General features: G+C 35.6%; 3 protein-coding genes and 1 long non-coding RNA gene across 4 annotated transcripts; 3 read left to right on the top strand and 1 right to left on the bottom strand.

The window, feature by feature from the left end:
- Positions 1–1,680: 1,680 nt before the first annotated feature.
- Positions 1,681–5,795, top strand: LOC131001466 (dicarboxylate transporter 2.1, chloroplastic-like). Its single transcript, XM_057927858.1, has 5 exons — positions 1,681–2,452; positions 4,354–4,667; positions 4,748–5,196; positions 5,301–5,431; positions 5,514–5,795. Exons 1-4 carry the CDS (start codon positions 1,817–1,819, stop codon positions 5,414–5,416), a joined length of 1,515 nt encoding a protein of 504 aa, XP_057783841.1. The 5' UTR covers positions 1,681–1,816; the 3' UTR covers positions 5,417–5,431; positions 5,514–5,795.
- Positions 5,796–52,189: 46,394 nt separating this feature from the next.
- On the bottom strand, positions 52,190–53,430 carry LOC131001465 (uncharacterized). Its single transcript, XR_009093941.1, has 3 exons — positions 53,134–53,430; positions 53,018–53,058; positions 52,190–52,801 (listed from the first exon to the last, which is right to left on the bottom strand). It is a non-coding gene; the product is annotated as an uncharacterized LOC131001465 (long non-coding RNA).
- A 2,480-nt stretch (positions 53,431–55,910) lies between these two features.
- Positions 55,911–62,136, top strand: LOC131001464 (uncharacterized). The gene is made up of 9 exons (XM_057927857.1): positions 55,911–57,118; positions 58,572–58,778; positions 58,871–59,113; positions 59,283–59,349; positions 59,427–59,618; positions 59,729–59,820; positions 60,449–60,631; positions 60,716–60,852; positions 61,434–62,136. The coding sequence occupies exons 1-9, from the start codon at positions 56,618–56,620 to the stop codon at positions 61,612–61,614; spliced, it is 1,803 nt and encodes a 600-aa protein (XP_057783840.1). The 5' UTR covers positions 55,911–56,617; the 3' UTR covers positions 61,615–62,136.
- A 1,146-nt stretch (positions 62,137–63,282) lies between these two features.
- LOC131001463 (histone H3.3) lies at positions 63,283–65,340 on the top strand. Its single transcript, XM_057927856.1, has 5 exons — positions 63,283–63,669; positions 64,354–64,425; positions 64,544–64,620; positions 64,709–64,799; positions 64,905–65,340. Exons 2-5 carry the CDS (start codon positions 64,354–64,356, stop codon positions 65,073–65,075), a joined length of 411 nt encoding a protein of 136 aa, XP_057783839.1. The 5' UTR covers positions 63,283–63,669; the 3' UTR covers positions 65,076–65,340.
- Positions 65,341–72,089: the final 6,749 nt, after the last annotated feature.

Raw genomic sequence — 72,089 nt, 5'->3', positions numbered from 1 at the left:
AAAGGAGAGTCTGGGTGCCTCAACTTTGTCACTTGAGCTAGGCCTCATCAGCTAGAACAATAAGTATTATTACGTGATATGGGATAAGACATGATATTTTTTACTGTGATATCTATTAATTTATTAGATATCAATATCATGTTTGATAATATTTATAAAAAAGATTTTATGCTATCATACTTGGGAGGCGTGATACAGAATCCAAAAGAATATGAATAATAGATAATGGGCCATTAATTTATAAAAGGCTTTGAGTTTTGAAGCAAATAACATATTAGGATGTTATAAGTATCTATTTCACACTTATATATCATGCATATCAAACGAGCCCCTAATGTATTGCCTGCATGCACCAATACGTATTTGCTCGTGACCAACATATAATCTATCAATCCGAGAGATTAGGAAAACAATGACCTAATTTATTGAAACTATTAATTAATATGAAACTCAAAAAAATCACATATTGCAATTCATTTTTGATAGTCCTTCAATGAAATTACCACATGAATGATATAACGAAATTTAGGAATTTATTTATTAAAAAAAAAACAATCTAAATACATGATTTAGAAGTAGTCTACCTCATTAGCTGATTAGTTCACGTATTGATAAAACCTATCCTTTGCAGTTTGCATTCTGAATTGATAAATAATCTATCTTTTGAATTCTGTTTTTTAGAACAATCTATCTTTTGAATTCTTAATCGCGACGAAATTCGTGATTTTAAAAAGTAAAAGTTTGTCATTTTCTATTTTATAACACGCCTTCCATTTCTATATAGCACTAGATTGTATTTCACATTTTTATAAATTTCTCTAATAATCGCATCCATAACAGTACATTTTAAAACGGACTTACGTTCAAAAAGTGCATCTGAAAAGGCACTAAGTAAATTCGACAATTCCATCAAACACACCATAGGGGAAATTAGAAAGTGTAGCATCGATCTTTATCTTTACACAGATTACTTGTGCAAATGAAAAAAATTTATGCAAGGAAATATATATTAGAAACGCCATTGTGGAATTTGATTTTCCTTATTCCAATTATTCTATCCTTCTACGTACCTTCCATTATATTTAGTTCTATAATTTTATTTCTTTTGTTAGGGGAAAAAATATGGGATTGAATTTGAATCTTATCCATATTCCTACATATTCAAGATCCGATTGGAGTCCGAAGCTGGATGCGCTAATTGTACACGAGAAGTCCGGATACGGAAAGACTTCCACTAGAATGCATTTTCCACCGTATTTGACCACTTAAGATTATATACCTCAAAATTTAGATCTCAAAAGCCATATTGGATAAGTAGAAACTAAATACGAATACATCTGTGTCGAATAATACGTGATACGGTTAATTTAGATATTTTTTAATAAAATATATTATATTTTTCTATTATTAACATACACAATCTCTAATTTAATATAATTATTTATAATAATAAACATTTAAGTTAAGCTATGTGTCAGTGTCAAAGAAAGAGTGAGTAAGAAATTATAATTCGGGTGTTGGATACCCAAGTTACAGTATACATTCATTTTTCATTTATTTATTTTTTCGTCTTTCTTATTTGTCTTGTTCCTATAACCCTTTGGAATAATCTTATTCCTATAACCAACTTTAACTATTTATTTTATTTTATTTCCATAACCCACTTCAAGGTCTTATATAAGAAAGAAGTCACTCTTGCCACTTGAGACACACTCTCTCTCATTCTCTTCTCTCTCTCATCAGCTTGAACCATGCAAGCTTCCCCTCTGAGATAGGCACCACCACCACCACCACCGCAGTTAATTAAAATACCCAAATGTCAACCCCGACGTCCCAATCGGGCCGCGAAGATCTCCTCCCGACCACCACCGGCGGCATCTCCCCCCGGCGGCGGTGGCAGAAATTCAAGTGGAGGGGCGCGCGGCCGGTGCCCCTGGTGGGGTGCGTGGCGGTGGGGCTCCTGATCCGGTTCGCGGTGCCGAAACCAGGCGGCGTGAGCCAGAAGGGGTGGTCCCTCCTGTCCATCTTCATCGTGACCATAGCCGGGCTGATCCTGAGCCCGCTCCCCGTGGGCGCCTGGGCCTTCATCTGCCTGACCCTCACGGTGGTGACCAAGACCCTGAGCTTCTCGGCGGCGTTCGCCGCCTACACGAACGAGGTGGTGTGGCTCATCATCACCGCCTTCTTCCTGTCCAAGGGGTTCGTGAAGACCGGGCTGGGCGATCGGATCGCCATGTTCTTTGTCCGGTGGCTCGGGAAGAGCACACTCGGCTTATCGTACGGACTGGTTCTGGGCGAGCTCGCCATCTCGCCGGGAATGCCCAGCTCCACCGCCAGGGCCGGCGGAATCTTCCTCCCCATCATTAAATCGCTCGCGCTCGGGGCCCACAGCAATCCCAATGATCCCACGGCCAGGAGGCTCGGGGCCTATCTCATCCAGTCCCAGAATCAGGTCAATTCATTATTCATTTCCATTTATTTCTCAAATCATAATTTGTTTGTGGATCATGCATCATTATGATAATTCAATTATTTCTCCACTGGGGTCAGCTCAATAAAGTGGAATTCTTCTATTAGATTTGCTGCTGTCATTTAACATGGTATATGCATCCTGTTTTTTTAGTGGATAATTGAGGAATGGTGGCAACACTGTAGCGTAACTATTTGAATAGAAGTTGAAACATTATTACTTTGGAATCGAGCTTGAACAAACTGTGTGTGTCTGTGCGTGTGGAATTATACAATTCAACGGCGTGATATAGAATATACACGGTGGTGTATATTGGTGATAGTGAAATGTAAGGTATAATATTATGTGCGAAAAAGGATATAATATAAAAGATTAACATGAAATAGCATTCCTAATTTCTCTGTTTCCACTTTTCTTTTTATAGTAATAAATATATAGGCTTGTTTTTAGTGCTTCACTGGTCTGCCGTTTGGCTCTACGATAATTGCTGCAACTTTTTCTTTTCCTCTTTTCGAGTATATTAGTGGATTTGAATCCTAAAAATTGTCATTTCATTTTTTACTAGTTGTAAAGTTTAGAGTTATAATCCATCATTATATCCGTTCCCAGTATTATGTTGCAAAGATTCAAGAATGGTCTGTGCTAATTTTTCGGATCCGATAAACAATTTTTTTTAAAAGTATTGGATTCAAATCCGAAATTTTTAATCTCGAACATTAATCAATCTACCACTAGACCAACACGCATAAGTTGTGCTAATTTTAGCTAACATAAAAGTAATACACTTATATTGTGGTTAAAAAAAATTGATGAGAGATTGTGGCAATTAAGCATTATATTTGCTGGTGCTTAGACAAATTAAGATATCGTTAATTAGTTTACTCGAAATGTCACATGCCTCTGGGATTGGCTGAGATCATTCGCTGCCTATTACATGTACAAAACTATGTTAAAAACTGCCTAATATTTGTTAAACTGTTCATCTATTTAACTAATTTAGCCCGAATTTGATCTAATTTAACATTTAAGGTTTGAAAGAGGGCACTGTTTCGTCATTTCAACTATGGACTCAGCAATGTGCGTGTGTTGGCCAAGCGGTAAGGGATTAATGCATAAGGCCAAAGGTCTTGGATTCGAGTCCCCTGTGGCGCGGCCATTTAATTTCTTTATCTAATATTGTAAATTTATCAAAAAAAAAAAAAAAACTATGGACTCAGCATTTTTTTTAATTAAATAGATTTATTAAAAAGGAAACAGAAAAAACGAACCTAGAAACCCTTGAAAACACAGAGGAGTAAACTAAGGGCCGAGCCTCGTTAAAATCCTTTTAAGGCAAACCCGAAAGGGAAAATCCTTAAAAGGGGAAAAGAGTACTCGTCTAAAAGAGACTGCGAGGGAGCGGAGAAGAGACAGCTTCAGAAGTTCCGGCCTAACCATCACCCCTAAGCAGCTCGGCTCCCTAACGCAGCGAAACCAAAAAACTTTATACTAACTGCAGATGAATTAAATTTGTTTAATTTTTTTTCCTCAAAATGTAATTATTTCAACATAATTGAAGTCATACTAAAGTCATGAATAAGAATGATTATGAGTCCAAATAGGTTATCTTTGTGTTTAATAAAATGAACATGACATTTTTGCTAAAAGTATTCATGAAATGAATTTGAACTAAAACATATGTTAGTGAAACTAAAAATGTTATGTACTTGCATGCTGAAACGATTAAAATCTTGCGAATGCTAGAAGCCTAGAATTGAGGCTTGTGATGCTGAAATTTTTGATTGGATTTCTGCAAGATTGGCAGCTAATTATCATCTTCTCTTTAACTTGAAATGAAGAAATGCATGAGTATATATAGTGATGATTTGGGTTGTGGCATGCAGAGCAACAACTGCACGAGCGCGATTTTCTTAACTGCTGCGGCTCAAAACTTGCTGTGCGTGAAATTAGCGGAAAGCCTGGGTGTGAAGATTGCAGATCGATGGGTGACATGGTTTAAGGTAGCGAGCATCCCTGCGTTGGTTTCCCTTTTAGCGACTCCTGCAATCTTGTACAAGATTTATCCACCTGAGATAAAGACGACCCCCGATGCTCCTGCCATGGCTCGCCATAAGCTGGACCAGATGGGGCCTGTCAAGAGGGATGAGTGGATCATGATTGCAACTTTGCTGCTAACTGTTTCACTATGGGTTGCCGGGTACAAACGCACGTCTCATCACTTAGTTTCTTCTCTTGTCTGTGATTTGTGAATGCTAACTAACAGGGCTGGGTGTGTAGGGAAGCTCTCAACATGGCTAGCGTAGTTGCTGCTATGATAGGCCTATCGGTGCTGCTGCTAACGGGTGTTCTTCAATGGGAAGATTGCTTGAGTGAGAAACAAGCATGGGACACTTTGGCTTGGTTTGGAGCTCTAATTGGCATGGCAACGCAGCTAACGGCTCTTGGTGTTATCCCCTGGCTGTCTAACTGCGTCGCCAACTTTCTCAAGTCCCTGTCTCTCAACTGGTTCGGCTCATTTAGCCTCCTCCAATTATGCTACTTCTTCATCCATTACTTGTTTGCTAGCCAAACCGCCCATGTCGGGGCCCTCTACTCCGCTTTCCTTGGGATGCAGTTGGCCTCTAAAGTCCCTGCCTTACTTGCTGCATTGGCTTTGGCCTATAATACCAATCTTTTTGGTGCAATCACACATTATAGCAGTGGCCAAGCTGCAATCTACTATGGAGGTATGTGTTCTGTTTTTCATTTATAATGTATCAAGGGAAAATATATATGTAGATGATTCTTTTTCTTGTTTCTAATTCATGTTTTTCTTTTTGGGGGTTTGCAGCTGGCTATGTAGAGCTTCGTCATGTTTTCATTTTGGGTATAACAATGGCTCTAAGTCAGCTTGTGGTATGGGGGTTAGTTGGAGCTGCGTGGTGGAAGATTTTGGGGCTTTATTGAGAGTTAAATGTGCAGGTGAGTCTTGATTATGTATAATTTTTATTTGAAATGATGTGATAGTAATTTATTCAATATAAGTTTGTGCTGTGTGGAACAGGGGAGCTACCCGTGTGTGCTAGAGATTCGATGTTGGATACTTTGTGCGTTACATACACTTAAGTGTGTGTATTTATACAGGTAGTTGTGTGTATATTTCAGGAGCATAGGTTTCAGATGTGAATGTCTAAAGTAGCTCACTTAAAAACATTGCACAATAACTCCACAGTTTCTGTAGAAATGCTCGATACATTTTGCAAATATTTGCTAAACGTAGTTGTATTTTACATCAACTACTTTTGTAATTTGTAAATTCAATAAATCACTGCACCAATTAATCCTATATTCTCTGCTCCTTCCATTCCACAATTAATCCTATACAACTACTTTTGTGTTTTGCATATTATTCCATAACGAATTTTAACACATTTCGCTACACATAATACAGAGATGCAACAAACCAATGATTTCTTGTGTAAACAGTGAAGATTTCAAAACTGTGTTTATGATCTACCACTGATCGCCGTGCCAAAACATATGATCTTGTAACTTATATTCCTATTGTGTGTTTGATCCCAAAATCAGCTGTGTGTCATCACTTTCATTTTCTTGAAATGGGAAATGCCCAACATTCAATTATTTAATTTCTTCGGAGTCTACATTTTATTTTACTAGCTAAATGCTACATCAAAGCTAAGAATTTCAATATTACTTTCTTTATCCACGAAAAAGAATCATATTTATCTTCTTCTTTTTTTCACGAATAAGAGTTTAATTTCACTTTTTAAACTATCCCATCATATATTTTCTTCTATGTTTAACTAAAATTATACTTTTATTCTATTTTTTTAATTAATAATGTACATTTATTCTACTTTTTTGAATTAACACTATCTCTACAAATTGTTCTTTTATTTTACTTACAATAATTTTAACGACTTTATTAAAACTCGTATCCACCCTCAAACATGACTTTTTTTCGTGGGCGGAGGGAGTACTACCATTTGCACCGTGCAATGCACGAGAAACATTTTTATATTTCTATATATACATAAAATTGATAGCAACTTAATTATATAAATATAATATAAAATAATTTTAACTGAATATAAGTTGAATATTAAAAAAATAAAAAAATAAAGAAGTACTCACAATAATAAAAATTGATATTATGAAATGGCTAAAAACATTATAAAAATAAAAATAAAATAGAATTAAAAAATAGATTTATTCAAAAAAAAGGATGAGAGTGGAGAGAGATTTTTTAAAAATTTTAATCTTTAAATAAATAAATTTTACATTTTAATTCAAATATTTACATAAAATATATCAAATTAAAGCTCTTATCATGATCTTTAATTTAATATGAATATTTTATAATGAGTTCAATTTTATAATTTTAGAAATAAATAAAATAAAAAATAAAAAGATAAACAAAACGTAAATAAAAAACATAAGAGTATATAATTTAGGGTTAATTGCATCAAAATACCTAACCTTTTCCCAAAATTTGGTTTTTTGACAAACTTTTTAATTGTAGCAAAAAATTTAGCTACGTTTCAATTTATTGCAATGTCCGTCCCGCGTATATTTCCTACCAAATCCATTCATTTCCGGCCAATTTATTTTAGCTACGTTTTAATTTATTGCAATGGATTTGAGACGATAATGTTTCATTACCCGGCACGACATGCCACCTAAGCTTTATGGAGGTCCACCTCAACATGGATTTGGCCGAAAATATATGTGGGACGGACATTGCAATAAATTGAAACGTAGCTAAAATTTTTGCTACAATTAAAAAGTTTGTCAAAAAAACTAAATTTTGGGAAAAAGGTCAGGTATTTTGATGCAATTAACCCTATAATTTATAAATAAATTTTTAATTTTTTTATAACTACAAATTTTCCACTAGTAAATGGATAACTTTTAAAAAAGGGTAAATATCATATTAAACCTTGAACTATATTCGCTTTATCAAAAATACCCTGAAACTTTTGAAATGCTCTCTAAACCCTCAAAGTATCAGGATTTTATCAAATATATCTCGCATCTCTTTTCCGGCCACCAGAAACATGACGTGGCTCGCCGGATGCCACAGTGTAATTTTAAATCTATTTTTTTTAATCCATATCATTTAATAATCTCTTTTTTAAATCCATGTCAAATCCCTCTGGAAATTAATATATATTCATCCCCAAATAATATTGACTAGTTTTCCCTTAAATTCAAGCCCTAATCGAAGGAGAGAGAGGGAACCGGAGCGCGACGAATTCTTTGCGGCGATTCCACCACAAGCAGAAGCCATGGCAAGCACGAAATGTTATAGCTAATGTCTCTCTCTAATCTCTATAATGACCAGTTATCTAACGCCGCCGCTCATCTTCTTTGCTTCAATCTTCCGCATTTTAAATCGCTCCCATTCTGCAACTGAATCAGGTAACTTTGGGTTTTATGTAATTATTTTTGGATTCATATCAGCAACATTATTTATACCCCACATTGTTTCAATTACGAATCTAGTAGTATTTAGTTTTTTGCCAAATTTGGTGTTAATCTTTCTAGATTATTAATTTCTTCAATTACTCGCTAGTCTTTGGGAACTTTGATGTGTATGTACGAGAGAGTGAGAGGGGGATACTAATTTGCTTAATTAAGTTATGAGTTATCATTCAAACAATTTGATTTACTGTGTTAATTAAACTCTTATCGCTTCTAATTAGATCTTCATCCTATCAATTATGTGTTTGTAATTAACTAATGAGTTGGAATGTGTAGTTTCACAGTGATTCCACCACAAGCAGAAGCCATGGCGAGCACGACAGTTCATTTTATTATGACCCAGCCCATTAAGATTTGGCTGTTTGAGCAGAAGGATCTGAGGATCGAGGGCCGAATAATCTGGATGAAGCTGAGGAGGTTAACATCAAGAAGAACAACAGGAAGCAGTTGGGGATGATTTTGTTAAAAGAATGACATGGATTTAAAAAAGAGATTATTAAATGATATGGATTAAAAAAATTGATTTTAAATTACACAGTGGCATCCGGCGAGCCACGTCATGTTTCTGGTGGCCGGAAAAGAGATGCGAGATATATTTGATAAAACCCTGATACTTTGAGGGTTTAGAGAGCATTTCGAAAGTTCTAGGGTATTTTTGATAAAATGGGTATAATTCAAGGTTTAATATGATATTTACCCAAAAAATAATAGTCATTTTTTATTATTATGCTCATACACACTTACACGATCTCCACAAATTTTATGTGTACCAATATATGTTTAATACTGGCAAATTCATGTAATAGTGTTATTTATATTGCTACATGAATTTTAATTACACACAAAATTCGTATAGATCGCATAAATATGCAATATCATAATAGTAAAAATTATTACTATTTTTATATTTTTATCTGTATGATTATAGTTAGTATTAATACTTTTGCTAAGAATAGAATATTGTCTTATTTATCAGATGGAGTATTTTGAATTTGATTCTCAATGAAAGCAATTTTATCTATATTTATTTTTCTTAGTGAATTAAATTTATTTTTTATACATGTGAACTGACCTAGCGGTCCGGCCCGACCCGCCGGCCTGCCCTTACCGCAAAGATGCAGCCACACGTAAGTCGATCCGACTCAATGATATTGTTACTATATTTTTTTGGGTAAATATCATGAGAATCCCTGAATTATACATACTTTATCAAAAATACCCTGAAACTTTCGAAATATTTTCTAAACCCTCAAACTATCAGATTTTTATCAAATATATCCCGCATCTATTTGTCGGTCACTAGAAACGTGATGTGGCTGGCCAGATGCCACAATGTAATTTATATTCTATTATTTTTTTTTAAATGGCATGGCAAAAACGACTTCGTTTCGTACCATATTCTATCGTGTTTATCCTTAATTCTAGATTATTAGCGTAAATTTCAAATAAGATAGAAGTGAATTTTAATTTCAGAGTGGATTTTTTTTTATAAATGATATAGTACGAAACAACGTCGTTTTTGTCATTGCATTTAAAAAAATAGAATATAAATTATATTGTGGCATCTGACGAACCACATCATGTTTTTGGTGACCGAAAAATAAATACATGATATATTTAATAAAAACCTGATAGTTTGAGGATTTAGAGAACATTTTGAAAGTTTCAGGGTATTTTTGATAAAAAAGGGTATACTTCAGGGGTTTTCATGATATTTACCCTTATTTTTTCATACATTTATCTACATGGCTATAATTTCCTTTTACTATATAAAAAAAATGCTAGAATTGGATATAGTCTCTATTATAAACTTTATTTATAAAGTCGATCTTAGTTGATTATATGAAAAGTATTATTTTTATTTAAATAAAGTCTCATTTACAAATTAAAGGTATTAAAGTTTTATGCGCTAGCTCTTAAGAAAATTCTTATTTTGACTTTATAAAAAGTTTGATTTACATTTAATAAAAGTATTATTTAGAAGAAAAAAAAATCTTAAAGTCATATTTGGTTTTATGAAAAATCTTATTTAAGTTTAAGCAAAGTCTCATTTACGAATAAAATATCTTATTTACTATTAAAATAAATCTTATTTGATTTTATGAAAAGTATATATCATTCACATTTAAACAAATGCTCCATTTACGAATAAAAAGTTTTATTTTCTTTGAGAAAGTTTTATTAGATTTTATGAAAAATATTATTTACATTCAAACAAAATCTCATTTATGAATAAAAAAAATATTTGCTATTAAAAAAACTTATCTGATCTTATAAAAAGCATTATTTGATTTTATAAAAAGTCTAGTTTGCATTTAATAGAAAGTCTCATTTATCAATTTATAAACTTAATTAAAGTCTTATTTTTTATTAAGAAAAATGTTACTTATTTACTTTTAGGAAAAAAAATTATTTGATTTTATAAAATATGTGATTTACATTTAAATAAATTATAGTTTACGAATAATAAGTCTTATTTGACTTATGAAGAGTCATATATTACGTTTAAGCAACAGTTTATTTATGAATAAAATATCTGTAAGTCTTATTTGCAATAAATAAAAATCTTATTTACTCTTAATACCATCTTTATCAACGCTCAAGCACCACTGGTCATAGAATAGGACAAATTTAAACAAAAAAAAAATTATAAAATATTGTTGTGTCCAGTGGAATTCTCTTGACCACTTCGGTGATGATGATTGGTTTATCGGTGATGACTTCTCACATTCGACAATGTTGAGCAGTGAGGAAGCTTTCCAGTCGAAACTTCCATATGTCGTATTTTTCAATACTAAACATCAGGAGTGATGAGGCTCTGTTGTGGTTAGTTTCCATTGTACAAGAAGAGAGACAAAAACAGATAAGGAACGCAGATAGCACTTTGAGAAAGAGAAAACGATTTTGAGACCTTCTGAAGAACATGATCTAGTTCAGTAGAACAGGGTCAAAGCAAAATTGTTCTTGCGAATAACCTGCCCTGATACCAATTGTTGGGTCTCGGAAGGTCTCGAATAGGTATATGGGGGGAATACAGCTATAAGCTATTTTAATCAAAAACTTGAAAACAAACCAACACAACCTTTGACAATTAAAAGAGTTTAGAGAAACTTCGGTTAGTGACCGATACTAAATATCTCTTCAGTAAAGAGTTATCAGTTAAGTCCGAGACTTTAACTGATATGCGTTAGGCTTCAGTCGGGTTTGTAAAACAAAGGAGTGTTATGAATCTTACTGACTATCCGAATATTTATCAGTTAGACTAATAACACTGGCAGCGGAAAACTTTTCTTTTGAATTAGCCTTTGTGATTAAACACGTTGTCTAGATTTATGTTTCACTTTGCAGTTAATCAGTTCAGTTAGCAAAAGGTTTGTGCACAGATAAGAAAGTAAATACTGAAAGCAATAAACGACAAAGAGATTTTTACATGGTTCAAAATTCAATTCCTACATCCACGGTCAGTTGATCACACTAGCAAACTCACTGGGTTTGTGCTTACGGGTGCACAGCAAACCTGAACAACCAAAGATCCAATCTTCGGTACCAACACACTGGGTTGGATTTCTCACTCTTAGCTTTACTGAGACAAAACTATACATTTTCGCAAAGACTAAGATCTCACGGAGTCAGAGCACTGGAGTCAGAGCACTGGTCTGAACTCCTCTCGGCTCAAATACTCGTTTCGGTCAGTTGAAATGAGGTTCGAAAACTTGCCAACTAGATTACAAAGAACAAGCTCTCTGTAATCAGTTATACTTAGGCTCTGGATATTCAATATTTGCCTAAGTTCTAAGAGAATGTGTGTAATCAGTAGAGAGAGACTGCTTTTTGGCTTTGAGATTCTCTTCTTCGATTCAAACTTTGGATGGCTTTGAATTGTTGAGTAACGAATTCGGCAGCGTTTTAGCTTATGTATTTGAATCGGTAAAGATTGAAGTGATCTTCGAGCTCTATTTACAATGAGAGGTCTTGAATAGATTCGTTGGCGGAGAGGGTCTTCAAGAATTCATCCGTTGGAGATAGATTTGAACTTTGCTGAGGCTTCAATCTTCGAGGTTCCTTGTTTGGTGAGAACGACTACTAAGGAGCAGGAGATAGGACATCTCTGAAAAGGTAATCACCAAAAAGGAATGCTCTGCAGAGAAAGGACGATCCTCAAAATCTCTGCATTTAATGCGGCTGTATTTGGGAGTGCATGTCTTCCTTTTAACTTTGGAGGTTCGTTCCGATGAAGAATGTTAACTGATACTTAACTTTAGTATCAGTCCGCTGAATCCACGTGGCCTGCATTGATGTATCAGTTCGTAACTGATTCTTGAACTGTTCAGTCAAATATCAGTATTTGACTCTGCCTTTAATCGCTACATCAGTCGGGTTCTTCAGTCTTCATAATAGCATCTAAACTAGAAAAAGAACTCTAACACTTAAGTTCGAACAATTCTAGTCTATTACAAAGAAAACCTAAGGATTTTGGTATCATCAAAACTAGGATTAGGATATTTCATTAAGTTCCCAACAACCCCCAATCTAAGGAATACTTCAAGGTAAACAAAAAATAGGATCAGATAACCACTCATGAGCGGAATAACAAAATTTACTAGGAAGCACCGCCTTGACCCATCTCCAAATGCAAATAATACTCTCATCCACAACTTTCACGGCATTCGAGCTCATCCCTTTGAAGATTCTCTCATTCTTAGCTTTCCAAAATTTTCAACATACCAGGTGATGTAAAAAATAATCTTTTAAACTTTGTTTTTGCCCAAGCTCACAAACTCAAGAAAGTGATCCATTAGACAAGTTGAAGAGGGGCGAGAAATCTTCAACCATGTATAGATACTATCCTAAACACTGCTCGACAGCGAGCATGACAAGAGGAGATGATCAGAAGACTTTGCTTGGGCAAGACAAAAAGTGCATCTGAAATCGTTGTTCTCAATGGCAATATTTATCCTCAAATTACCTCTCGTAGGAATTCTGTCTTTGAGAGCTTTCCAAATATTAGAAGACATTTTACACGGGACGTACTTGAGCTGAATCTTGCTGAAATAAGTGGATACGTTGGCTTCAGCTAAAGAATTTTTGTGCAACAGGGTGTACATCTCCTTAGTTGAGAATCTTCCAAAAAGAAAATCGTTCATCACAAAAGAGTCTTCCTTTGAGTGAAAGACTGAACACCTGCACAACAAGAGCCAAAAATCCAAAAACTCAATAAAGTCAAGATTGTTAAAGACTCTTCCCCACTTGAAGGCCCACACCCAAGAGCCATTTCTAAAAAAGTCCATGTCACCAATATTCAATCCTTTCTGAACAGAAAGAGAGTACAATTTCCTAAGTCTCGACTGAAAAAGCCCCCCACCACCCATGGGTCTTCCCATAAGAGGGCAGATTTACCATTATTAAGAGAAAAAAAAAAAAAAAAAGATTTTCACAAAAAAAATTGCCCTCATCATCCAAAAATAATGCTTTCAAATCCTTCCACCAAAACGACTCCTTACTAAGATAAGAACAAACTCTGCAATTATCAGCAAATCCCCCATACTTAGAACTCAAGGGCCTCAGTTTGCGTGTTTGTGCCTCAAGGGTTTTAACGAGGCTAGGGCCTTAATTCGCATGTTTGTGCCTCGTTTTCCAGGTTTTTTCTTTTTTCTTTTTATATATAAAATACAATTTAATAAATTAATATATTACATTTTAAATTTATTCTCATTTTTCACTATATTTAATTGAAAAATCCTTTTTTTTTTTAGAATTGAAAAATCTTAATTTTGCGACGCAATTTTCTGCATATCATAGGACATTGAGCTACGAGCCCTAGGATATATATATAGCCGAAAACGGGGAGGATATTCGCGATATGTTTGATCACAACCTTAATTTGGAAGCAATAAAATAAAATACATATATCATGGTCAGAATTCATCTAACCGTTTGTCGTAAAAAAATAGTATTTTATATTCTTATTTAGTTTATATTACGTCAGTAACGTGTATGATAACACACTTGTAGTTGTAGACTAAGAGAATTCACCGTATAGTCTAGGAACACAAATCCATTCAGGAAGCACAATATACCAAATATTAATCTTTTGTCATTTTCATATACCTAATGATCTTTTTCTCAATTTTCATTATAAATGAAACTTGTACATGAAACTTGTACATCATTCTCCTATATATATACATAGAGAAATATAAAACATTTAACATTCTTCAGGAAAAAATGCACTTTGATTTATTTGTAGGCGTAAACATCATGTGATTTACACTTAGGGATGCATATTTCTCAAAGCATATAAAACATTTAACATTTTTAAGGAAAAAAATGCACTCTAATTTATTTGTAGGCGTAAACACCACATGATTTACATTTAGGGACGTAATCCAGCTCGAAACCCATAGATTGAGCTGAATAAATCAACAACTCAAGGAAATCAGGGCTGAAAAATTTTAGTCCGATAAAATTCCATCGAAGCCCGAAAATCCAATAGGATTGATCCGAAAATAGCCCGATCTTTATAAAGCTAACCCAAAATAATGTATCCGTCTGATTATATGAAAGTTTCTTCATTTTTTTGTTTCCAACTTCAGTACTTGCTTCTGAAGTTAATGTAAGATGTTTTTTCAAAGGTTTGTTAAATATATTTTGATTCAATATTCGAAAGTTATACCTATCATCATTTTCCTTCTCTATGTTTTTAATCTATACTTAACATAAAATATAATTTTACAATTAGCCGAATTTCAAAATTTTATAAAAGAAATATTTCTTCCGTCCACGAAAACTGTATGGTGAAGTGGATGACATAGGTTTTACTAATAAATAACTAGGAGACATGTATAAAGTGTAAAAGAGAGTCCACCAAAACTGAGCGAAAAAAGGGACTCACTAAAGTCGATGTGTTAAATGGTTGGGTATTTTCGTGAATAATAAGTATGAATGAAGTTTAAATATAAGGGGTAGTTTCCAGAAAAGAAAATCATACAATCTTTGTAGGCGAATAAAAATATACAATCTTTGTGGACGAAGGGAGTAAAACAAAAATAATAAGAAGATAAAGAAAAAAGAAATAAAAAGAAAAATATAGTTTACAAATAAACCAACAATTTTATTGTAATCATAACATTGCCACTCAAGTTTGAAAAATGTTTTTATATTTTTATATTTATATAAAATTGATACCAAATCAATTATCATATTTATAAATATAATAAAATTAATTTTAACTGAATATATTTGAGATGAATATTGAAAAAATAAATAATAATTCACAATAATAAAAATTTACATTATGAAAGGGCAAAAAAAAACTAAAAAATGAAAACAAAAATAAAAAATAATTAAAAATAGATTTATTCAAAAAAAGTCAAGTAAATATAAATTTTACATTTTAAATGATATATTTACATAAAATATATCAAATTAAAGCTCTTATCGTGTTCTTTAATTTGATATGCATATTAAATATTTTATAATTAGTCGAATTTTAAAAATTTAGAAAGAAATAACATAAAACAATAAGATGATAAAGAAAAAGAAAAAAAAAAGAAAAATATATATAGTTTATAAACAAACCTTCAATTTTATTATAACTAAAAAATTGTCACTTAATTTTGAAATTGATTAAAAAATCAAAATCTTGACTTTTTAATATAGTATAGATTATATATGTGTGCATCCCTATCCGTTTAAGAATTACATACGCAGGTCGATATTAAAATATCACTTATTAATGCATGTATTTATTTTTTATAAATATAAATTTGTCAAAATAAATATATTAATTTAATTTTTTTATATAAATTTTTGGAGCCCGATTAGCCCAAAACCTGAAATTTTAGGGTTATGGTTGAGAATTTATAGCTAAAAAAAATTGCAATGCAAATAGTTTGCAACTTGATATGATTGATTTGAAATTCGATGAGTTAGCCCAATTGACAAAAAAATAAGCGTTATTGAAGATCAGCTATGAAAATATGTGACAGTTGGACTTATTATATATAGTAGTAAAATTAAGGGGATGTTTGATTTGTAGGATTATATAGGATTAGTCTTATACTCGTAATATTTTGTTCAGTTTGATGGATATGGTTCAGTATTTAATTTTGAGACTATGTCATATAAAATTAGTAATGACTTATGAATTTTGGCATATTTTCATGACAAAATAATCTCGAATAATTTCATTTCAATTTTAAATAATTTCGAAACAATTTAAATCTTGTGTAAAGTAAATACATCCCGTAAGTTGATTTAATACATTTATATTCCTGGTAGGACTTCCCCTATAATAAAAGTAAATAATATAAGTCGTGTGTGCCTGTGGCCCAATTAAATAACCTAGGAAAAAGATGAGAAGCTTCATGCACTAAGATCAATTCAACGGACTCATTTAATTTATCAAATCGAATTAATTTGGTGTTGGGTCGTGTGTTTCTTGGACAGTCGCACGTGCATGTATAACAATTATATCCACGTGGCATTGTGGTTCAAAGCACGAGCCCCATAGTCATAGACTTCCTCGTACGCACCCTTCTCCTAATTCCTCTTGATCACTCAAATTAGCGTCTTTTTTTTTTTTTTATCAGGAAAATAATAATATTAATGCAGAAAGGAGTGGTACCAGGAGTACCATGACAGTAGCCAACAAAACAGAAGCACAGAAAAAAGAAAGAAAGAGCCGCACGCAGACAGCACAAGGGAGAAAACACAAGATCAGCCATGAAGGCTCACAGCCCCAAACCAACGATTGAAATCAGATTGAGGACCCGGTGGCGCGAACGCCGTCATCCAGCTCCACGTCCGCGATTTAATCTCGTTAAGCAGCTTGTCGATGTTCCAGGTTCCAAGATTGAACTTGCAATTATTGCGTTCTCTCCAGATGATCCAAATCGTGCACATCCAAACTCCAAGGAGGAACTGGACGTCTTGTTTATTACCCAGGTTAATAAAAGCAAGGAGATGATCTTTCAGCTTAGCAGGGAGAGCAGACTCTTTCCCAACCCAACGCAATAAACCCTTCCAAAGGTCCGCGGAAGAACCACAAGTTGAGAAGATATGCTCCGCCGCCTCGTCACTCGAATTGCAGAGGATACAGATCAGATCGCTGCCATGAATGTCCAGCTGTCTTTTAACAAGATTATCACATGTAGGCAATCTATCACGCAAAGCTCTCCAAGCCGTGGTTATCACCTTAAGCGGAACCGGAGCTTTCCAAATCTGCGGCCAGGTGGGATCCTCGCCAAGGGGAGAGAGTTCAGGATCCCTAGAGCATAGTTCACTGTATGCCGACTTAACAGTAAAAGTTCCGCTTCGGGATGCTTTCCAGTGCCAGCCATCCCTCTGACCTTCTCTAAGCCGGGCATTCTCAATGAGCAAGTTCAAGTTAAGCACCGAAGTGAGTTCTCTTTCCAATAGAGGCCGGGACCACTCGAGATTCCAATGCCACGAACCTCCATTCCAAACCCCCAGATTTTTGATAAAGCTATCTTGCTGCCGACTTAAGCGAAACAGTCTGGGAAAGGTCATCTTAAGAGGTTGCTCCCCAATCCAAGCGTCGTGCCAAAACAGAGTCTGATCGTCTTCGCCAACCGAGATCTCCACGTTATCTCTAAACCAAATTCCACCTTCTCCCCGGCAGATACCAGAGATGTTTTTCCACCATCCCGTAGACAGCTCCCTTCGCCCTGCTGAAGTAAAGCCGCTGCCATTCCATCGGAGATCTCCATGTCGGAGCTTGATCACTCTAGCCCAAAGAGCTTCTTTTTCCACCAGAAATTTCCAAGTCCATTTTGCCAACAGAGCGAGGTTGAACCATCCAAAATCCTTGATACCCAATCCTCCGCGACTTCTATCGATACACAAGTCCTTCCACTTAATCCAGTGGATCTTTCTTTCCACGGGATCCCCACTCCAGAGAAACTTGGCAAGATATGAAGTAAGATCAGCGATCACTCTCTTTGGCGCCTTGGAAAAGGATAATTGATAGATTGGGGTTGCAGTGAGGATGGAACGGAGGAGGGTGAGTCTACCAGCAAACGAGAATTTTCGACTTTTCCATCCTCTAATTTTTCTCTTAATCTTTTCAACGACGTGCTCCCATTCCGATGCTCGATAAAGGCTTCTACCGACATTAAAACCAAGATATTTAACGAGGAAATCGCCCCTTCTACACTTGAGCAAAGCTGCCATTTCTTCGCCCAGCTGTGGATCCCAACCAATGCCGAAGATGCTGCATTTATCAAAATTAACCGAGAGCCCCGAAAGCATCTCAAACAAGTGGAGGATACACTTGAAGGCCCATGCATTATCAATATCATTTGAGGCCGCAAAAATCATATCATCCGCATACTGCAAGTGCGAAATACAAATCTCACCATTACCGAATTTGAACGGCTCCAAAAGATCCCTCTGAACAGCCCTCATAGTGAGAAGATTAATGCCTTCAGCGACGATGAGGAAGAGGAAGGGCGAGAGGGGGTCTCCTTGCCTGAGCCCCCTTTCCAGCTGAAACTCCCCCGAAGGGGATCCGTTGACTAAAACGTTGGCGTAGGCTGAACTAAGGCAGCCACCAATCCATTTTCTCCAAACTGGACTGAAATTCAATCTTTCCATCATAGAATCAAGAAAATCCCAATCAACAGAATCAAAAGCTTTTGCAAAATCGACTTTGAAAAGTGTCAAACCTTTTTTCTTTTTCTTTGCCTCCTCAATCATCTCATTGAGCACCACAACTCCGTCAAGTATATACCGCCCCTCCACAAACGCACTTTGGCAATCCGTGATGATATCGCTGATGACATGTTTCAATCTGAGAGATAAAGCTTTGGCGAGAATCTTGTACAGGCAGCCAATAAGCGAGATTGGGCGAAAATCTTTGAGGTCCGTCGGCCCTTCTTTCTTCGGAATTAACACCACGAAAGACGGGTTGCACCCTCTTGCAATTTTGCCGTGAAGATGGAACTCCTTGAACACTTTAATGAGATCATTTTTAATAATATCCCAGCAACGCTTGATGAAGTGAAAGTTGAATCCATCCGGGCCGGGGCTCTTGCTACAGTCGCAATTCCAAACCGCCTCCTTAATCTCCTCCTCAGTGAACTGTCTCACCAGCCATTCCCTGCTGTCATCTGATAATTTCTTTTGAAAGAAATCAGTTGGGATGATCGGCCGCGAGCGAGCCCTTTTCCGGAATTGATTTTGGAAAAAATCTCTAGCTGCTTTTTTCACCTCCTCCGGTTTCTCCGACCACTGACCATTAACCATCAAACCTGGGATTTCATTTGACTTACGGCGTCCCTTAATAATTCTGTGGAAATACCCTGTGTTGGCGTCGCCTTCTTTCGCCCATCGTTGTCTAGCTTTTTGTGCAAGCAAACTGTCCCTATTCTCCAATTGGAGGAGAAGGTTGGACATAGCTTCACTTCTCTTGATCACCTCATCGTCATTAAGGCCGAAAGCATCATCAATGGTGTCCCACCTGCAAATTTCATCCTTGAGGCTGGAAATCCTTTCCCCGACAGCACCAAACGATTCTTTATTCCAAACTTTAAGGTCCGTCTTTAGCCTCTTGAGCTTTTCTTTGAAGACATAACCACTCCACCCTTGAATACCTTTCTTTTGCCAGGAGCGCCTAACTGTTTCTTCGAAGCCCGGGTGTTGGGTCCAAGCATTGATGAAACGGAACGGCTTGGGACCCCAATCAACAAACATAGTTTTCAGAAGTATCGGACAATGGTCCGACACCGTTCTTTGAAGGCCTCTAGCAGTCGTGTTCGGCCACTTTGTCTCCCAACATTCGTTGACAAAGAATCTATCAAGTTTGGACTTGCAAAGTCCTTGGGGTTGATACCAAGTGAAACTCCTTCCCTGCAGCCTAACTTCTGTGAGGTCGTTATCGATCACGAAATGATCAAACCCCTGTAAGTCTCGAAGCGAAAAAGAGTTTCCTCTCCCAACTCTTTCAGAGCTCCTCCGGATCGAATTGAAGTCCCGGCAATACACAAACAAGTATCTCTGTTTTGCTCCACGACTAATCCCAATGAGTCCCAAAGGCTCTCCCTGTCAGATAAAGATTGTGGTGCGTAAACATTTATAAAACAAACATCGAAGTTACCTTCCAACCAACGGCCGTTCACGATAAGCGCTCCTGGGAAATCCCAAGTGCTGGAGCACGTGAATAGAGATGAATTCCACAAAGTGAGGATCCCTCCCGACCTCCCTTCGGCCTTGCGAGTGGCAAAACCAAAACCCTCTGAGCCCCAAATTGTTTTGATGTCCATTTCCCCAAGAGCCTCAAGTTTGGTTTCTTGGAGAAAGCAAACAGCTAAATCAAAGTTTTGTATCATCTCCCGGACTTCCCTTTTCTTGATTTTGCTCCCGAGCCCCCGAATATTGTATGAGAGCAAATTCATTGATCCACATTTTCCGAAATCTCCTGGACTCCAACTTTAGCTGGCTCGTGGGTCACTTCTTTCAGCACAGCGAGATCCGCCTTATTGCACTGGATTCCTAATTTCTGCCCAAACTCCAAGATTTTGGATTCAGTCTCGGCGTTTGAGAGAATTTCTTTGAAGCCCGTCGAAGTCTGGTTTAGAAGAGCCCTGACTTCGCCCGGTCCACTGTCAACTCTGTCAGATTCGTGAGGAGTGAGACGAGGTGATCCCTTCCTGGCCTCCTTCCTCTTTTCCTTCTTTTTGGGAGCTGCCATCCTATTTTTCTGAGATAGGAACCGATTCAAACCCAATTTCAGGTGATTTTCGCCCCCGGTCTTCTTTTTCAGATTTGGTCTGAAAACGTCGGACTTACAAAGCTTTGTGAGCAAGAGATCTGGTTGGGCCGAATTGCCTTCCGAAGGGGAAGAACTAGGCTGTGAAACAACTTCAAGAAGGTCGGCCTCACTTTCAAACCCCAGTCCACCAAAATTAAGCCCTTCTGCTACATGGGCTGGCCCAATAAAAAACCCTTCAGCTTCATGGGCTGACCCCGTTAAAAAATCACCAGAAAATGCTTGGCCCAAATTCTGGGTAGTGGGCTCAACTTCCGCTGTTGGGCTCAAAAAAGAGCTACTGACTTGGTTAGGTTGACTTGGAAAAACAAACGTCTCCTTGTCTTTTTCCAAGAAAGGTGTGGGGGCAACTTCATCAGGATCAAGAGCTCCAAATGATTGTTCGAAGGTGGTTAGCCCACAATCAGTTTTGGGAGAAGTGCAGGCGGCAAACCTTTTCACGGGATTCGAAGGGTCCGTTTCCTGTTCCGAGGCTTGGGCAACAGTTCCTGCGTCGGAAACCTGAGTCTTGTCGCCATTGGTTCCGATCTGGGCGCACGCCGATTTGTGAGAGACGTCGAACTCCTCTTCCGATGCTGAGACTATCGTTTCGGTTTCCGACTCCGAGCACCCATCCCACTCAGGGAGAGGTTCTGGTATTATCGAACTTCTGACTTCCTCCACCCTGATCTTGAACCGTGCGCCATCGATATTGCATTCGAAGACTCTATCAATGGGAGAGAGGCCGGTGGAGACTTGAATGAGCGCGATGTCCAGACTGAGCCTATTCAGGGTCTTGTCATGAATCTTCAAAACCCTGCCCACTTGAGCTCCGATGATGTTGAAGAATCTGGAGTTCCAAGCCCTAAGCGGAACGCCGTACCATCTTGTCCAGACGTTCCTTTGAGTGTTCATGTCCACATATGACCATGGTCGGAGCCATTCGAACCAAAAAGATGACCACTCGTCGAGGTCTTTTAAGATTTTTTTGATTGGGGTCTGTTGAGTACCTTGTATGAGAACCTGGTTGCCGCCCAACGGAGCAATTTTAAGATGATTGGCACATTCACTGCAAATTTCCTCTCCGAACTCTTCCCAAACGAAGTCCTCTTTCAGATAACCTGTGTAAGCATACCGAAGCCAGCTTGTTTCCTCCTCCGATGACTGGAACCCTATAACTTCGTCTGCCGGCATGGTTGATTTTGTGTTTGTGTTTGTTCCTCCAAGAGCTTCCGCGAACGACTTCCCAAAGATACGTTTTTTCTCTGGAATAAGGTGGCTTCTTCTCGCCCAGTCTCCGAGTTTCGGTTTTGGGGCCCCTCCAATCCTCCCTTCATTGTGGCGGGTCGTCGTAACGTCCAGCGGTGATCTGTCGAACCTCGGGATATACGCTCTCAGCTTGTAGGAACCGAACCAGATGTTATTTAGATCAGCTAGAATTCTCTCCTTTTCCTCATTCTCCTCAAAGCGAACGAAACCGAAGGGTTTCCCTCTTGCATCCTTCTTCTTTGGACAAAAAACATCAATGACTTTACCTATTTGCATGAACCTTTTTCCCAACGTTTCAACCCAAGTACCATCGGGGAAATTGGTGAAGAAGAAAGTGTTCCCGGAGGCTTGATACTGGTTCTCTCGCTGGCTTCCATTAACTGGTGGCTTGAAAAAAGTGCGGCGAATGTTGTTGATGGGTATCCTGCCTGAATGATGATCGGAGCGGAAACGTCCAGACCTACCTCTCCAAACCTCTCTCCAACCTTCTTCTCCTCCGTCCGTCATTTTTTCCATACTCAAATTAGCGTCTAATCATATTGTTAACCTTCTTCGTGTCACAGGGGACTCGGGACTCGAACCCAAGATTTTTGGCATCGGACATTAACTCTTTACCGCTTGGTCAACACATACACACATTTTTTTTATATTATTATTCATTATTAACCTTTTTTATATATATTATTATTCATTATTAACCCTTTTAATGAAACTATTTCAAAATTGATTAAATTTGGTACATAAATAGTGTGCTAATCTCATTTATTTATAAAAAATATATATATAGCGTAACTAGTATATTACGTTCATGTTGATCCAAGCATTCAACTTTCTTATTTATAGGTTATTTTTTTGGAGATATACATCAAGGATATCTCCATGAGACTCCACAACTATCTGAACTCTAATCTCCTTAGAGCATCCATATTGGTATTACATGATAGCTTACATGATAGCTTACTTTATGAGGGGGACCACATGGTGTAAAGAGGCTGCATTGGGGTTACATGATAGCCTACATGATTTTTTTAGTTTTGATTTTTATGCTTTTCACTTAAATTTAATTGCTCAAATTTAAATAACACATTTTACTAATAATTAAAATTTCATTAAAATTAAAAACCTAAAAATTACATAAAAAAAAATTAAAAACATAATTAAAAGGTGAAGGAAGAAAATGAGGAAGAAGAAGATGAAGAAAAAGAGAAGATAAAGAAGAGAAAAAAAATAAAAAAATAATTGAACGGTAAAAAAGTTTCGAATTTTATTTATTATTTTTTTTAATGGCGCGTGTAAAACACGCGCCTATTTTTAACGGCCGAACGGGCTACACGTTAGAACGTGTAGCCCTCGTGTAAGGGAGGGCTGCATCGCCTTACACGATGCGAGCCTTACACGAGTAGGCCGCTATCGTGTAGGCGATGCGGATGCTCTTATTATTGAAGATATAATTTGATACGATTCGAGTTTAGACGATATGATGAATTGTGAATATCTTCTAAGGTTATTCTTCACGCAAGGAAATTATTTTTCTTAGGCTGCAAGAGAATATCTAAGACTTGAGGACTTTTTAAGAAGATTCACTTTCATTCAAAAAGGTTGGGTAATTCGTGCTGATTTATTCCTGTATGCTAGGTTTTTCTCCGAACTTGCTGCCAATGGTATTGTTATTAGTACTAGTTCTTGTTCTTATTTTTGTTCTAGCAGAAGAGTGTTTGTAAGGTAAACACTATTGAGCGTACTTTGTAAAAAGGTTGTACACTCTTGTTTATTTGATTTTCGTTTATGCGGTGAACGTGGTTCACATCTAAGGTGTGTGTGTGCGCATCCGCATCTAACATTTTGTTGTGGATGAGGTTTGTAAAGTTATTAGGTGTAATATGAGATAGTTTTATTATGCAAATCTTGTTATAACTTATCTTCAGATAGTGTAATGTTTCTTGTATGCGAGGTCCCTCAGATGTACATTAAATTGAGTTATTAAGTTATAGTGCTGTTTTATTGCTTTTATATTTATATTTATATGAATGTTTCCGCCTAATATAGAACACGTTATAGTACACATGTTCCACGTATTAATCAATACTTATTTGAGAACATATATTTGGACCATGCAGTTTCCGCATCCAAGTTCTACTTAATTTCTATGAGTGATGCTAAACAACCACATTGTGACCACCCAGAAATTAACTAAATACTAGAATTTTTTAATTTTTTAACTTATTTTTTAAAATAAAAATATGATTTAGTTATTTTATTATATTGTCTATGTTATAGTTATTTTTTGTAATTTTTTGTGATATTTTTTATTTTTATTAAAAATTAAATATAATATAGATAATACAGTAAAATAATTAAATTTTATTTTTTAAAATTAATTAATTTTTTATTATTAAATTAGTTTGTGAGTGGTCAGATTTATTGAATTTTTATTTCGATCGGCGTTGGAAATTATTTTATAATCATTTTCGATTAAATAAAAGGAATTTCCAAACGAGGATGGGGAATGAAAGATTTCCATAGAAGCAATAAAGGCCGAAATAATAATGAAACCGACGACGACCGCAACCCACTCTCAATTTATTAAAGCATAAAAAAACCTAAAACTTAAAAAGTCGGTTGTGTCCCCTCCTTTAACATTTGTCCGAAAACAAATTCCTCGAAAATTTCTCGTTTCACACAATTCCACCCACAAAATTCAAAGCATACGACCAAAAGCCCACACGTGCGTTGTCTCCTCCCATGACCATATATATACACACATAATTCCCTTCTCCAACATTCCCACAACCACACGCTTAAGAGAGAGAGAGAGAGATGGGTTGGTCGGCAGCAGCAGTCGTTTGCGGAAGGCATCCAGATGAAACTCCTCAACCGGGAATCTGCCCCTCTTGTCTGAGAGAAAGGCTGTCGAGAATTATCGGTAAATATTCAGCACCGTGTGATACTGTTTTCCAGTCTTCGCCTTCGGCATCAGCTTCGGCGGTGTATTACTTCGGCTGCCACTCCGCCTCTTCATCCGCCGGATCTTCGCCGGCGCGCGGCCGCAGTCAACGGCGCCGCCACCTGAGGGTGGCGTCCGATGTCATGGACTCCATTTATGTGGCGTTGGGCAACGGCTTGAAGAAGAGTAGGTCGATGGCGAATTATGCTCCGGCGAGAGACGACGGCGTTAATAAGAAGAAAAAAGGAGGGTTTTGGAATAAGCTACTGCTTCGCTCCACTGCCAAAAAATCTAAATTCTGGTGATTGAGGCCTTTTTTTTTTGTTTTTTTTTATTCTTGAATGGATCGGATGAAATTGTTGATCTGAATTTGTAGAAAATATTCCGTCCTTTCAAGATTATTGCTAGGGTTTAAGGTTTTTTGTTGGAATAAGTATATATATATAAAACTTAATTATTAGTAGTTCGTTTTGGTGAAAACTGAATCCTAAGATGAGAAACAAACGAGAAAAGTGCTGTAAATTTCTTAGTTTATTTTTGATTTTTTTTTAAATCAGATAAATGAGACGTATATATGTATATTGATTAATATTCTTATTTCTCGCCATATTTATCCATTTTTATTGGATCCTTTCTCTTCCTCTGTATAAATATATATGCTTATCTAACATTTTTCGTTTCTGCAGATTTAATTATATATAATTGCTTAGTTATGTCAACCCTTAATATTGCTCATAAAAAGTATTATTTGGTCTTCGATTATGGATTATGGTACCTAAATCTTAAATCTCATCTGTAGTTTAGACATTATTTAATATTTCTTAGTAATTTTATTATCAATGATCAAAATTGAGTATTAATTAAATATAGCTTTGGGTACTACTTGACCTCATCGCTTTGGTCTTATTTTCTGGGGTGTGTGCTTATGTTCTAATTACTTATAATCTCGGAGTTCTTATCATATATTAACTGATATATATGTGTATGTATTTTATATGTGTGCTATTAATCAAGCATTTTTATGTGTTGGGAATAAGTGAATAGAACTTCAAAAATTCGGGACGATAAGTCGAAGAGAATGCCCTATACTAGCAGATTTTCTTACTTAAATCTTTTTTCATTAAAAAAAATAAACACTAGATTAATGAATGTGACTGCGTATTTTTTATTGCACATATTGGATTTTCTGAAGACTTGGTGAGTTGCAATCACCATTGATATCTACGAGAAAAAAATCTAACTGGTTTGTGTGTGATTTAAGTCAACTCTTTGGGCATGCACTATGAATAATAATATAGTAACAAAAAGTATTGAGTAGATTGAACTGAAAGAGATTAAATATTAATTCATGCAATGCTCTTTGGTATACCCCAATGGCCACTTGGTTCGGCATGTTTGTACAAAGATTATCAATGGGATAATTGCCCCTAAATATATAATTTTTTACAGATTTTTGGAAATGCACATTATCTTTAAATTCAGCCCCACAATATATAATCTTTGATAATTTTCTGATTTTTTCCGTGACACCTGAAATCCCCAAATTTAGAAATGACGTGGACGTCGGAACGCCCACGTGGACTCGCCGGACAGTTGGCCAAAATGACGTCGTCCTAATTTAATAGGAAATCGAAGCCCTAATTCCTCACAACCTAATTTTCCCCCGCCCCCTTTGCGGTTGAGCCCTAATTTTCGTCCTTTGAGAGAGCCTTCCTTTGAAATCGCAGAACTTCATCTGAAATCGCGCAAGTGAGTGCAAGCGAGCGTTTTCGGCGAAGGAGCGAGCATCGAAGATAGCGGGGAACAGGAAACTCGATTTGCAGGATGAGGGAGCAGGGACTCGATTTGCGAGAATTGAATAAAGCAGGGAGAAGGGAGCAAGGGCTCGAGCAGGGAGCGAAATGAAATTCATCGTCTTCTTCAAGCTGAGCCCTAATTAACATTTCTCGTCTGAAATCGCGATTGTGGGAAAAGAGAACAGGGACAACCATAATTCTTCTTCGATGGAGAACTATTTAGTAATTGGTAGTTATATTAGTAGTTCTTCATTAATGTTATGGTTGAATGGTTCACATATTGCAGTATAAAACAACAGTGTTGGGTTTCCAACATTAATTTGTCATGCTTGGAAACACTGTGATGATTGCCACTCCACTAGTGCCTCGGATGGGCGGCAGCCCTGTATGTGTATTTTACTTTTTTCTACACTTGTTAAAACGAACTAAGTTACCAACAGGGTGATAAAGCTCGAGTTATCCAGCCATTGCTCTTTATGTCGGGAATGAATACTCTCTTGCAAACATGGTTCGGCACTCGAGTTATCCAGTCATTGCTCATTGTTCTCTTCTCTCACAATCGCGATTTCTACCTTGAAGATTAATTAGGGCTCAGCTACAAAAAGGGGAGAGGGGAAGTTGGATTTAATTTGGGAATACAATGAAACGACGTCGTTTCCTATTAAATTAGGATGACGTCGTTTTGGCCAATTGTCCGGCGAGTCCACATGGGCGTTCCGGCGTCCACATCATTTCTAAATTTGGGGATTTCAGGTGCCATGGGAAAAATCAGAAAATTATCAAAGGTTATGTATTGTGGGGCTGAATTTAAAGGTGGTGTGCAATATCAAAAATCTGTGAAAGTTTATGTATTTAGGGGCAATTGCCCCATTATTAATTATATAGTTAATTTTATCTTGTATGAATGTTTGATTTAATGGTTGTCGCTTTTTTTAGAATTTTAAATTCTAATAAAAAAATAATACTCTCCCTCATTCATCAAAAATATGACACTTTTATCATTTTTAACATCCGTGAATATCCTTTTCTAAGACATGGCCCTACATATTTCTTATCATTTATACTTACAAATATCCCTTATTTACAAAAACTATCATTTATTCAATCTCAACGACTAATTTCATATAATGGTTAAACTCTTTCTCCACTATATAAAAGTCACCAGTCATTTTATTAAAATTCGTGTCCAACCAAAATGACATACTTTTGACCGACGAAGGAAATAAATAATTTCAAAAGTATACTATATTGAAAAAGTCCATTTATTTTAACTAATTTTCATTAGGCATCGTGTGTGTGTGTGTAATGTGTTTTGTATATTATTATTTTTTTTCAAGCCTAGCCCATCCGGTTTTATTTTTACTTCTTCTTAACATATAAAATGCAAATTGTCTAAAATTTATGAATTTTGTGTAGAACATGTATGAATTCGATGTGTGAATGTATGAATTGTGAATTTTTTTTTTTGCTACATATGGGATTTGAACTCGGGACCATTAATTCATCCAACAAGGTGATGAATCAACCGTAGATATTGATGATCTAAGGGCTGAAAATGATTTATATTTTATATTCTAAGATGTGTTTTTATTTTAGCCCATCCCTGTGGGAGGGTTAGGGTATAAACATTTCTTAACATATAAAATACGAACTAGCTAAAATGTATGAGTTCTATGTAGAACACGTATGAATCCGCCGTGTAAATGTGTGAATTGTGAAAAATAATTTTTTTGCTACCTATGAGATTTGAACTCGGGACCATGAATTCATCCAACAAGGTGATGAGTCAACCGCAGGACTGAAATTGGTTTCTATTATTTTTATTTTAGCCTATCCCTATATATATATATAGGGTTGGATTCCGTAGATAACTGCAAATAAGTAGATAACGAAGAATAATGAATAAATCTATAAATTTAACGAATATATCGCATAACTAATGAATATGTTTATTCAGTAAAAATACAGAAAAAATATATAAAATCTCGCCCCTATTAGGATTCAAACCCAAGCCAAAACTTATTCATAAGATACATTGATTTATTCATCGAAATTATAGACTTATTTGTAACTTTATATTTGTTCTCCCTATATATATATATATATATATATATATAGAGAGAGAGAGAGAGAGAGAAAAGTTGCATTGAAAATGCTAAATGTGTTAAGAATTGAGAATGTGTATTAACACGCGCGAATAAGTCAATAATTTCTACAAATAAATCAATGTAACGAATGAATAAACATTTTCGTCTCCTGGAGGGGGAGATATTTTCACCATATTAACTGGATACGATTATTTGTGAGTTATATGAATTTATTCGTAGATTTTATTGATTTATTCGTTATTTTCAACTTGATCTATGAACTCATCGGGTGCCCCTTCTACTATTGCACCGTTCTCTTGGGGCATGGCATCTAGTTGTTGTTCAATGGGGTCTATCGGCATTTCCATTCGAATGAAATTGTTGACTAAGAACCACGCCATTATAAGTCGGTTTTGCACTCGAATCGGATAAAAAGATGGTGATCTTAGAATACCCCATCTCATCTTCAATATCCCAAATGCTCTCTCTATGGCATTTCTTGCTTTACTATGTCTCAAGTTAAAAAGTTCCTCTTTATTTTGAGGTCGTACATTATTCGGTCCCTACTCTTTTAAATGGTACCTAACGCCTTTAAACGGCGTTAGGAAACCATCGCTATTCGCGTATCCATTGTCACACAAGTAGTAGTTCCCTATCAATAAAAAATGATATATGAAATTGAAATTAATTATCATATTACAAAATAAGCATGTCTAAATATTGAAATTAGTTGAAAGCATTATATACCCTTCGGGACCTTAAGGCCATGAGGTCTACTAATTGCATCTCGTAAGATTCTAGAGTCCGTAGCCGAACCTTCCCAACCGGATAAGACATAACTGAAATTCAATTTCCGATCGCAAACACCTAACACATTCGTTGATATTTGTCCCTTCCTTGTTCTATACCGGGGTTTGTCCTCATTACCTACTGTGACACTCACGTACGTGCCGTCTAATGCCCCTAAACAGCCCTATGCACAAGTCACACACCAAATTAGAATACAACACCAAAAGAACTCTAAATATTGATTTACTTAAAAAATAATGATTCACTGTATTAATACCTTAAACCATCGCCACCGTGGATCATTGCAATCCACAGGAACAGGCTCTAGCTTGGCCAAGAACAGGTCATGTATCCGTATAACATCTCCTAAAACGGCGTGCATGTAGTGTGATATTGTTTGACCAAAACGCCAAAAGTCGAACCGAACAACTCGGTTTTTCTTATGGTGGGCTAAAACTGAAAGAAACATTGCTACTTGTTCCTCTACAGTAACGAAACGACCACTAACCAAACCCCCCCGGTCCCGTAAAATAACATAAAGCCTAGCAAAAGTCCTACGGTCCATTCGAAGGTTGGATATATAGTCAACATCGCTAAGACCAATTAAACGGCTTAAATATTTTTCTTGATCAGGCAATTTACGTATTATCTCATATTTTAGAGGTCCTGACTCACGCCTTCTCTTCCCTAGCCTAGTCTTATGATACCACGCAAACAACAACGCCACTTGTATGACATGTACTCGCAATATTTCTTGCAACTATACAAATTGCATATCACTCATACGACTGTCTTCCTTCCCAGGCATTTTGTAAATTCAATGGCAGAAATAGACCCTAGTAGCAAAGAAAAATTTGGGAATTAAGATAAAATAATAGCATACAGATACAGACACGGCAGCCCAACATAAATCCCCCATCATAGTAGACTGTTCATAAACGCAGCGAGATACACACGCAGACCCTAATAAATCATTCATCAATGATCAATATGAATCACGATACAACAGTAATACCAGACCTCTACAAACACAGCCAATTCAGCAAGACATGAACCGTCTAAAAATATCAAACAACACATTATGTATCTTTTCGAATCATGCGAGGGCCACTGACATCAATCCTCAACAATGTAGAAACCTTGTTTTCTTAAAAACAGGTACAACAGAAATTGAAGGGAAATAGTTCACTGATAACATTGAACAAACTTGAAATTGTAGGTAACTCATCTCTAGTTTGATGGGGTTGGTGAAGACGTTCTTCTGTTCGTTTCCCTACAGTTTGTGTTCACAAATAAAAAAATATGAATTAACTACAAAAGATCGTAATTACAGTTCATACATTTTTCCACCGCATAGTGGATGCTAGGTGAACACTCACATCATTTTCAAGATCAGTTTCAGCAAACTACAGTACATGATACGTGAAGCCTAAATTTTTTTCATTTCAAAAAATGGGTGAATATCAACCCTATTGCATCAAGCATCAATTTTTCCATTTTATAAGAGGCAATCGTCTCATGCAATTGGTTCGCCAAATCAATATATTAAAAAACAGATTATAGAACCGCGATTGTGAAATTAGTAAGTTCCCAAGAATTTACACACATTCGGAAATAATAACAAAAAACTTTGTGAACGCCATTGGTTCGCCAATTCAAGGATGAACCCTATGGCATCAAAGATTAACCCTATTGCATCAATTTTGCCATTTTACAAGAATCGACTGATGAAATTGGTTCGCCAAATTTCGCTCAAATTTCGGATACACAAGAGTAAAAATTTCTTACCTGAGGTAGAAGATGAATCTCTTCGCTGCACGTTGCGGTGAGGTCGGCGCTCCAAAGATCTGACGTAAAGTAGAAGACGACTGTGAGCCCCCAACGTCACTGTGCCGCCGGCGCTCCAAACAATTGACGCGATGTGGAAGACGACTGTGGGCACACAACGTCGCTGTGCCGCCGGCGCTCCAAATTGCCGTTAACAGAAGATGCGTTTCCACCGGTGAACTCGTATCGCCCAAATTCGGAGGGGAGAAATTTCGAAGAGAGAAGTGACGGATAGAGGCTGTGAGGAATTAGGGCTTCGATTTTGCATCGATATCAGTGAAAAGGGCAGGATAAATTAATCAAGAATCTATAGACAAAAATTATCGGAGGGGGGGGAGGGATAATTAGTGTGGGTTATTCCCACAAAATAATACAGAGAGGTGGGATAAAGTTGGAGTTGACCGTATAAATATAACATAATACCGAACACTACACAAATCTGTATTAACTTAACTTATCCTGGGTATAAACCAATACCAAACGGGCTCTTAAAGTTTAAAAGCTACTTAGCATTAAAAAAAACGGAGAAGAAGAGGAAGAGTAAATACCTCACCCAGAAGAGATTAGAGCTCGGTAATTCGAATGAGTGAAAATGACTGCTATTTATATTAGAAGGTAGGAGTTTATTTTTGGAAGAAAACCCAATCAAGACAATCTTTCCATAGCTTGATTTGATTTTAGAAGGAAATATAAATTAGGGTTCTTCAATCATATTGAAAAATTTATGGAAGAAGAGTATGCTGAAATTATTTACTTTGGGCTCAAGTAATGGGCTTCAGAAAATAAAAGACATGGGCTTCATAAATAAAATAATTGGGCTTTATTAAAAGAGGTAGATTAGTATCTTATATTTAAATGAGAAACCCTTACTTAAAAATATAACTATAGAAATAATATTAATAATGATAGTTGAAAATAAATAATGCTTTGAATTTATTATAAATAAAATGCTCATGCTCATGCTCATGCAATATATAGGCGCGGCTTATAAGACTTAAAATTTAATTATAAAGAATAATTAAAGAATATAAATTTTGTAGTTAAAAAAATATTTTGGGTCACTACATGTATAAACCTTATGTTCTTATTTATGATAATAAATAGTTTTGTCATATAGTTTGCATTATATTTATTTGCTAACTATATTGCAATTATGTCCAAATTATATATAAAGATCATGTGCAGATGGTTGGATTTGGCGAGCGTCAAAGGAGGGCATGTATACAACAAAGTCTGCAAATGAAGTCATCAAAGGGTTAGGGAACGAGGCATCGGTGGAGATTTGCAATAGGGAAAGGCTTGTAAAATTTTGGAACATACAGGCTCCACAGAAGACGAGAGTAACGGCGTGGAGAATCCTCAGGAACCGGCTGCCAACTTGTGAAAATTTGAGAAAGAGAAATATCCCACTTGGAGAGGAGGAGATTATGTGTAATGAATGTTGTCAACATTTAGAAATGACAAACCATCTGCTTCTGTCGTGTCCGAAGACTGAAAAGGTTTGGATTGGAATTCATAGGTTGCTGGGAATAAAAGCAGCGTGGCCTCAATCGGTTGAGGCACACTTCGATTTGTTCACAAATCTTGACAAAGGAAGGTCGACTTTTTCTAGCGACAGTATGGGTCTGTACCATTTGGTTGTTGTGGAAACGACGTAACGAGAGCAGATTTGAGGGCAAGAATTGGGAGATCAATGACGTGATCGAAGAAGTGAAAGTGAGGATGTGGAGTTGGAACAAGATTTTTGGACTACTTGTTAAAGAGATTAGCTCTCATTCTTGGTTTTCTTGTGAAACTCCTCTTGTTCTTGTGTAATTTGGTGGTACCTCTGGTACCAACCTCTCTCCTAATATATATATATATATATATATATATATATATATATATATATATATATATATATGAGAGGGCTACAGTAAAAACACTTCTTAAAATATAAATATAAACGTTTTTTAATGTACGAATTCATCCAACATGGTTACGAATTGTTAAAAAATAAATTTTTGCTACCTTTGGGATTCGAACCCAGGACCACGAATTCATCCAACAGGGTTACGAATCAACCGTAGATCTTGATGATCTAAGGGCTGAAAATCATTTATATTTTATACACTTAAGTTAAGTGTATAAAATATAAATGATTTTCAGCCCTTAGATCATCAAGATCTACGGTTGATTCGTAACCCTGTTGGATGAATTCGTGGTCCTGGGTTCGAATCCCAAAGGTAGCAAAAATTTATTTTTTAACAATTCGTAACCATGTTGGATGAATTCGTAACCATGTTGGATAAAATTCGTACATTAAAAAACATTTATATTTATATTTTAAGAAGTGTTTTTACCGTAGCCCTCCCCTATATATATAAAGATCATGTGGTGATCGACAATCACAGAAGATCACATGGATAATATGTTATAGCATAAATTAAGTTCATGGTCTAAATAGATTTGGGGAATCTATTGGTAACGACTAAAGTATATAAATTGTGAAATTAGATTATATTAGCTAATTATATATACTTGTGTGGTGTAGCACTGAAACTAGATTCATAGTGAGATAAGTTCTAAATGACTGACAAAATCTAAAACGAGATATCGGAAAGTTATTATTTCTTAATTTATATTAATAATAATGTGCATTCAAGATTTTATTATGCACTGATTTAATTTATGGCAATGATTTTATTTAAAATTCAATATCTAGATATCTTGGGCAGTAGTAATTTAACTTTAAGAGATGTTGTTATGTTATTATATAAAATTGTATCTCAAAGCATCGAGTTGATGATATCCCCTTGAGGTGCTTATAAGATGTATTGTACTAGAAATCCAACCGGTAGGAATTAATTCCAGGTACCAATAGTAATATTAGAGCAGTGAACACTCCTCTTTAAACAAGATTATTACGGATGCCACTCAGCACAGAAGTGTCATTGAATCTTTTTTGTTTGATCGGCGTCATAGCCCGACTGAATATATTTGTATTTTTGTTCATCCCGCTGATGAAGAAGTCGAGGTTTCTAAAGCCGAAAAAGAAAGAGAAGAAGGATCTCTTTCCCACACCAGTTGGTCTTTGTCATTTTTGTGACAAAAAGAGGGAGATTGATTATAGTGTGTATTTTTAGTTGTGGCGTTGCCGGTGAGGTTTGATTGGTTGGTGGTGTTTGTTTTTAGCTTCTTTTTGGTATTTACTGGGTATATGGTTGCTGAGCTAATTGCTTTGGTACCTTGGTGTGGTGATATTCTCGCATGTTGATTTAAGGGAGTCTTAATGAAGCTGGTTTTTGTTTGAAGGGGAGCATTATCTACAGATACGATGTTGTATATTTTTCTCGCATGATATATGAATGGTTTTGTCTACATAAATGACAAAGAGGGAGATTGTAAGTGTATATGTGGCTACACATAATTTGTCATAAATACACCTATTTTGTATGTGTTGGTTTACTGTTTGATGCGTCTTTATTGTGTATTGATTGATTTATTTGTGTGACAATACAAGTATTTAGTCGTTGAGAATCAATTTTTATGTATAAATTGTGAACTAAATTTTTCAATAATATTGTAGTAAGTAGTATACTCAATTAAGTAATTAGTTGTTCGTGAATAAATAAATGATCACGCATACTTGTATTTTATTCTTGTATTTCAAAGTTATTTGTAGTGAAATTAGAATTAAGATTTCTCAATTATAGAATTGTAAACTCCACAATTACACAACCTGAAGGAGGCAACTTAGACTTATTTGATTTGAGTATCATCTTATAATTAGCATGGCTTACTATTTGCAAAACAACAATAAATGAGCCTATACATCTTAAACAATATAGTAATTAAATAATTGTGCTTATTCCAATTGGTTAAAAAAAAATGTGCGTATTCCAAATTCTGTGTTAGTATCATTTATCAAGTCAAAAATTTAAAAGATAAAGCAAAATAAGTGGCCCAGTCCATCAGCTGTATTACTCTGTTGGGCCGTTATTCGTTGAATTGTGAAAACAATGGACCACACCTTAAATATAGGCCCAAAAGTGTTATTTTTAGTCTATCTTTTCCCACACTTCCTTATAGCCAAAATATGATAGATTGTCACTTTGGGGTGGTTTATTTATTTAGAGGTGGAAATATCATTCATTTTTATTTTTATTTTTGGTAAATAAAGGGGATTTTATTACCAATGAGCAATGTCCCAAAACTTTACAAGCCAACAAAGTAAAGACTACTAATTGAGTCCATGAAAGGGGATTTCATGGACGGGGGGAGTAAGAATCATTTTCAGCCCTTAGATTATCAAGATCTACGGTTGATTCGTAATCCTGTTGGCTAGATTTATGGTCCTGAGTTCGAATCCCAAAGGTAGCAAAAAATTATTTTTCACAATTCATACCTTTATACAATAAATTCATATGTGTTCTACATAAAATTCATACATTAAAAATTGCTCTTATTTCTTATTTTAAGATGTGCTTTCACGGTAGTCCACCCATATATATATATATATATATATAACATAACGCACTAACATTTCTTGGCGCTGATAAGCTCCCGCCGCCGCTCGCTTCGTTCTTGGCGCTCTTACAGCTCCCCGTGCTGAAATCCACCTCAGGGAATTGAGGCAACGGTGGCGGCAAGACAACTTCTGGCAGTAGAAACGAGTAATTATCTAGAGAGGGGGTAGAGTTGCTGGTGAAAATGGTAGAGCTTCTGGAGTTTGGAGAAGTGGAACAAGGGCTCGGATTCTTGTTGTTGGTGAGGTAAAAGAACGTCAGTTGCAAGAGAGTTGAGATTATCCAAATCCAACGGAAGTCCACTAGCATAAGTGAGGTCGTCTCAGAGAAGAGAAGGGAGGGGCGACGGTCACGGCGGTGCCGGAGGATTTTGCGGAGAGGGGTAAAAAATATATATATAATAATAAGTTAAAGGCGAGAAAACGGCCGTTTAAATGCACCCTTTTTATGGACTCTGTGGGTGTATTTGGGCCAATGTCGAGAATGGGGAGGGATACGCTCTAGGAATGTCCACTTCGGGGGTGGAACCGTACCTTAACCCTAAAATTAATTATATTCGAAAAGAGGAATAAATTATACTCCCTCCGTCCCGCGAGTCTTGACACGTTTGGGTTCGGCACGGGAATTAAGGAGTTGTAGATTAGTGTTTTAAGTGTGTAATTAATAAAGTATAAAATTGATAAAGTAGGAGAGAGAAAGTAATAAAAGTGATAAAGTAAGAGAGAGAATATAATAAAGGTGATAAAGTAGGAGAGAGAAGGTAATAATTATTGCCAAAAAAGGAAACGTGTCAAGATTCGTGGGACGGCCCAAAAAGGAAAACGTGTCAAGATTCATGGGACGGAGGGAGTACCAAATTGCACTCAATTTTTTTTTTTTTTTTAGGGTAAATTGCACACAAATTTAGATTGTATAGAATCAATATTCTAAAAGTTGCTAATAAAGTCTAGCTTAAATGACAAAGTTGAGCCATGCAAAGACTCTCCTTTATGAGAGGTCTTAGGTTCAATCTCACATGCGTACAAGTAATTTTCTCACATTTGTGTGGATAGTGATTCCGCCTATGTTTATATAATAGATATCGTCTCTTATAATTCCGAGAAAAAAAAATTCTAAAAGTTGGCCCAAAGTAAAACCTAAACGTCAAAACATTATCGTTTGTGCATAGGATTAGGATCAGTTTGGCTGTATACATGAACGTGAACAATTCACGGAGTTTGTGTTGTCATCCGAAAGAGAAAATTCATATTTGTACCACACATATGTCCTAAAAGAGTAAAAAAATACTTAGCATCTTGCTCAAATAAAGGAAAAGAATAAAAAATAAAATAAAGCTCACAAATCAAAACAATTGCCAAAGTAGGGAATTTGAGACAGTAACAGTTTCAACTTTATTTCTTGATTAAGACACGCAGGCCCTAAGGACCAGACACATTTACATGTGTAGAGTTGATTACTCCCTCCCTCGGTCAGCCCCTCATTCTTAAAATTACTACCAAATTAAATCAATATCAACAAATTTGGACCACATTGATTCATGGAGGACCACTCCCCATTAATCGCAATTTATGCAGCTAAGTTGCATTAGATATGAAGTATCAGATGTAAATACGTAATTGTTATTTGAAGGTGTACTCCAAATAAATTCTGACTCATAATAAGTCATAATAAAGCTAACAACACATAACTATCTTGTACAAAATTCACATGTTAATTTTTGTTTGTGGATATGACTGTATAGATAATTTTTTTACAATCTTTCTTTCACACATTTTGGTACTGACATGTCAGTTGAAGCTGGAGTATAGCAATTTGGACTTTTGTCACTCTTTTTGTTCACATTTTTAATCGTATTATATGTCCACGAATATCTTTGTTATTTTTATTTTCATTCGTTCACAAAATATTTTATTATTCATCACTCTTAAAAATTCTCACATATTTATACATATTGCTATTAATTGACTTCACATAAATTCACTAACTATCATCATTTTTTCTAGAGAAAATTGCAACTAAATACACCAACTTTGTCGAAAATCCATATTTGACGCGAACTTCAGAATTTACATTTTAATACACCAATTTAACAAGTTGTTCAATTTTGACTTAATTTTCATTTCCGGCGACCGCATTTACAGACGTGGCACTTACGTGTCACTAACTTATCCAGCGTGCCTACATGACGATGTCGTTTTGCAAGGGCAGAGCTGAGTTCTAAAGGGCAGAGCTGAGTTCCAAGGGCATAGCTGAGTTCTAAAGGGCAGAGCTGAGTTCCAAGTGCAGAGCTGAACTCCAAGGGCAGAGCTGAGTTCTAAAGGGCAGAGCTGAGTTCCAAGAGTAGAGCTGAGTTCCAAATGCAGAGCTGAGTTCCAAAGGGCAGGGCAGAGTTCTAAAGGGCAGGGCTGAGTAAAAAACGACGTCATTTTTCGTTAGGAATACCGACGTCGTTTAGTGTTCACTCCGGTGAACGGAACAACGCGTGCCAGCGATCCACGTAGGCGCCACGTAAGATGTTAAATTGGGGGAGTTGAAAAATAAGTCAAAATTGAACAACTTATTAAATTGGTGTATTAAAATGTAAATTCCTAAGTTCGCGTCAAATATGGATTTTCGACAAAGTTGGTGTATTTAGGTGCAATTTTCCCTTTTTTTTAATATATAGACTTTTTCTCCACTCATCAAATACACAAGTAATTTTTTTAAAAATTTGTGTTCACCTTACCAACAAAAATGTTCCGTAGATAATTTTATAACAAATTTTGTATTGTATAATAATGAATTTGTCGATCACCAACATCCGCTAATTAATAAAAAAGCTTATACATGTCCATATAAACTTTAATTTGAGACAAAAACTTACACCACAAGAAAATATAACCTAAGCATACAGAACTACCAACGGCAACACGTTTGCCAATAATCACCGATGGAATGACGGCGAATCGCCGACAAGGTTTTTTCAAAACGAGAATTAATTACAAATAAGTCAATAAAATCTACGAATCAAATAATATAACGCACGAATAATTATTTTCACATGTGTCTAAATCCTGGAATGAGCGAGAATTCGACCACATTAACTCGATACTGTCATTCGCGCATAACACTAATTTATTTATTTATAAATTTTATTATTTTATTCGCTATTCTTTTTGTCATAAAAAGATATATAATTCTCACACCATCTCAACCTCATTTGCATATACATTTCATTCATTTTAATTAGAGTTAATCGATTTCAATTACTAGTATTTATTAATTCATAACTAGTGTTTATTAATATTTAATCATTATTAAAATTAGTAGTTTAAGCAGATCGTCATTTTACAATGACTAGTAGAAAAAACGTAATAATCTATTATTTTAGAAAATCTATTAATTAATACTTTTATTAGATAATTTATTGAATGTATATATTAATCTGTAAGCCTTATCAATAGCTATAGATATATATCACATAAATTAAGTGTAATATTAATGAATTAATATATTCTTATAAATATATAATAATGTAAAATAACCTTAAAATTAAATATGTAATAGGGGTAAAATAGGTAATCCACAAGTTCTGCCTTAGGATGCCTTAAGCTTTTTTCTATTAGTATAGATCATTACAATATATGATCATGGCATTATAATGAGGATATGAATAATTTAAAATAAGAGCTTTTGGCAAATAAAATTGCGAACTATTTCGAGTTTGCAATTTTAGCGTGACTTTTGAAGTGTGGCGAATTAAATCACCACCTTTTCAATTTTTGCAATCATGTCCCCCTCCCTCCCCCTAATTTTTTTTTCGGTCGCTAGAGTGTTGAATTGGAGCTTATGTGGATTAGTAAAGATTGCGTCGTTTTTGTGAGACTTAAACGATGTCGTTTCGCACAATTTCAATTAAAATTTTCTCCAAATTATAAAGAGATTTGATAAAAACCTATTTTCATCAACACCCGAATTGCAATCGTAACAAGTGGAAAGAGGACCCGATAGTGTAGATTCACAGAGACGAAAGAGTTTTCCAGAGTACAATCTTCACGAGCACACCAAGATGTTTCTTGTATTTCAGTCGAACGAGAGAATCAATTACAATGGCTAGCATGGTATTTATAGATATCACAATAGAAAGGGGTACAATGGACTTTTTCTCCTTCACACGCACTCCGCATGTACGAACATCCTCCGGTATCACTATCGTCTATTGAGTGTCCTTTCATAACGGTCTTGCAGCTTTTTCACCTTTATCAGAAGGTAGTTGGTGACCTGCGCAAGTATGCTTCCAAATGGCTGCGCAGGCCCTTCAAGGATCCGTGTGAGTTAACCTTCATAAGCCTGCACAGGTGGGGTTTCATGAGGCTGCGCAAGTGAAGCTTCGTGATGCTGCGCAGGTGGAGCTTCATAGTCCTGCGCCGTCCAGATGCGAGCTGGTAGTATTCTTAATTAGGCTCTTGTTCTACGCTATCTCAAGGCGAACTCTCCTTTACTCCTTTGATATTCATCATCTACATGCGGTGTTAGTTTTCCTCCACGTATATAACAATAAATATCATATAGAAATGATTGTTGAGTACAATATCTTGCGTTGATGAGGATCTTACCCCTCATCAAGATTGTATCATGTGTTTGCACCATAATTTTCAATATTCATCAATTTTATAGAAAATAACGTCGTAACATGATTATTATGTGGCGAACTAATCCACATAAATTCCAATTCAACAATCCGACGATCAAAAAAAATTGGGGGGACGAAATTGCAAAAATTGAAAATGTGGTAATTTAATTTGTCACGCTTCAAAAGTCACGTTAAATTTGCAAATTCGAAATAGTTCGTGACTTTATTTGCCAAAACCCCTTAAAATAAATACTAATATAGAATACTTCTTCCATCCCACTATAAGCGAGACCTTTGTTTTTTGCACAGAAATTAAGAAAAGTATATTTTATGTATAGGTGAAAAAGTGAAAATATGTTTAAGTAGTAAAATTTTTATCCAAAAATGAAAGAGTCTCATTTATAGTGGGACATTCAAAATAGAAAGAATCTTACATATAATAGGACGGAAGGAGTTGAAGACTTTGCATCATATCGCATTTTACAGTGTTGATATTTCGAATTAATTAAAAAAGGGAAAACAAGATAATGACTTTGTCAAAATCCGAAAGTTCTTCGTTCTTTCACGATAATGATTTCTTTTGCATCTTTGTTTGAATCCATTTGTATATTTCTCCCTCTTTTGACCCTTAAATAAATTAAGCAACTTTAGAAGATTCCCAAATAGGCTGCTAAAAGCCCTTCCACTTAATCCACTGACCCCGTTCACTTTTTTATTTTACTTTTCTAATTTTTCAATTTGCTTTTAAATGACAATAAATGAGCAGGCCACAGTTTTTCCCTAAACACCATTTTGCCTTCCAAAAATAAATAGTTTCTCGCGTATTTCTTATTTAGAAGTTGCTTGTTTTGTGTTGTCTTAATAAAGTGCTTTTCTAAAGTCATGAATGATCCCTTTGAGTTGGAAATGGAATCTCATCATTTTTTGGCTTTTGTAAAATATACTCCCTCCGTCCCTGAAATGGCTTCCTCTTTGGGGACGGCACGGGTTTTAATAAAAAGTTGTAAAGTGTATTGATAGTGGAGAAAAAGTGATATAATTATTATTGGAAGTTGTGAAAAGTGTTATAATTAGTATTGGGAGTGGTGAAAAGTGAAAAGTAAGAATAAATAAAGTATTATTAGTGGTGGGGTAGGTTTCCAAAAATGGAAAGAAAGAAAGAGGAAGTTATTTGGGGGACGTTCCAAAATGGAAAAAGAGGAAGTTATTTTAGGGACGGAGGGAGTATATATATATAGGGTGCGGTTATAGTGAGAACCACAATTATCGTGAGAACATAAGAACCAATAAAATTACTGCATCTGCTATACAAATTAATGCATCCGCTATTAAATTTAATGCATCCAAAAATAATAATTTTTTTGCTCCCTTCAGGATTCGAACCCAGCATCTGCATCCATCCACCAAGATGATGCATCCACCGTAGATCTTGATGATCGAATAGTTTAAAATGGTTCTCTGTTCTTATTTTATTAGTGGTTCTTATTTGAACCTCTCCCTATATATATATATATACACACTAAAATACTATTCACTTGGGACTTGGGAGAGATCTCTCATTCTCTTGTAGTAATTTTGTCTCATCATAATATTTCAAAAAGTTAAGTCAGCGAATTTTTAAATATTATTCTATACTCTTTTATTTTAAAATTAAACTCATTCAAAACATCAACTAATTACTTCACTTTATTTTCTGTACATATTATATGGATATTGTGTTTAAGAGCATCCGCATCGTCTACATGATAGCGGCCTACTCGTGTAAGACTCGCATCGTGTAAGGCGATGCAGCCCTCTCTTACACGAGAGGGCTGCATCGCCTTACACGATGCGGTTCAAAATAAGCGGTGTAGCCCGATATGCGGTTCAAAATAAGCGCGTGTTTTACACGCGTCATTAAAAAAATAATATTAATAATAATAATTTAAAGGCATTATTAAAAAAAAGAATTAATAATTGTTACTATCTATGATTAATGTGTACTTGATTTTAATTTATGTAATTTTAATTTTAATTTTTTTATCTAATTTTTAAGATTTTTATTTTAATGGAATTTTAATTATTAGTAAAATGTGTTATTTAAATTTGAGCAATTAAATTTAAGTTAAAACATAAAAACCAAAACTAAAAAAATCATGTAGGCTATCATGTAATCTCAATTCAGTCTCTTTACACAATGTGGTCCTCCCTCATCAAGTAAGCTATCATGTAACATCAATGTGGATGCTCTAATTGACACATACATATATATAAATTATCAAAAATTAGCACTTTTATAAACGCTCCAATCAATACAATGACTCGTATCAAATTCAGTAATTAACTACCTATGCAAATTATTAATGGTGTGTGATGGCACATATAACCCTACCATTATAATTTATACCTATCCTTAGTCATTGACTTGATTATTATCACAATTAACTATATTCCGTATATAAGTACATAACTATAATTAGACTTAATCGAGCGATATTTATTTTAAAATGACGCATTTTATCTTATTTTGATCAATGGTTTCGAACCGAAATGATAAGCGCCACTGTTCAAGTCAATTATGGTTCGTACTTTTTAAATCGTCCAATCAGTGATTCCGAATGGTAGAACCGTGTATTTTATTTTTAATGAATATGTTGATTAAAATATTTGATGGCGAAGTATTGTTAGCAAGGGTCTAGGGGATCTTTCTCACTAAGTCAAATCTGCTGAAATCTCGAAATCCTATGAAGAACCTGTCAAGGACATTAACATTTCCCACACGATCATGATGAATGATAAAATCAGTGAAGTTGAAGCCACTACAATGATTCAAGTGGAAAGATCATCATCTTCCACTTCAACATCTAGATAGGATCATGAGGGAGCTATCTGCAGAACTTCAGGCTTAGCAAATTTTAGATTACTAGTATACAAGTCTAAAACGCCAATCAACATGCCATGACACTCTGCAAGGCCAACTATTTAATCACTTGAAGCATCACAATGAAGGAATTAAATCAAAACAATGACTGAATCCCAGTGCAGCTGACCACAAAATGGAAGAGCCTCAAGAACGAGTCTATGTCTGGTATTTCTATTAGCAGGACTTGCTGAGCAGTGGCGGTTTTGAGGGTGTGCGGGGTGGGCGACCGCACAGGGCTCCGAAAAATTGAGGGCCCCCGATTATATATAGGTTTATATATTTATATATACTTAAATAATTGAAAATTAAATAACTTTATTAACTAGTTTAGTGGAAAGATGCTCTCTTCAAGTTGTGTGGAATCTTGTTGATGTAGGTTTGATTCTTGAGAGTTACAATTTTACATTTTTATTGTTTTGGGGCCCTTTTCCTTCATTAAGTGGTGTGTGAAATTGATGATGAAAGTGTTATTAGTGATTTTGTTTAGTTATAATTTTATATTTTTATTGCTTTGGGGCTCTTTTCCTTCATTAAGTGGCGTTTGAAACTGATGATCAAAGTGTTATTAGTGATTTTGTTTCAAAATTTACAAGGAGAGCAACACTTCTAAGTAAATGTTTTAGTTTTTACATGCTTATTGTGTAATAATAATAATAATAATAATAATAATAATAATAATAATAATAATAATAATAATAATAATAATAATAATAATAATAATAAAAACTATCGCTCGGTAATATATATTTTTTTGTTTTATATTTTTGATACATTTTTAGCTATAAAAAGGGCCCAATTTTAAATTTCGCACCGGGCCTTCCATTGGTTAGCCCCGCCCCTGTTGCTGAGAACCAAGTTGATCAAGGCTTTCGTCATTTCCTCGACAATGATCTAGTTGATACAGTTCTCCATTTCGCTGCAAGAAATCACAGGGAAATCCTATTGCATATACGATGCACTCAATCTTTGTTGTTAACTGGACATACATCCTATCAGATTTTATCACTCATTTTTATCCTAATTATTGGTCTCAAGGCGAGTATGTACTGGTGTATGAGGGTGTGTGAAATATACTAGTTAGCAATTTCACTCTTTTTCGACTTGAGTATTCAAAGGCAGGTAAGTTGATAATGAGTCAGCCTGATAGATACAGATCAGTGAACTGTGTTTGTTGACTGGTGTCCAAATAACTCATGCCTAACAGAATAATCAGTTAGTAACTTTACTGACAGCTCGTCAGCTAGACAATTGAACTAGAAACTGAAGCAGGTGTGGAATGTGGTTGAAGTTTTGACTCGTTCGGAAAATCTTTCAAGTTATCTTTTCTGTTTGAACAAGTGCATTTTAAAGGACCAAAGCCTTGAGTTTGCTTAATTTTATAGCTATGGATTCAACTCAAATAATTGACGTCTTTAAAGTTATAATTAAATTGAAATAATTGATATTGTAGTATTGTTTTATACTATTATTTTGATTATTATTATCGTTGTGAATTAATGTTACTCGATTTAATTTATTTTTCATCTTTTTGGAAAAAAAGATACTTGGACTTAAAAAGAAAATAGTATTGGACAGATTTGACCTAATCGCTAAATGACCCGAATAAGATTGACCTGGGCTTGAGAAATTACAGTTTTGGGCTGACACAACATTTGGCCACCTCTAACAATAATACATATAGAATATTTTCTTACCTAATTCGGAAAGAAGAAAAATTATAAAAATATTGTGATCAACCAACTAAATTACAACCACCTAATTTCGGGTCCGTATCTGAAAATTTTAGAAGAAAAATCGAAGTTCAAAGTTAAAGTATAGGAGGAGATAAACTAGTCGATAAAGATTTCACCTAATAAAGCAAAAGAAAAGGACTTCCATTGAAATTTGGGAAAGCAGGTGAAAGATACAAAGCTCACGCTTAAGCCTCAAATTTTAATCTTTAACTATGTCACGTTATATGCCAAAATTTCATTTGAGTTTTCCGTAGAAACACGAGAACATTCGACTATTTGTGTCACAATAAAGTTGAAACTTAAATTTATTTTTCTACTTCCTAATTAAAGGAAAATGAAATACTGTTCTGGTACGGAAATCTGAAATTTCGAATACTCCTTGAATTTTTATATGTTTATTTTTTTAATTATCTAAGCATATATACCTGCAATTATTACATGTGAATATATATGGTTGAGTTATAGTAAAAATAACGAATAAATAAATAAAAATCAACGAATAAGTTGATTGTAATGTACGAATAGCCTGTTCAATTAACATGGTGAAATTTTCGACCCTTCAAAATTCAAGCCAAGATTTGAACGACTATTCATACATTACAAGTGACTTGTTCATATAGGCATAATAGATTATTTGTAAATGTATATTGATTTATTCGTTACACAATAAATTTGAATAAATACCAGTCACAAGATTTGAATATCTGAAAATTTGAGAATGTTTCTCGATTCTCATTTTAAATAAAAAAATCACATTTGAACATCTCTCCTATATATATTTAGTACTTCCGGCCCCAATTATAATTGAGATTAAATTATTTGAGAAACATGACGAATTGATTGAGCAAAGTGACATGTAAAAATTTTATAAATAAATCGAGCGTGATAATCGCCAGTAGTCCTGAAATATGAAACTCCAGTCGTATTCGTTGATTATTAGACATATGCTTTTGTCTAAAACCGGTGTTGCGCGTGTTTCATTTGAAAGCTATTTAGAAATAATTAATGGTAGTATTTATTTGATATAGTGTGAAATATGTTGGACGGGATACTGGGCTAGTCATATATATTAAGTTTATACATGCATTATAATTTATCAAATTTTCAATTTAAATTCAACCCTGGAAATATATATATATATATATATATATAAAATAAATAAATAAAAACTATAAAACTAATTAAAACTATAGAGGTACAATTTATCACAATTAATTCATATTAGCTAGTACGTGCATTCGTGCGGTGCACAATGAACATCGAAATTAAACGACATTTTAAATAAATAAATAAATAAAAATATTAAACAGAATAAAAAATATAAGAAAATGCAAAATATGTTTTTAAAATAAAATAATATAATATACATCAATTACTCAATAAAATTGTGAATTTAAAAATATAATTTTTTAACTTTGTATAAAGTATCAATGATAATTATAGTTATTAAATAAATTTAAATTATTTGATAATGAGAATTAGCATTACAAATTACTCCGTATTATTATATATACATAAATACTGATTTTTATATACAAACTTAAATAACAATTTGTAAAATTTTAATGAAGAAAGATAAAATAAATTATTTTAAATTTTAAATTTTTCATAACTTATTTGTTTTAAATTCAATTTTGATGATTTTTATCCCATAATAAAGATCTTATCATGAACTTTAATTTTTTTAATGATGAACTTAAATTTAATATGCATATTGAATATTTTTTTTCATGAATCAAATTTGATGAATTAGAAAAGAGAAGAGAGAGAAAAATAGTAAAAAAAATAATGAGAGAAGAGAGAGAGGAAAAAGGAGAGAAACAATTGGGGGGGGGGGGATTTTTTTTTACATATTATATAGATTTAAAATTCATAACGTATTATATTTTCATATATATATATATGTGCTCGCTTAATTGAAATTTAAACGAAGAAGAAAATTGGAGAATATGACCATACATAAAACACTTCCAAATAAAACATTACTAAATAAAAAAGTCGAGGAAGCATCGAAAAAGTCGAGAATTATGCAAGGTGACACGAGCGCAAGTGTGAATAATCTACAAGGATGGAGACTTCACATATAGATCCCACTAATGTACCAACCTTCATTATTTTACTCTAAAAGTCAACCATCCAAAATATTGTTCCTTGGCATCTCATGATAGTAGAAAGAACTCTCAGAAGGTACTCTACGTAAAAATATTTTGTTTTGATTCCTCTCGATTACATTTCTATGTTACGTTATATTTTATTTTATTAATCATTCAAAAAAATATTTTATTTAATTAATATCTAAAAGTTTGATGCTTGATTTTCATTAGATATGGAAGTAATTGTGAAGATGCCGATAATTTTGGTATTAAAGTGTAATTTTCTCTCTTTAATTATATGTCTAAAATTCAAATAGTTGTATAAATGCTCTTACCGCCAAATCCAATTATAAGAAAATCAAAAAATGATAAAAGTTCGAGTATTTATAGACCAATACCTCATAAAAAACTATCTTTACAAATTTGAAATATAGAAAATCCAGTTCCCACCAATAATATTTTTTGTGCCTCAACCCCCAATATTATACGTATATTTTATAATGTTACTAATACATGTGTGTGCTGATATGTGCAGCACGGAATGTCAAGAAAAATAGTACAGCACAATATATAATTAAAAGAGTAAAAATTTTGAAGTAGCCAAAATGAAGCATAAAACACAATTTATGGTCACACATTAAAAAAACATAAAATTTGACATTTTTTATTGATTTGGACGTATCTACCCTTAATGAGGCGGACCGGGTAGGATCAGGCACGCGGGTCGCGTGCCGGGTCGGGTTACTTTGGTTTTATTTTGGATTTCCGTTGGCACTTTTGGCACTAGTGCCAACGGAAATCCAAAATAAAACCAAGTAAAAGTGTCATACGTGCAACAGAAACAACAGTAATAGAATCAAGAAATCATAAATGGATCATCTAAACCCTAAATGGATAATCTAAACCCTAAATCGAACATCTAAACCCTAAATGGATAATCTAAACCCTACGGGGAAGTGTTGCCAACGGAAATCCAAAATAAAATCAAGTAATAAAATGATGCGTATGGCACTTATGGCACTATTAGTGCCATAAGTGTCATACGCGCAGCGGGTGCTCGTTGGCTTTTCCCTGCGAGCGCGCAACTCACCCATAAGCTTCCAGCGGCCGCGCAATCATCCAGCGGTCGCGCAATCACCCCAACGACCGAGTAAAAAGGGCAAATTAAGCATACCACTTAATTAATGGTCATATTTTGATGTTTTAAGATTAGAGGCCAAAAAATGATTCTCAATCTTCATTATGACTATTTGACTACATTGTTTCTAATTAGAATATATTGGCTCAAAATATTGAAAAGATAATCTCAAAACTCAAATGAATAAGGTTGTATTAATCTTATGCATGTTAGCCAAAAAGAAGTTTTTCTTAAGAAATGTTTTGTTGGGACACATGACCAGGTTATTTAAGCCACAACAAAAAACCAAACTTTATTTGAATATTATCCAGATTTTGCGGAAAATAAGGAGCAATCTTGTTGTTATGACAAACAATGATAGCTGTAACCCTCATGCACATAATTGTGACGTTATACCTAAATACCAAAAACAATTATTGAAACATATTCTTGCAAACGGAATAATTCCCACAATTGGATTTTAAATTTTACCCGCAATTTAAACATTACTATTACTCTCTTCATTCCTCCCTCGAGAATGTGTATTTTTTGCTATTTTAGTAGGAAAAATGTATATTTTATATTTTTACATGCTATCTCATAATAAATTTCTATTTTTTTACTTTATTTTCTCGATCTATTCACAATTTTACCTCACATGGTTCATCACTAATACCTCATTTTTTTTTATTGTCAATGTCATAACACTATAGTAAAAAAACGAGTCAATTTCTTCACTCATAACACTCAATTAATATTTATTAAAACTCGTGATATAAAAAAATATATTTTTAAAGGACGGAGATAGTATAATTTAATTGGGAGTCGGAACACCGTAAATACCCGATATAATAGAAATTGGACCATAATATATTTACTAAACCAATATATATCTTAAAAAATATTGAGATGTTAAAATAATCGTTTATGAACGTGTGACAATATATATATATATATATATATATATATATATATATATATATATATATATATAGGGGAAGGCTAGAATAAAAACACTCTTAAGTGTATAAAATATAAATGTTTTTCAGCCCTTAGATCATCAAGATCTACGGTTGATTCGTAACCCTGTTGGATGAATTCGTGGTCCTGGGTTCGAATCCCAAAGGTAGCAAAAAATTATTTTTCACAATTCGTAACCATGTTTGATGAATTCGTAACCCTGTTGGATAAAATTCGTACATTAAAAAATGTTTATATTTATATTTTAAGAAGTGTTTTTACCGTAGCCCTCCCCTATATATATATATATATATATATATATATATATATATATATAGGGAAGAGTTCAACAAGAACATAAATATTTGCAAAGTCTAGAGTCATAATCTCATTCGTTAGATCGATTTTAATCAAGGGCTGAGATTAAAAGCTAATATTAGTATCCCTTAAATTACTCACACCTCTCTCTCCTCTCTCTTCTCTCTCGTTTCCGTCACTTTTTCCCTCTCTCCTCTCTCCTCTCTCATTTCTCTCTCTCTCCCTTCCCTTTTTCCCTCTCTCTCTCTCGTCTCTCACACAGAACACACACACACACACACAGAACACACACAAAAGGTTGTAACAGGTATTCTAGGCGCGGGGATCTCCTTCGCCGTCTATCTGCCGGTGATGGAGGTGATCTACCGCGAGGTGCGGTGCTACGCGATGGTGGTGGAGATGCAGCTGCTGATGGGGCTCTCAGCCACGGCGGGTTCAGTTGAACTTGTACGTATAAGTTCAATAATTTTATTGAACTTATACGTATAATTCTGTTGAACTTGTGTTGAATTTGTCTTGAACTTCTGAACTTCTGAATTTGTTGAACTTCTGAACTTGTGTTGAATTTGTCTTGAACTTCTGAACTTCTGAATTTGTTGAACTTCTGAACTTGTCATGAACTTAATTATGTATTTTGATTTTAAGAGAGAGAGAGAGAGAGAGAGAGAGAGAGAGAGGAGAGAGGAGAGAGGGGACGAGAGAGAGAGAGGAGAGAGGTGAGGGGTGACGTGAGAGGAGAGAGGAGAGAGAAGAGAGTAAATTAAGGGATATTATGAATCTTACCAATTTTAATTATATTAACTTCTAATCTCAGCCTTTGATCAAGATTGATCTGACGAACCAGATTGCGACTCCATTCTCCATCTAATATTGTGTTTCTGTATAATGCAACCCTATATATATATATATATATATATATATATATATATATATATATATATAAGGTCTCAAAGGTTCAATGAAAAAGGCATATATGTAAAAAAGAAAAGAGAAGTAATCTTGACCCTCCATATTGATTAATCCGTTGGTTAATATTACTTATCCAATTATGCTGCCTATATTTTAATTAGAGGATATGATTGTAATTTACATATCTATTATGTACGTTTTTTCCCATAGTTATATATTATAATCAGTTTTATCATATCCCTTATTCTCAGCAACAACTTGTAGAAGGAGATCTCATTAGATATTTCAACGAATTTCTTCTCGCCCGTTCGTCGAAAAGCCTACTGCTCATATTTTTTTTGTTTCATCGTCATTTGTTCATTCAAACATTGAAGCTTTTTTTTTTGGAAAAAATTTCATGGACTCCATAGGTATGTTATTGACTGTTATTAACCAGTTGTGTTGAACTTTAAATCGTTGAACTTTAATATAAAACTTTTTCGTCGTTAGGTTCATTGCTTACAACATATATGTTCGTTAGAAGTTTTGTATGAATAAATAGGTATATCCGTTTCAATGAACTTTGGAGTTTATACGTTGAACAATGTGTAGATATAATATGGACTTGAACTTTGGAAGTACTAAAAATAATAGGGTTAAGTACCAAATACCCCCCCCAACGTTGGGGCCCCTATCGCGTATAGGACCCTATAGCCAGGGTAAGCGTTGTTTACTACCTCAACGTGGTTAAACCTGAGCAAATCCCCCCTCCCCCCGCATTTTAACGGTGCTTAACACCGTTAGTTTTTTAAATCTAATTAGAGTGAGCCCCTCTTCCCTCCCTCGTCGACACCGATCGCCCCGCTTGCTCCCTTCTCATCTCCTCCGCCGCCTACTCCTCCCTCTCTGCGGCCTCCTCCGGCTCCGCCAATGTCTCCCTCTGCCAGTGGCTCTACGACACCTAGATTCACGTCGGCGACGACGTCATTTCCCTCCGCCAACGTCTCCCTCCGTCTTCCACGTCACCAAGATTCACGTCGGCGACGACGTCGTTTCCCCGCCGTGTAAATCTTCTGCGAGAATCTCCCTCTCTCTCCTCAAACTGCCCTACCTCCGAAGAGATTCCTTCCACAATCTCGACTCCAGTCCCGCCCTAATCGGAGAGATTCCTTCCACAATCTCGAACCTCGCATCTCTGAAAACGTTGTGCCTGCCGCAGAACAATCTCAACGGCCAAATCCCTAAGCAAATTGGGGATCTCGTTAACCTGTAGCAGCTCGTTCTCAGCCACAACAACTTCACCGGTCCGATTCCTCGAGAAATCGGAGCCATGGAGAAGCTCACGATCCTCGATCTCAGCTTGAATTCCTTGTAGGTAACGCTGCCGAGCTCGATCGAAGGACGCTGCCGAGCTTGAATCTCAGCGGCCAAATCCCTAAGCAAAGAGGGGCTCACTCTAATTAGATTTAAAAAAAAATAAAAAACTAACGGTGTTAAGCACCGTTAAAACGCGGAGGGGGGGGGGGATTTGCTCAGGTTTAGCCACGTTGAGGTAGTAAACAGCGCTAACCCTGACTATAGGGTCCTATACGCGATAGGGGCCCCAACGTTGGGGGGGTATTTGGTACTTAACCCAAAATAATACATAGATCATAATTTCGAAACAAATTATCACATAATACATCATTAACATAGATCAGCCGGAATTAAGAACAAAAACAACAAAGGTGTAAAAATAAAACAAATCAACAATCATGACGAGGAGACTGTTGAACAGCAAGAAAAACGACGGGAACACCTCTCTTTCTTTTTCTGAAAATCAAACAGGAGCCTAAGTGGACTCCCTTCGCCGGCTCGTTTCTGCGCCGACCGGGCACTAGGCTGTGAGTCGTCAACACGTAGTCGTTCCTCTTCATCTTCAGGCTACCACTATCACGAATCGAAAAGTCGAAATACTCTCTCCATCTCCCCAGCCAACAGCCGCAACATCTTCGGCAACCAACGTCGAATTCCCGATGTAGCAACCGGCTGATTTACGGCCTCTGTTTCTCTCTCTCCCTACTGTAACGGAGAGCCGAGAAACCACCATCTTGTAGTCCATTCTTCCACGCACACAGACGGCTAAGCCGAGAGCCTCCATGGCCGAACACCATCGCGAAACGACGATCAGAAAACCACTCAGCGAGCAACATAACAATATGCAACGAACTTATTGATTTAGTTTATTGAACTTCACTGTAGAATATATAGATAATTTCTCATTAATGGCCAAAATATAGAAAGTAGCATATGAAACCATAGTAGCAATCTTTCAAACGAAACTAATTATATAACTAAAACCAAAGAACTAAACTTATATATTGGACCAAAAAAAACCCAGAAAAAATATATTTGGATTTTTATAGATGAAGAAATCTCACACCCACCATGTTATTTCATCAAGAAAATTACCTTCTCCAGGATCCCCCACCCCCAGCTTTGTTTCCTCGAACCTGTTCGGAAATTAAAAAAGAGAAACTCAGCAATCACACATGAATAAGAAACCCAACAAATCTGAAAAACATTACCTTCTTCAAGCCGTCGCTGCAATATTTCTCTTTCAAACTAGCTCAGATTGCCGTATAACCAGAGAGGAGGATGGAAATGAAATGGAACCTTCAACTCTTCTGCTATCCATGGCGAATTTCGTCGAACCAGAGAGGAGGATGAAAATGAAAACGACTGGTAAAATGATATACTGATTAGAGAAATGCCACAAATTTGTTGAAATTGAAATCATATCGTCATCTACAAGGGAATAGAGAAAATAGGGGGATTTGATTACATTTCCTTAATATGATGAAATAAGATTGACAAGATTGAAGATTGACGTATATAATCCTGACGAATTTCAAATTAATTTACAGACATATTATTATTATTTAATTTAATGAAATGATCTTGTGATTGAAATCTAAACAGTTGGATTCTGTGAAATTAATGGAATTACTTCTTACTTCTTAATCTTAGAGACCTTTTATGTAAAATTGAACCGTATATATATATACGCGCAGGGATGTGGTGACGGAACAATAATATTGAAATAATTTTCCACGAATAATTAAATGAAAACTGCTCAAGGGTCAAATTTCGTTACTTGTAAAATGAATATAGTTGCACGAGGCAGCTAATCATTTTAATTATTTCGTTGTCATAATAATTGTATCTTAATCAATAGGTCTGTTACATTCCCTTTACAGATATAATAGAGTTATAGGTAGCCACCCTTATGCCTAATTGATCAAAATCGTTGGCTATCAATCTCATATTTTTAATTATTTTATAATGATTCAATTTATTCTGGGCAATTACTATAGATTAATGCTCAACTGATTACATTCTTCGAAGGCGTATAACTAGGGGTGAGCATCGGTTCAAAACCGAACCGAACCGACCCAAAATGATAAAACCGAAACCGAACCGATCTTACCTGAGTTCGGACCGAACCGAACCGCTATTTCCCTAAAAACCGACCACAACCGAACCGGCCGAAACCGATCGGTTTCGGCCGATAACCGAACCGACCGATCCATTTTTTTTTTCGAAAAAAACATTATAATCACTAGCATATCAACAAAAATCTGACCCAAAATTTAATCAGCGAACAAGAAAATCATAACAGTAAACATAACAAAATCTGACATAAAATGATACCTAACTTCAGATCTAAAGAAAATGAATTGGAAAACAAAAGAAATTGGCGGCGAAGGAGAAGCCGGGGGAGGTGGCGCCGCTGCCCGGTCAGTCTGCTGCTGCTGCTGCAGCTAGAGGGCGGCGTCGGCGGAGGAAAAGCAGGTCTGCGTGCTCGTGCTGGAGGATAAGCGGTGGCTCCTTCAGGTGGCGCCGGTTGCTCGTGCTGCGTCGTCAGAGGCGAGGCGACGTAGGGGAAGCCAGGGTGGGGGCGGTCACTGATTTACGTCGTCCGGCGCGGCATCACCAGGGGGGAAGGGGGGAGAGAGAATCAGGAGATTGTTGGGAGCTTGGGAGGAGATTTTTGAATTGGAGTCTGGACTAGGGTTTGCGACAGGAGAAGACAGAAGAGAGGCGCCGCGCGACTGGTTTGAAAATATGGGATGAAAAATTGAGACTAGGGTTTACTTACTTTTACTACTTGTAATACAAAATATAAAATAAATAATATTATATATATATCATCGGTTCGGTTCGGTTCATAACCGAACCAAAACTAAAAAACCGACAACCGAACCGATCCCCATCGGTTTTTAAGTATAAAAACCGAACCGAACCGACAACCAGAAATTCTAAAACCGAACCGAACCAAAAATGATCGGTTCGGTCGGTTTTTTCGGTTCGGTCGGTTCCATGCTCAGCCCTACGTATAACATTATTAATTGAGGATGTCTTTACTTTGATGAATAAATTTATCATGTAAAAATGAAGGGTAACAAAAATTTATGCTTTTAAATATCTTAATTTTTTTTTCCAATATTTTATACTACAAAAGAAAAGTTCACTATTTTTTCTTCCTTATTTTCACTTCAAGAAGGAATAATATTATCCTTTCAAAATACATAAATTTTTGTTATTCATCATTTTCCCATGATAAATTTATCCATTAGAGTGCGTTCACTTTGATGGATGAAAAAGGGGGATAACAAAAATTTATGTATTTAAATATCTCCTTTCTTTTTCCACATTTTACACAAAAGAAAAGTTCACCATTTTTTCTTCTTTATTTTCACTTCAAAGAGGGATAATATTATCTATCAAAAAATGTTTCCTTTCTTTTCCCACATTTCACACAAAAAAGAAATTCAACATTTTTTATTCCTTATTTTCACTTCAAGGAAGGATAATATATTATCCAAGTGAAAATTATAATACAATTCGACACAATAGATATCGATTCATTGAAATAATTTAGGCAGCTTTACCGTGGAAAAGAATTGGTAGCTTATTGTTACGGTGAATTAAGCTAATTTAGTAACAAAATATCACTTTAAAAAATATTTGTTCATTTCTCTACTTGTAGAAAGATATTACATTCGTTCTAAGTTAGCCCCAAAACCCCGGGCTTTTTAACCCCAAAGCCCGGTCGGCCCGACGGGTTGATTGGGCGGGTTTTTTAGGCCCGAATTTTTTCGAGCCTCTATTTTATAGAGCCCAACATAACCCTAAATATGGGCGGTCCGGGCCGGCTCGTCGGGCTGAGCTGATTTTGCCAGCTCTAGTTCTAACATAATCTATATTTTTATTTTTATTTTTATTTTTATTTATAATAAATATAAGTGGAACGCTTGCTCTATCTTATTAAATTCTTCTTTATCGTTTTCAAATGCATGCTACAAATTGGGACCGAGGTAGTATTTGTAGTTTAAAATTGTTTTCCTTCCTCTCAAAATGGTAGGGGGCTCCATAGATAACAACGAAAAGAGTACAAAATCAACTAACGCCTTAAATGAAATCGAAACCGCATCGCTCTCTCCCTCCCTCTCTCACACACTCATACACACATATACACGCACTTGCATTGGACACGCACGCTCGCTCACGCACTCTTTGTCTACATCTCTCTCTCTCTCACACACAGAATCCTCACCTCTCTCATCGTCAAACCAGAAAACAACTGTCCACCCTCACTCCTCCACCACCATTCACCGCCACCTCATAGCGGCATAACCCAATCTAAATCTCCTTCTTCCGCCGTCTTCCACCGCACCGACGCTACTGTTAACCTAATTCCAATCAAACACGAGAGACACAACAATCAAGCAACAATAAAAAAAAGGAAAAAGGAAAAACAGAAACCGAATATTTTGACCGGTCCTTACTGCCTGACACATTCACAACCTATCTCCTCCGTTTTCCAGCTCACTCTTCAAGCCTCCCTCTCTCCCCAAACGATTTCTATATTACCACGTAGGCATATATTTCTCCATATTTCTTCCAGTTGACTAGAAAGCAACCAGCTCGGAAGAGAGAGAAAAATGGTGAAGCTCGTCATACAAAATCAAGCGAATTGAGGTTGTGCGGAATCTCTCCCTAATTCGAATGTCGAGAGAGGAAGACGCGCCGAAGACATTCCGCGTTCTCGTGGAGAACGCGGAGCGGAAGTTCGCGCGCGTGCGCGACGCGCCGCTGCATCCGTACGGCGGGAGTGGGCCCCAGTACGGGCACTTCTTCCACAAGGTTTTCAAGGCTTACATGCGGCTGTGGAAGTACCAGCAGGAGAATAGGGCCAAATTGACGGAATCGGGCCTCCAGCGGTGGGAGATTGGGGAGATCGCTTCGCGAATCGGTCAGCTCTATTTCAACCAGTATTTGAGGACTAGCGAGGCTCGGTTTCTTCTCGAAGCGTACATATTCTACGAGGCGATATTCAATAGGAGGTATTTCGAAGGTTCGTCCAAGGATCGAGGGGTTAGGTTTAAGGAATTGAGGTTCTACGCCAGGTTCCTGATGGTATCGTTGATTATGAATCATGTCGAAATGGTGAAGCTGCTTGTTCAGAGATTTAAGGATCTCGTCGACGACAGTAAAGTTAACTTTCGGGTAATTAGTCGCTACTCTTTCTTTTTGAGATTCGAGTTTCTCTAAATTTCTGATGTAATTGCTATGTGTATTTCTTTCAAATGAGTTGCCCTTTTTGCTATTCAATAATTTCGCATAGATTAATCGTTTCCTTGCTTCGTTGGTCTTCGTTAGGAAGTTGTGATTCTCTTCAATCTGTGGGACTCGGTTCATCATTAATTCTTCCATAGTAATTAGTTAATTATTCTCTTAAAAAAATAGTTAATTATTTGCGCCTAGCTATTACCGTGAAGCTTTTGTGCAAATCGTGATGCTGTGTTTTTCTGGTGACGTCAATGGACTAGTTTGGCTTGACGTGTGGACATATATGGTTAACTGTTGAAAGACTAGAAATTTACGGGTATAGTTGTTTACTGAGATCTGTATATAGTGGTAGGATGAATTAACCACACCTGCTGTTATTAGCAAATATGGTAAGCATATGCATATCTATCTATCTATCTAGAGAGTTGTGGTAACAGTTTTATATTAATCTCTCATACATATAAACTGATCCACCATATTATCTTTCAATGCTTCAAACACGTAATTTTGTAATTTATCAATATTCTTTTTGTAGAACAAATTCTAATTGTATACAAGCAATGATGGTGTATAAATCATACTACATGATATAGTTACACGGGGAAAGCCAATTGTTAAATAGGAATGAATTCTCGAAAGGCCTTTTGCTCAACTCCAGTTATCTATTGGCCTTAGGCCCTTAGTAAATTCAAGTTTCATGTTTGTTTTCACAAGGGCCCAGCATTGCTGCTAGATTAATCTTTTAAATTATTTCTCTTTATTATCTTGTTGTTCGCATAAAGCAGTGGGCTTAGTATGTAGGTATCCTGTCTTTCGTAACAGAGTTCCTTAGGGTATAACTTTTTTTTTTTTTTAACTCTTATTCCTCTGCAGAGGATCTTCTTGATTTTTATATATAGTTATTAATTAATATTCTTTGAGTGTAGCATATACGTGTAATTGATAACAACTATATTCTGTGCCATTGTTGTTTTTGGGACTTGAATTGTTAATTCAGAAAAACAAAGCTGGTGAACTTATTAACTTACACTCTTGAAGAAATCTGATCATTGGTGTTCCCAATATGTAAGTTGTAAAGCAAGCAGGTGTTGTTATTTAGAATTTTAGATACCGTCAAAGATGAACTTTTCCATCTTATGTTGGTTTCAGGTAATTTCTCTGCCATGATAACAACTCTGGTTTTACTCATATGCAGTTTGTCAAATTTATTACGTTCTTTAGTTGTCTTTCTTGCAAATCATACACAATTTTATATATATATAACACATTCCAAGCTCTTATTTTATCCTAGTTCTGTATGTATTATCTACTTTATGGTATGGCTTTTGATGTGAACATTGATAAACTTTGCTGCATAACTGTGTAACCAACAGTGTAGTCTCTCCTTTAGGGTACCAACTTTAAAGAATGGAGGTTGGTGGTGCAAGAGATTATGCGGTTTACAGAAGCTGATTCAGGCAACGCCAGTGCTAGGCCATTGCGTTATACTGTCATGTTTGATTCATATCCAGCCTCACTTCCGTATGTGGCCCGTTTTCATGCTAAGAGACTTTTGAAGTTTAGAGACGCATTGCTGACCAGTTATCACAAAAATGAGGTACTACATTTATGTATTTTAAGATTTTGGCTGTTACAATTATACTGTTGAAATCATATAACACTTTGAGCAATGCATATATGGCATGTCAGGTGAAATTTGCAGAACAAACTTTAGATACTTTTAGAATGCTGCAATCTTTGGAATGGGAACCTAGTGGATCTTTCTACCAGAAGCACCCTGTTGAACCAAGGGAGAATGGTGGACCAGCTGATCATTCTGTTACCTCAGGATTGATAGATGTAAATTTGATGGCAGATATGACAGATCCCAATCTGCCTCCAAATCCTAAAAAAGCTGTTCTCTACCGTCCGTCTGTGACTCAGCTGATAGCTGTGAGTTCTAGAATCATGGCATAATATTTTACCTCTTTCATGTTGTAGTTATGCATCAGATTGGAGCTTGATTGAAAGTTTGAACTCAACTGTAACCCTTCGAAAATTATAAGTTTCAGCCATATTAGCACATTTCACCTTAAAACTCTAACAAATGGCCATTTTCCAGGTGATTGCAACAATTTGTGAGGAACTTCCAGCAGATAGTGTTATGCTCTTATACTTGTCTGCCGCAGGTCACGTATCACTAAATTACTGATCGCTTATCTGAGCTTGATATAATCATGCCGGCTGATATCATTTTCCATATCAGGGAATTATGGTCATTCTAGTACTTCACAAGTGGAAAATTATGGGATGACAAGAAAATCTTCTCTGCCTAGTGCCTCTGCCAACAATTGTCATGAACAGAGGAATGGTTTTCATGAAAATCATATTACTACCAAGGGGGAGTTAAATCAATATTATGAGAATTATTTATTGTTGGGTCCAAGCAGAAATGGAAGTAAGTTTACAGAAATTACTTATTTTTGCATTATGAGATATTTCAATCCATGAAAGTAGTTTAAATTATGTTGTCTGTTCCTAGCTTACGATCTTGTGTTTGTGTTACAGGTTCAAATATCCTCTTCCCTGGTGATCTAATTCCTTTTACTAGAAGGCCTCTTTTCCTGATAATAGATAGTGATAACAGCCATGCATTCAAGGCAGGTTTGTTAAAACTTTGTAGAGCAACTTTATGCGAAGCATTTACTCAGTAACTACTCTATATCTCAGAGCAGTTCCAATGCTCCAAAACGGTTGGTAATATGTTGATATTCAGTAATATCAGCTAACCATTTCTCTTATCAAATTTTTCTATATTTTACACGAACTTGTACTGGTGGAATTTCCAGAGAGCAGAGAAAAATCTTTGACTTAATCTGTTGTTAGTTTATGTTTGTAGCTCCTACATAGGTAGTTGGCTGTTAAATATTGTGTAGATGGAACAGGACAAAAATGTTTGGCACAAAAACTGAACTTCGAAGTAAATGTTCTCTTGGCTTTTGCAAGTTCGTGCATGCTAATTACATGCATTAAAATGTATTATCCTCCGGAGTTTGAAACTAACAACTCCTTTATTTCTCTTTGTTTAGTATTATATACTGTCGAATCCACCATGCCTCTTTCAACTGAGGATCTAGGTCTGCCTGTCCTGGCTCTGTGAATAGATGCTTAACTTTTATCTTTAATGGCTTTCCTTTGTCTGCTTAACCCAGAGGCTGTACATCCAATAAACATTTGGCAAACGTACAAGTTTTATTGTTGAGTACTGATGTGCAAAATGTTAATCAGGTTCTACGTGGAGCGGAAAGGGGTGAACCTGCTGCTTTGTTTCTTTCTCCTTTGAGTCCTTCATTCAAGAATTCAAGTGTTATTGATTCGGCACGCCATGGAAGTCAGTTCACTTTCTTCCTGACCGCTCCTTTACTGGCTTTCTGCCAGTTAGTTGATTATAACTTAACCGAAGATGACATGGTCAGTGAACTTTTTGATCAGTAATTCTCTTCAGAAGTGAGCTCCTTTACTATCTAGCTGATCCTATTAAATGTCTTTCTCCAGGATATGTACAACAGCATAGAAAGCATCCTCTCCACTGCCTTCTCTAAATGGGAGCAAATTCTCTGTACTTCGACTGACCTGGACCTCGTCTGGGCTCAACTTTTGTCCGATCCATTTCTTCGCAGGCTTATTCTGAGGTACTTCGTTTCTGTCTCCAATCATCCATGAGATCAACTTAGCACTTGTATACATGTTGGATTTCCATTCACTAGACTGAAAACGAACTAATTTATTCTAATAATAGTTTTCAATTTTGTACAATAAGGTCTTGTCAAGTGAAGATGTTGGGTATCAGAATGTTATTTGGGTCCTTAAAACTTAACTATACTCCAGTTTGTTCCTGTATCTGCTCAGTTGGTCAAATCTACAATTACAATATTTTATGTTGGAGGCTCCTCTCCTGAACTCTGCCAAGTGAAGTTTCTTTTGCACCCATTACTTTTGCCGTCATTGATATTGGCTTCAAAACTCCATATCCCTTGACCACATCAGTATCATTTTCTAGGCACCATCTCTTAGGTATCATTGTATTAAGTAATCCTTCAAAACACATCCTTTAGAGCATGTTAGGGAAACCTTCGAAAATATTTGTCTAGAACTTGATTATTTGCTTCCTGAGGCAGCCAACACATATTTTGTTGAACTAAGACATTTTACCCTTGAACTACTTTATACAACGGCCTAACTTGATGATTGTACTATTCTTTCATTTCTCCAGATTCATATTCTGCCGTGCTGTTCTTACTATGTTTTGCATAAGAGAGAAAGGTGACCAATATCTGCCTATTTGCATACCTGAACTTCCAAATTCAGTATCTGCCAACTCCAAAGCTGTGCAACCTGCAATCACGCAACTTGCGAATCACCTCAAGGTTACAGACTGCTTTAGATTTTCGTAACTACTTATAAAAGGGACTAGTAAACTGTATATTGGAGTATGATTGATAATCTGCCACCGCCTGGGAGAAATACTTTGAATACCTACAATCAAGTTATGCAAGCAGTAAAGTTATTGGAACGGCAATGTGTGTGATCTTGTGGTGATCAATAGTGTCGGGCCATTAGTTTCTTCGAGGCTACGAGCACCACCAAATGCTCACAACCTGAATGCTGGTGTTCAATTTGTCATGCACAGTGTCTTTGTGGCTGGGTTGATGGTTTAGTTTCTGAGTTTTATAGTGTGTTGAATTATTACAAAATTTAGGGTGTAATTTGTTCATAACTTTTGTAAAATAGTATGAAGTAGGTGTCGAGGTTTTCCATTTTTGTATATCCATTTGTTTTTTCATGTCTCGCCATGACTTGGGTCCTAATAACTGGTGTATTTGAGCATTTTGGTGCATAGTTGATGGAACTTATGTAATGATTACCAATGTGAATTGAAATGGTCATGATTCATTATACATTTTCAAATTGTGTTATTGATCTTTTTTTTTCGTGTTCAAATTTTGGTTTATATGTTAAGGCTAATGTTGTTCTCTCTCCGTCCCGCAAAATTTGAACAGTATTCTTTTTCAGATCGTCCTGCGAAGCTTGAACATTTTTCTTATATAGCAAAAGTTTTTGCCTTCATTCATCTTTTCATTTTCATCTACCAAACTAACACACAAAAATATTAATTCTTTAAAATTCGTGCCGAAAGCTTCTCGGGACAGAAGGAGTATGATGTAAGCTTCAATGAAAACTCAAATGAGTCAAAATATTAATTCATACTACAAAATAACCCATAATTTTTGTTTAGTTTGGGTGTTTTTGTTTTAATTATTAATTTATATAAGAAAATATGAGAATTTCTCATGTTTCTTAAAGAAAACTTGAGAAATTACTACCTCTTTGATAGTATTATCATCAATTAAAGTGAAAAGAGATTGCTCATTTTTCTTTTTTCTCTCAGTCATGATCTAAAAGAATTATTCATCACACAACATATGAAAAAGAATGGAAAAAGGACAAAAAGATATTTTTCATCTTTTATTTATTTATTTATTAAAGAGAACACACTTATTTGATAAATTTGTGACTGAAATATTGTTGGTTTCTCATATAATACTTGACGGATTGCCGACATGCACTCGATGTCATTCGAATATCAAATAGTTACATACCTTAATGAAATTAACTAATTACTTCCTTCCTCCCACTTTATTTGGCTTAATTTTTTTTGGCACGATTATTAAAGAAAGTAAAATTATAATGTAAAATATGTGAATTCATATCTATAACAATGAAAATTTATTATTTAAATAGAAAACAGACCAATTCGGATGAGACAACTCAGAAAGTAAACTAAGTCAAATGGAATGAAACATAGAGAATATTTTTCAATGACAGCTATAGAAATTACAATCAGCTCATAGACTAATTGATGATGATGATGATGGATCAAACTCATTGTTGATGCATCGTTTAAAATTTAGACCAAACAACTTGCGCACTTATCGAATATTCGAATTTGAGATGTTATTTTTCACTTGGGGGAGGGGAGGGCATCGAATTTGAGATGTTAGTAGTAATTTTATTTATGAACGTCATATTATAATATAGTTTACGATTCACGCGGCAGTTTGAGATCAGTCCCCTTCGAAAAAACAAAAAATTAAAATAAGAGAGGAGACATTAATAAGATAAGACTCATAATTTTTAATTAGGCCTTGATATGCCAAACTCAGAAATCAGTATTTACGAATATCAACCAATGAGAATCGTGTATTAAGCCATCTCGATCCGCGTCATAGCACGAATCGGCTAATCGGAGCCGTACATTTAATGTGAAGAAACACAAAGTGCCCCACGCGACACCGTCAGATTCGACCAGGAAAGGACCCACACAATAATCTACCTATAAATGCTCCTCAGCCTCCTACTTCATCAAATTTTAATCGTCGACTCCGCGGGGAAGAGAGAATAGATATACGATACAAGGGAGAAGCTATACATATCTCTTCGAGTGAAAGGTGACCTTCCTGCAATCTTCTTTATAATCTTTGTTTTGATTTTTGTATTAGTGTTTAATCGGTGATGATTTATCATTTTTGACAAGATTAGAGTTTGAGATTCCAGGGTTAGGGTTTTGTATTTGGCTGGGTGGTCGCTAGGGTTATTAATCATGACCTTGTTGGTTAAGATAGTCCGTGAGCCTATGTTGATTATTTGCATATAATTTCGTATTTTGATGAAATTAGGTTTTTATAATGCGATGCGAAGTAGTGTTGGTCGGTATATGAATTGGTGGAAATATTTGAAACTAGTTCGTGTGTATGATCTCTATATTTCAATGATCGGTTTTCCGAAGGCTAGCGAATATGCATTGTTGAAAGGACTCTTGGCTTGAGCGGCATATGAATTTGCATAGTTGATCAGTATATGAATTTGCATTGTTGTGTATGAGAACGAGGCTGGCATTTCAACAGATTGGTGCACCTGTTTGATTTCTCTTTTGGAAGTTGTTCTGCTTTTAGTCTAGTTCTAATGTTGATATGTTTAAGCAGAATTATGAAGTGTTGCAGCCGACCTAGTTTACATTTAATTGATTACTTTTCTATTCCTTTATAACATGAAATTTGTTGAGCTTGTGTGGGTTTTAGTATTGTGTTTCCTATTGAAATGAAACTTTAATTGCGCACTGAAATTCTCTGCAGATGGCTCGTACCAAGCAGACTGCCCGTAAATCAACTGGAGGAAAAGCTCCCAGGAAGCAGCTTGCTACTAAGGTTCCTAACCCCTACTAATTTTATCTATCAGGAAAATTAGTCATTTAAAGATAATTTAATGTTAATATTTTTGTGCAATGTGATCATGTATCCAATGTTTTACATTTACTTGTTTCAGGCTGCTCGTAAGTCTGCCCCAACCACTGGTGGAGTGAAGAAGCCTCACAGATACCGCCCTGGAACTGTTGCTCTTCGGTGAGTGGCCCAAACCATATTGTTATGAGCTGTGTAGGTTTTGTTGTTCAACTTGCTGGTGCTTTCAGTCTCATTATTTTGGTGACAGTGAAATTCGCAAGTATCAGAAGAGTACTGAGCTTTTGATCAGGAAGTTGCCTTTCCAGAGGCTTGTTCGTGAAATTGCCCAGGACTTCAAGGTAGAATCACAACTAAACAATCTTGAGTCTTGATTTTATTGAAGTTGAATGAAACCTTGTTTGTGCATGTTTCATTGATTGATTGAATGTTTTTTTTGGTTTCAGACTGATCTGCGTTTCCAGAGTCATGCTGTTTTGGCTCTGCAGGAGGCTGCTGAGGCCTACCTTGTGGGTCTGTTTGAAGACACCAACTTGTGTGCCATCCATGCCAAGCGTGTGACAATAATGCCAAAAGATATCCAACTTGCTCGTCGGATCAGGGGTGAGCGGGCTTGAAGTTGCTGGTTGATTTTGTTGAAATGTGGTGGTGATGGTGGTATATGGTGGAGTTGTTTAGTTGGCTATGTGCTATCAAACTTTAGTAGTAGTAGTTAATGTGTTTGTGGTGTAGAAACTGTGGTATTCATAGATTCTGGTATGTGCTATGATCGGATTATTGGTGTTGTGCCTTAGGTTATTGTGTTCTGGGAATGCAACTTTGTTTCTCATTACTGCTTGAAATATATTCTGTATTAGAAGAAAAAAGGTTGTTTGTCACTAATTTCATGCGCCAAACTCCATTTTTAATTTTTTTTTTTCTTGGTATGATTGGTCATTTTATGCTATCTGTTGGAAGTCCAACGATTTATTCTCTCCCGTGCTACCAAAAGGTTATATACGCCACTTTATTTTACCTGTAGTGTTTTAAACAAGTTTCTACGGTTAATTTGTTAATTGGGAATTTTGACATTCCTTGAAATCTCAATATTTTGGGTAATTGATGTAAGAATCTGAACGTCTCTGAATCAGGGTAAAAATAAGGCTTGTACTGGTTTCAAGTTGAAAAGTTAATCCTTTCTTCATTCATCATATTTTCACTTTTATTTATAGAAGTGGGTTTCGCTCCATTTATAATGAGAACAAAATTCTACTTACTTCAATATTCACTAACATTTTTTAAATTTGTGTAGTTCACAATATGAAAATGATATCGTGAATATAGAAACTATATCATAAGATAAAAGAAAAGTACTCCATCATTTGGCCCTTAGCAAAATCTTCATACACTAGAAATATTAAAAATCAAGCAAAATATGTGTTTAGTGTTGTGAACACTATATCATAAGATAAAAGAAAAGTACTCCATCATTTGGCCCGTAGCAAAATCTTCATACACACTAAAAATATTAAAAATCAAGCAAAATATGTGTTTAGTGTTGTGAATAGTATTCCCTACGTCCCTCAAACATCTTCCTTTGTTTATATTTTGGGTCATCCCCAAAACATTTACTTTTGGAAATAATTGTATTTACTACTTTCTTCGTCCCCAAATAATTTCTTATATTTCCTTTTTGGGACGTCCCTTAAATAACTTCTTCTCTCTTTTGAGACATTACTCCACCACTAATAATACTTTATATATTCTTACTTTTCAACCTTTCACCATTCTCAATACTAATTAAAACCTCGTGTCGACCCCTACTAGAAAGTTATTTGGGGAACCAAGTGAGTATTACTCTTACAATCTTCACTTTTTGTGGGATCCATTTTTCACACATAAAATACACAACTAACTTTTATTAAATTATGTGCCACCATCTCTTAAGAAAATGTTTGGGGAACGGAGAGAGTATAAACTTTCTTATCAGATTTTTATTCACGTTGTTCATTAAAAATTATGCTTAATGTACTTCCTATGTCCCACTTATAAGAGCAACTGGGGCGAGGATTGATCGAGAGGCTTAAGTTGGTCTTCAGTGAGCTCTGCCTTGTTGTCATGTCTAGGGGCTCGAGATGGGGTGCGATGGGTAGAGTCGGACACAATGCACCATTTTTTTAGAAAAAGAAAAATTAAATTTAAATTTTAAATGTTATCGTTTTATTTAATCAAATTTTTTTAAAATCTAGCAATTCGTTGAACAGATCTTTTCCTTATCTTTTTTAGTCTTAAATTTTTCTATAAATATCCACTCATTCCATTTAATTTTTCATATCATAGTATTTATTCTATTATCTTCTCTATTCCATATTTTTTTACAAAAATATGTCTTTTTTTCTTCTTCCAACTCTTCGACTCTTGAGGGTCCAACCATTGATTCCGACGAAGAAATATTTGATCTTGTGAGCATGTTTTTGGAGGCGGCGAGTCAGTTAATTATCGAAGAGCACTTCGAGAAAAATAGGGAAAAAAAATAGTATTCATTCTTTGTGATTGTCACGTCGTCGGTGAACGCCTTCATTGAGATTGCTTCACCTCCGATGCGCTTTGGGGAGAAGAAAGTTTTTCGGTGACGTTTTTGAATAAGTAAATCCTTGTTCTTGCGCATCGTTAATGCGATGCAGTCAGATGCTTACTTCAAACAGGAATGAGCTTACACACGAGGTGATCACGACGAGCCTACGATTATCCTTGAGGCGGTTGTATCCCAACATCTATGGATCTGACATGTTTTTTGGGGGTCCTCGACTCAAATGGCGTTAATGTGCTCAACTAGTTGTCCTTGTTTAACGATATTTTTGCGTGAAGGGCTCCACCGGTGCAATTCGAAGCCAACGACTCTCACTTCAGCATGAGATACTACTTAACTAATGGCATCTCCTTAGATTGGCCGACATTCATCAATAGTCCTTCATTCACGACTGACGAGAAGAAGGTAAGGTTAAGAGTGATGCAAGAAGCTACAAGGAACATAGAATAAGCTTTTGGCTCTCTTCAATCCAATTGGGCTATTATCAAAGGTCCTACTCGGTTCTAAAAGAATGAACATCTTAGCGATGTCATGTTCGCGTGCATTATTTTGCACAACATGATAATCAAGGATGAAAGGGAAAATGCTACAGAATGGGAAGAGGATGGGAACAACAAAGCGCCGAGCAACACTCATCAAGCTACTCAAAGGACTGCACCATAGTTCCGAGCGTATTTAACTTGAGATACAATCATTCAAGATAAATGAGTCCACAACCGTCTCCAAAAAGCTTTAATCGAGCATATTTGTGCTCGATTCAATCATATCCAGCCGTAGTTCATATTCAGTTTTTAATTATTGTCATTTTACTTTTTTTAATTAATGTAATTTTCAAATTTAAATTTAATAAATTTTTCAATCTTAAAATTCGATATTTATTTTAATCTTAAAATACATTATTTTTACAAAATGTAATTAAAATATATAGAGCCCCCATGTGGAAGTGGTGGCTCCCACATCTATAGAGCCCCCAAGAGGGCTTTCCATTGTAGTTACTCTAATGACACAATTATTCAGGACACAGAGACTAAGAAAAATATATTAAGACTGTAAAGTGGATGTGAACCACTTATTTAATGAGTGTAAAGTGGGTAGTGACCACATTATACTTTTAAAAAATGTTATTACAAATGAGACAAATTAAAAAGAAAATTATATGATTATAAATGAGACAAATTATAAAGAAAATAATGTAATTATAAATGGGACGGGGAGAATAGTAAATAGTGTTGCCCATTTTAATCGAAACCACTGATTGGACCCTTGAATCAGTTTGTCGATCAACGATTTTAGCCCGTTGACAACAATTTTGGGCCGAATTGGAACCAAACACTTCAAAAAATTTGGCCCGTATACCGACAGTTAAGCGTTGGGCCGAACCGCCTGTTTTATAGGTAGGGGTAAAGACGTGGCAGGCTAGGGCACGAATCTCATAGTTTCGGCCCACCGATTTTAGAAGAGTTTCTTAGAGGGTGTTTGGCTAAGCTTATTTTAAAGAGCTTATAAGCTGTTGTAGCTTATAAGATGTCATTTTTAAGAGCTTATAAGTTGTCAAAGTGTTTGGATAATTGAGCTTATAAGGTAGAGAGAGAATTTTTTTGCTAGAGAGAGAAAATCGAAGAAAAATGAACTTAAATGATATATGATGAAAATAATAAATTATAGTTGAAAAATATTTGTAAAAAGATTGTTGCATATGAGATTATAAAAAAATAAGTTGGGGTAAAAGAACTTATTTTTTGGGGAGCTTATAAGCTCTTGGAGCTTATTTTTGGAGCTTATAAGCTGTTTAGGAGCTTATTTTGCCAAACACTTTGAAGGAGCTTATAAGCTCTTAAACAATTTATAAGCTGTTTTGAGGAGCTTATAAACTCAGCCAAACATCCTCTTAATCTAACATGACTTTGTTGCTAACTTATTAGGATAATAATTGCATGGATTTATTTAATTTATTTAAATATTTTCAAAGTGCAACTATTGATTTATCCCGTATATATTATTTCACTTTTGTTCATGTTTTATAACTTGAGGGTATAATATGTTAAATGGTTAAAATATTTTATTCATATTTCCGATGTGTTTTTATTAGCTAAATGTTTTGATCCTAAATGAAAAGAAGTTGTTTTCAGATGTTAGAGATTTATTATAGCTCGTTTAGTAAAATGTCATTTTAAAAATCTAATTAGATGGTGACATGACAACTTTGTTGGTTTACATATTTCTATCGTCCAAGAAATTAAAGATAGATTAGGAAGAACTTTACAGCACTTTTTGAAGAATATGAAACAAAATATTCTATCAAACCCACCCCTCCCCCCTTCCATCACAAGCCGTATCATCATTATTCCAAGTTCATTCAATTGTCTTTAAAAAGCTGAACTCGTAATGAGTTACATATATATTTATCTAATACATCTATATATGAATATACAGATATTCTCAAGTTGATGTTTTGAATTGGTGGTCGTCGTATGGCGAAGGGAACTCTTTGTTGTTCCAACTTTCATCGTCTTTGTTGAACAAACATTTAGTATTAGTGGGTTCGTGTTGGACCAAAGAATAAGTGACATGGAAGCCGCAATGTTACTTGATGATTGGTCAAAAGTTGAGTTAAAAGCTCAAGAAGCTGAATGTGATAATAGTGATGAAAGCCCAAATGATTATATACTAAAATTAAGCTCAAGTCTTTTTATTCGTTTTTTTCCTTATTATTTTATTTCAAAAATTGTAATTTTAGTCTTTAGTTTAGTCATATGGTCTTTAGACTTATAACTTTGACATTGTAGTAGTATAATTATATAAAGCATGTAAGTGTAAACATTATATTTTGTTTTTGGTTCACTTATTAAATTTTGTAATTTTAAAATGGGTTAAGTATCACTTTCCCCCTCTCCCCCCAACGTTGACATCCCTATCGCCTTTAACACCCTAACGTCACCACAACGTGTCAAAACTGAAGCAAATCGCCCCCTGCGTTTTAACGGTGCTTAACCCCATTAGAGTTGTGTCTTGGGCGACCGTTAAAACGCGGGGGGCGATTTCCTTCATTTTCACACGTTGAGGTAGTAAACAGCGTCAACCCTAACGTTAGGGTGTTAAAGGCGATATGAGTGTCATAATATTGTAATTGTAATTTATAAAATATTTGCTTTGAATTTATAATAACGTGTCATTTTCACACGTTGAGGTAGTAAACAGCGTCAACCCTTAACGTTGGGGGGAAATTGCTACTTAACCTTTTTATAAAATTGTAATTTTCAAATATTTGCTTTGAATTAATAATAATACGGATTTTATTATAGTTGAGTGACATAATTTTATTTCATTTATAGTCTTTAACATTTGAATTAAATGTAATGTAGTTGAAAATGAGAGTATACTCTCAAATTAAATATAGAGACGATTTTTTACTAGCCATACAAAATAGTGAAAATTAATAGTTGTCCCCGAAACACAATTTCAATAAATTATAACCAAAATAGTGTTTTGGACGGAATTACCCTGCCCATTTTTTCTTCTACGTAAAAAGCATAGTCTCTCTCTCTCTGTCTCCTTGCTTTCGCACTTATTCTCTCTCTAAAAAGCTATTTCATCTATTGCGCCTCTACCGCTCTAAATCCCCGATCCGCCCGCTGCATTGCTGAAACTTTTATTTCGACACACAACAATAAATATATTATGATCTACTCTGATCACTTTCTTATTTTTTTGAAATCTCTCTCTCACTGCTATCTCTCCAACAAGCGTATATCTCTCCGATGAGTTTCAGGAATTTGAGATATACGAGAATTATGAGATGCAAATCCAAATATAAAAAAATCTAGAACGAAATGGTACGAATTTGTACCATTTATTCCAAGATCTGTCATGTCACCCGAAATGAAAAAGGCCAACGCACCCATTAGCCCCATCCGTGTTGTTTGTACCAAGATTTATCGGGGTAAGGACTAGTACTATTGGTGCTAGGGGTGAGCAGACCCAAATCGAATCCACCCGGACCGACGGGTTCGATCCGGACCGGACCGACCCAGGACACATGTACGGTCCGGTTCGGGTCAGATTTGTAGGACCGAATTTTTGTCGGGTCGGTCCGGATCGAAACCTGCTCGAACTCGGACCGACCCATATATTTATAAATTAATTATTTAATTTATATATTTAATATTTATAATAATATTAATAAAATTTAAATTCAAATTTCTAACCTTAACTAAGTCTAAACTAAAGTCTGGAACAGAACTTGAAACTAAAATTTCTTATTTGCAAAAACTGAACCCTTCCCTACGTCTCTAACCTTAGCCGTCGCTACCTGCACCCTACCAACTCAAACCCGTTGCCCCGCCTGCACCGGACTGGACCGCCGCCCAGCACCGAACGGACCCGACTCGGCGACTCCCACCCCGCGACTCCCGCGAAGCCCCCTCTCTGTCTTCACTCTCGCCACCTCTTCCAACAGTCCCGTTGCGTCGCCGCGAAGTCCAGATTCGCGCCGCGCCCGCAGCAGGTACCCTCGCCGCCTCTTCCAACAGACGATGACCGACGTCCCTCTCTGTCTCCAGACTCAGCCGCTTTCAGCCTCGCCACGGCCTCCTCCGGTAAGAGTCGTAAAACTTGAAATTAATGGTGAACGACATCATTGTTGGATTGAGTATATGGTTTTCTTTGCTGCGTCATTGTTGAAATTTAATGGTGAATGATGATGTTATAGAGTTATGTCCTGAAGTGTTCTTTGCTGCTCTAGATAGTGTTAAGCATTGTGAAGAAAAATGAGATAGTGTTAATTTACCTTTTGTAAATAACATTATTTTCAATGCAGTACTTTGCCTTTGCCTTTTGAAAGATTATAGAGATAGTGTTAATTTGCCTTTTCTATTATTATGTTAATTTGCCTTTTGTAAAGAACATTATATTATAGAGATTTCATGCAGTACTTTGATGTCAAAGAGATTTCAGCGGGTCGGATCCGGATCGAACCGGACCCGTTGCTAGGGTACGGTCCGGTCCCAGGTTAGTCCACACACAATGATCGGTTCAGGTCGGTCCAGCTTTTTAGAAATTTCTG

The sequence above is a fragment of the Salvia miltiorrhiza genome, chromosome 8 (genome assembly GCF_028751815.1).
Source record: "Salvia miltiorrhiza cultivar Shanhuang (shh) chromosome 8, IMPLAD_Smil_shh, whole genome shotgun sequence".
Taxonomy (NCBI): domain Eukaryota; kingdom Viridiplantae; phylum Streptophyta; class Magnoliopsida; order Lamiales; family Lamiaceae; genus Salvia; species Salvia miltiorrhiza.
Note: the sequence above shows the minus strand (reverse complement) of the source record. Positions and strands in the feature narration are given on the sequence as shown.

What these genes read in the sequence shown, in the direction of transcription:
- LOC131001466 (XM_057927858.1), top strand. Translation starts at nt 1,817, where the DNA reads ATGTCAACCCCGACGTCCCAATCGGGCCGCGAAGATCTCCTCCCGACC. An exon ending in TCATCCAGTCCCAGAATCAG is followed by an intron (nt 2,453 to 4,353) that starts GTCAATTCATTA and finishes TGTGGCATGCAG; the next exon opens with AGCAACAACTGCACGAGCGC. An exon ending in AGCTGCAATCTACTATGGAG is followed by an intron (nt 5,197 to 5,300) that starts GTATGTGTTCTG and finishes GGGGGTTTGCAG; the next exon opens with CTGGCTATGTAGAGCTTCGT.
- LOC131001464 (XM_057927857.1), top strand. Translation starts at nt 56,618, where the DNA reads ATGTCGAGAGAGGAAGACGCGCCGAAGACATTCCGCGTTCTCGTGGAG. An exon ending in CTGTGACTCAGCTGATAGCT is followed by an intron (nt 59,114 to 59,282) that starts GTGAGTTCTAGA and finishes GCCATTTTCCAG; the next exon opens with GTGATTGCAACAATTTGTGA. An exon ending in ACTTAACCGAAGATGACATG is followed by an intron (nt 60,632 to 60,715) that starts GTCAGTGAACTT and finishes GTCTTTCTCCAG; the next exon opens with GATATGTACAACAGCATAGA.
- LOC131001463 (XM_057927856.1), top strand. Translation starts at nt 64,354, where the DNA reads ATGGCTCGTACCAAGCAGACTGCCCGTAAATCAACTGGAGGAAAAGCT. An exon ending in GGAAGCAGCTTGCTACTAAG is followed by an intron (nt 64,426 to 64,543) that starts GTTCCTAACCCC and finishes TACTTGTTTCAG; the next exon opens with GCTGCTCGTAAGTCTGCCCC. An exon ending in CCTGGAACTGTTGCTCTTCG is followed by an intron (nt 64,621 to 64,708) that starts GTGAGTGGCCCA and finishes TTTTGGTGACAG; the next exon opens with TGAAATTCGCAAGTATCAGA.